The sequence below is a fragment of the Balaenoptera acutorostrata genome, chromosome 15, assembly GCF_949987535.1.
Source record: "Balaenoptera acutorostrata chromosome 15, mBalAcu1.1, whole genome shotgun sequence".
Taxonomy (NCBI): domain Eukaryota; kingdom Metazoa; phylum Chordata; class Mammalia; order Artiodactyla; family Balaenopteridae; genus Balaenoptera; species Balaenoptera acutorostrata.
In genome coordinates, this window is record NC_080078.1 from 1,750,866 (window position 1) to 1,809,103 (window position 58,238).

General features: G+C 64.1%; 2 protein-coding genes and 1 long non-coding RNA gene across 4 annotated transcripts; 2 read left to right on the top strand and 1 right to left on the bottom strand.

Annotated features, from left to right (window-relative positions):
• The first annotated feature begins 11,272 nt into the window (after positions 1-11,272).
• On the top strand, positions 11,273-19,924 carry LFNG (LFNG O-fucosylpeptide 3-beta-N-acetylglucosaminyltransferase). The gene is made up of 8 exons (XM_007174653.2): positions 11,273-11,800; positions 16,282-16,330; positions 16,856-16,955; positions 17,058-17,211; positions 17,321-17,406; positions 17,824-17,989; positions 18,529-18,614; positions 18,796-19,924. Exons 1-8 carry the CDS (start codon positions 11,372-11,374, stop codon positions 18,860-18,862), a joined length of 1,137 nt encoding a protein of 378 aa, XP_007174715.2. The 5' UTR covers positions 11,273-11,371; the 3' UTR covers positions 18,863-19,924.
• A 3-nt stretch (positions 19,925-19,927) lies between these two features.
• On the top strand, positions 19,928-25,459 carry LOC103002362 (uncharacterized). The gene is made up of 3 exons (XR_450363.2): positions 19,928-22,355; positions 23,202-23,381; positions 24,449-25,459. It is a non-coding gene; the product is annotated as an uncharacterized LOC103002362 (long non-coding RNA).
• Positions 25,460-25,486: 27 nt separating this feature from the next.
• Positions 25,487-52,665, bottom strand: TTYH3 (tweety family member 3). 2 transcript variants are annotated; one of them, XM_057528552.1, is made up of 14 exons: positions 52,303-52,664; positions 38,573-38,742; positions 38,258-38,369; positions 37,894-38,114; positions 37,501-37,596; positions 37,264-37,336; positions 36,916-36,991; positions 35,758-35,813; positions 34,920-35,012; positions 34,165-34,257; positions 33,653-33,789; positions 31,801-31,974; positions 31,089-31,164; positions 25,487-28,641 (listed from the first exon to the last, which is right to left on the bottom strand). In XM_057528552.1, the coding sequence occupies exons 1-14, from the start codon at positions 52,423-52,425 to the stop codon at positions 28,567-28,569; spliced, it is 1,575 nt and encodes a 524-aa protein (XP_057384535.1). In that variant the 5' UTR covers positions 52,426-52,664; the 3' UTR covers positions 25,487-28,566. The 2 variants fall into 2 exon arrangements, with proteins under 2 accessions (XP_057384535.1, XP_057384536.1); XM_057528553.1 differs by lacking the exon at positions 25,487-28,641 and adding an exon at positions 30,269-30,386 and having other exon boundaries at positions 52,303-52,665.
• Between the last annotated feature and the right edge of the window lie 5,573 nt (positions 52,666-58,238).

Sequence of the window (58,238 nt, forward strand, 5' to 3'; positions counted from 1 at the left end):
CTGGGAGACAATAAGTACTTGTTGTTTTAAGCCAAGTTCATGGTCATTTATTACAGCAGCCCTAGGACACTAATACAGGAGAAAGGGGGGTCTGAAAAGGCTTATCTCCCAGAACCTGGGTGGGTGCGGACAGTGGTAAGGGCCTGGGAGAAGGCCCGGCCGGGGGACCACTTGGGCAAGCCCTCCCTGACACCTTCCATGGACATGAAGGGCGGCTCCACAGACCCCTGAACCCTGGCTTGGGTTTTCAGCTCAGGTGAGCTGTAGGGTGATCTGGGGTCAGCCGTCCAGGTACAAGTGTGACTGCCACCGTCCCAAGTGTCCTGAACTGGGAGGTGGGCTCCCCAGGGTCCAGCTGCATCCTTCCCGAGCTGCTGTGTGCCCGTAAGCAAATTCTGCCCGTCTCGGGGTCCCCAACCACTCCTTAGGGCAATAAGAACTCGGGGAGTATGTCTCCTGGGGTCCCCGGGCCCTCAGGGAAGCAGCGGTTCAGCCCAGGAGGTGCTGGGGGGACGCCGAGAGGGCTGAGTGTCCGCCTGCCCCGAGGTACCGCACTCAGGCCCACAGGGCAGATGAAGTAGTCTCCCCACTCGCCCTGGGGATAAGGCAGCTGGGTGACAGCCTGGAGGAAGAAATGGTAGAGGATTAGCATGAACTCTGGGGGAAGCTGACTCAGCCTCCAGAAGCCCCACTTCTCCAGGCAGCGCCTTCCTGATGGGGGCCAACCTTCCGTCCAAAGCTGTCGCCACCGGCAGGATAGGAAGCACGTGGCAGGACACACCCCAGCCCCGGCCCCTGCCCGGCACTCTGGCCTGGCCTCGGCCTCCCACCTTGGCCTGGCCACCTCTCTGGGGAACACGGCTGAGGCCGGCCCAGCCCGTCTCCTCCTTCCCGAGTCTGCAGCTGCGCCGGAGGAAGGAGGCCACGCAGGCTGCCGGGGCCAGCTCTGGGCGTGTGTACACGCGGACACACGTGTCCCCCGTGCCCGGCCATACGCTGGCCAGCTGGCACGTGCAAACCTGGAGCCTCCACGGCCCCCACCCCCAGCCAGTGCACACAGGCCCACCCGCACGTGTGAAGGCACGCACACATTGGCACACGTGTGTCTGGGGCACTCAGAGGAGTACAGCTGGGCCTCTCTCTGCCAAACTGTGCACCGTGGCCCTGAAAAGCAGGTCCTCAGGACCACAGCTGGGGAAGGGTGATGGTGACGGAGATGGGGCGTGTTTGGGCCCGGCGGCTGAGGCATCCCACCCATTTCGGCCCTACTCATTCCCACACTTGATTCTTCAAGGAGGAAACACGAGACCTTGCAGTTAGGACCTGAAGTTGTCAGCCTGTGGTCCCCTGCTTCCTCCTCACCACCAGCAGGGAGTGACCTGTGACTGTGTCAGCCAAGGATGACCCTTGCAATCTGAGCAGGGGGCTGGGGGAGGACATCGGGTGAAAAGAGGCTGAAGAAAGCCTTGGGAGAGGTAGGGAGGGCCTGGGGACAGTGCCACGGCTGCTGTGCACATGTGTGCAGGTCGTGCACTGAGCAAGGATAAACGACTGAAATCCAGCTCATGCTCTGCTCACCAAGCTGCAAAGAAGAAGCACCTTTTCCCATGCAGTGGCCCTAAGGTTCTAAGGACCCAGTGTGTACACATCTCAGCCTGCATGGCCGGGTCCGTGTTTCCCCAAGACCCCGTGTTGACGCAGGGCTGTGTGTACCTGTGTTTATGTGCCGGCGTGTGCTCCTACCCTGGAGGATGCCCAATCAGCCCCCAGGCCAGGCTCCCGTGGGCAGGGCAGCACATCCCTGTCTGGCCCAGGATGCTGCAGTTCCCACGCTGTCACAATGGCCACACAACCGGGTCCCCCCCCCCCCCACCCGGGGGACGGAACCTAATCTCAGCCTATTGAAGACCTGAAAGCCGTGGCCCCTGCCCTGAGCCAGCGGACGGCCCCGCCCGGGACACCTGATCCACCTCTGCCCTCGCCTCAAAGGGGGACACTGTCCCCCGCCCCACCGGCATAGATGGGGAGAAAAACTGGGTCGCTGGGATAGAGTGACAGCAATGGCAGGCAGGGACAGGGCGGGGGTTGGGGGGGGTGGCCACCCCCCAGGCACAGCCAGTCCCTGAGGATGCTCCAGGCCTGAAGAAGATCTGCCCCAGGGCACCCAGCCCTGCCGGGGCAGGCGACTGGCCTCAGATCACCAAGGAGGGGTTCAAGTTTGGCAGCCAGCTGAGAAGAGAGAGAAGCCACCTGCCTAAGACCCCACATTGGGTTGGGGACAGAGCCAAGGCTGGGGACCCTCCCTTGTCCCACCTAGAGGGGTGCCCCTAGGCCATGCTGCAGGCTGGGGGTCTGGGGCCTGGGTCTGGGCATAGCTCAGGCCACCTGCCCCCGCACCTCCTGGGCCAGGCCAGCCAGCAGCGCGGGCCTGGGTATGTCCACCTCCTATTCGGTTTCCTGGCGGGACAGAACCACCCAGGGGCAGCCAGGGAGAGTCAGGCCTGGCCAGGAGCTCCTTCTGGGAGCAGCGTCCCAAACTGTCTCTGACCAAGGTCCGTGCACCACTGCCACCCTGTCTGTGCTCTGAGTACTGGGCCCTCCTGTAGACCCGTGCAGGGGAGGGGGCCCTGGAGCCTCAGCCCCACAGGACTGCAGGACTTCCTGGGGTGCAGGAGACACACAGGAAGTGAAGCCCCCAGATGCTCATTCTCAGGGGTGGCTGGAGATGCGAGCTGACTGTTCTGTGACTCTCAGGGCCTCCGTCTCCCCACCTGTGAAATGAGACTTGGCTCCTTCAGGCTCTTCTAGCTCTTGGTACACCCAGCAAACTCAGCTCTGTTGGCTTGCCATGGTCACGTACTCCCTGGGTGCCAGGATGTGCGCTGGGGCTGGAGGGGACCAAGGATCGACAAGAAGGGAGTAAACCTGGAAGACTTCCCCAAGGAGGGGGCAGCTGAGCATGGAGGCTGAGCTGGAGGTGGGGTGGGACACAGGCAAAGGTGCCGGCTGGGAAGGCGGGAGGAACGTTGGTTGGCGGAGCCCCGGGGTGTGTAGGGGGCAGGCAGAGATGCTGGGATGCGGGCAGGCCAGCCCGCCCGAGAGGGTGGTGAATTGGGAGCCAAGGAGGGTGTCGGACCAGAACACCATTTCTAGGATTCAGGGGCCATCCAAGACCACACGGCCGGCCCCTCACGCTGCTCCAGCTCCGGGAAAGGACTCAAGCATCTCAGGCTTGGAACTGGCCGGGGATTATGATCCACCTCCTCCCGCAGGTGGCCAGGGAAACCGTGGGCCAGAGAGGTGCGTGGGCTCTGCCACGTGGTCCACAGGGTGGGCTGGCTTCAGCCCTGCCCCCGAACCTTGGTCCAACCGAGTCAGGTGCTTGAGAAGAGAAAGGGGCCACGGGGCCTTTGCAGGGCTGACATCACTGTCAAGCTAAGTGGCCCTCCAGCAGACCCCAGAGGTTGCCCGTGGGCCACCTACGGGCTCGCTCCTTCCTGCAGCTTCCTCTGGCAGTGGGGAGATTCCTGACGTCCGCAGTGGTTGCTTGGCAAACATTCATGGTCACTGCAGCTGTGCCGAGCCGGGAGCCAGACCTCCTCTCCGGGTGCACCAGGGAGGGGGTGTTGGACAGGAGGGCGCTCCTTTCCTGCTTGTCAGATGGCGGTGGTACACAGCACCACACCCGAGTGTGTTCTGGAACGGAGGTGGGGGCCCCGGGGCAGACCACCGCACCCCACCACTGTGTGACGCAGGTCAGCTCACTTCCCTCTCTGAGCCTCAGCTTCCTCATTTGCAAAATGAGACCGGGAGACACGCCCTGCTAAGCCTGTGACCCTGCAGCCCCTCCACTTTCCTGCCTGCCCCCCTCCGCCGGCTCCCACCCTCCCTGCAGCTGGCAGAGTGGACCAAGGTGCCCTCTCCTCAAGGCCTGGTCGGCAGCAAGCGGCACAGCCGAGGGGCTGTGGGAGCGGGTGGGAGCACTTGGCATTTGAGGGCAGGGTCGGTGAGAAGCCCCCGGCGCCTGGGGGCAGGAGCCGGGGCCCCAGGAGCTTAACCTGGCAGACACATCGGCAGTTCCGCCTGCTGCTTCTGTCAATACGAGCCTTCCTGTTTTGGAGATTAAACCTCGGCTGAGCAAACAGCTTGCAAGGAGGCCCCTCCCGGCCACCTCCCCATCCCCGGCCTGTCCCAAGGCTGGAACCACCTGGAGGCTGTGAGGGGTGGCAAGGCCGGGAGGGAGCCCCCTTCCCCGCGCCAAGCCCTGCACCACACCCCAGGCCGCCCCCAGCCCCCGGCCCAGCCCCCACTGACCCCTGCCCAGGCCTCCGCCGGAAGCCCCCTGTGTAATCCTTCCGCCCGGGGCGGGCGCACTCTCCCAGCGCCCTCTGCCCTCGTATAACCTCCTACAGGCGAGGGGGAGCAAGCCGCTCCTTGAAGCCTCACTGCCAGGCACATGCCCACCTGGGAGCCACCCCGAGCGCCCCACGGAGGCCCGAGCCCAGAGAGAGACCTGTCATTTCACTGGTAATTGCTCCCCCTCCGCCTCTTGGCACTGTGGGCTGGAAAATTCTTTGTTTAGGGCCTGTCTGGCATGTAGTAGGACGTTTAGTATCATCCCTGGCTTCTACTGACGAGATCCACTAGTACCGCCTGACCCCAGAGGTGTGACAACCAAAAATGTCTCCAGGCATTGCCAACTACCCCCGGGGGCCAAAATCACCCCTAGTTGAGAACCCAGGGGCAAGCCCTGCAGACAGTGCACAGACAGCTACACTGGGGCTGCAGAGGGAGGGCAGAGCCTCAGAGGCCTGGGCCTCCCTCTCGTGCTGGCCTCAGCCCAATCTTTGTCCAGTCCCCCCAGCCTCCCGCCTCCCTTCCTACCAGGGTCCACCCACCTCCGAGCAACCTGGCCCTGCCCTCTTCCGAAAATCCTCCCCAGACTCAGATTTACTGTTGGCAAAGGCTCCCAAGGAAGGGAGGAGGGAGCACAAAGGCCGACGTTGCCCCCAGACCCCTCCCAGCTTCCTCCCTCTCTGGCCGCAAGGACACAAGGCCCAGAGGGACAGACAGATAGGGAGGCTCAGGGTTGACTCCTGGTGTCTGAGCTGAACCGCGGTTGCTTCTCCTCCTTTGATAAAGCAACCTGGACCACACCCCTCTTCCCCGGCGCCTCCCCAGTCCCTCCCCAGCCCGACCTCCTGAGCCTGGATCCTGAGGCTCCGGCTAACCTCTCCAGCCTCATCTCCCACTGCTCCTCTCCCCACACCCCCATCGAAGCACACAGCCTCTCCAGTCACCCCCGACTGCCTTCCCTCCCACCTCTGCCTGCCCAGACCTTCAAGCTGCAGCGTGACAGTCACCATCTTTTCCTGGAAGCCTCTCCTGAAGCCTTGTACCCCCAGCCCTGGCACAAGGTGGATTCTCCCTTGCCCAGGCCCCTGGCACACTTGGACTTGACCCATCTTCCAGCCCCTACCACCCTCTGCCTGTTTGGGGAACATCTGGGTGCTGGAAGAATCCTCCCCAGGAGACTGTGAGCCCCCTGGAACCAGGCGCTGTGTCTGAGTCACCTCCTACACTCCCCTGGAGCCAGAGCTGGGAATGGAGAGAGCGCCCAGGGATGCTAATGGATGGGTGCGTGAACGGACAGCTGGATGGACAGACAGACAGATGGGTGGATGGGTCCACGGTGGCAGCTTATCTCTCTGGGGCTGTGACTGCCGCTCCTGGGCATGTACCCCTCCCCCCGCCAGCTTCCAGGGCAGCCCAGAATATCAAGGGATGTCACGTCCAGCCCAGAATATCAGGGGATGCCACGTCCAGCCCAGAATATCAGGGGATGCCACGTCCAGCCCAGAATATCAAGGGATGCCACGTCCAGCCCAGAATATCAAGGGATGTCACGTCCAGCCCAGAATATCAAGGGATGCCACGTCCTCCCCCATGCCGGTGAGCAAGAGGGAGGACAACGCCATCCCGTGTTCCAGATGGAGGAGGGGCCTGAGGTCAAGGGAGAGAGAGGCAAGTTCAGGATCACGCAGGAAGCAGGGCTCCTTGGGAGCCAAGACTCTGAGCCCGGCTACCCCATCCGGCCCGGAGCCCCTCCTCCCACTGCTCCTGGGGTCTGGTCCCATCCACTTGGGCACAGGGTCATGACTGGGGCAGGGGATCATGCCTGGAGCCTGGCAGGCACCAGCACAGCCACGGCTCACCCCTGCCCAGCACAAGCTAGCCATTCTTGGGAAGACAAAGGCCAGCTGGGGCAGAGGGGCTCTGGTGTCTCCCTGGTGGGAATCTGGCCCCTGCAGGACGTCAGTAATGGGTTCTGGCGGTGGGGTTCTGCCACCGGGGGCTGCAAATCAGATTAGCTCTGTCCAGCCCCGCGGCCCAGATGGCCCCAGCATAGCCACCAGGAAGAAACACAGCTGCCAGCTCTAGGCCTGCCGCCCTCACTGTGTGCGCAAACCCTGGTCCCAGGGCTGAGACACCCTGACCTTCCCGTGGGGTCAAGGGCATCCTTCTTCCCCTCTCTGGACCACTGTGTCCCATCTGTAAGACCAATGGTTTGAGTGGGACCTTTTGAGGCCTTCCTGAGGCGGCACAGTGGGAAATGCCCATTTCCCAGTGCAGGGCAGACACATAGCATGTGGTCATTTTCATGGGGGTCAGCTCTGCCCTGAGGCCCCGTCCCCACTGCCAGCTCAGAGTTCAGTGGGCAGCCCTGCCAGGCCTCCTTTTACCCCGAGAGCCATGTTCCCCTGAGCGGGAGGGGGCTGTGGGGGAAGGAATGCTCTCTTGAGTCTCTGTATGTCCTCATCCATCCATCCATCCATCCATCCATCCATCCATCCATCCACGCTCCCCGAAGCCTTGTTCAGCCATCCAGGCCAAGTCGGCCTAGCTGCTCTGACCACACCAGGCCCCAAGGTTCAGGCCAAAGGGCCAGGCCACCAGTGTTCATTGGTGCTTTACATCTGCAGAGTACCAGCCCCTAGCCAGCCCAGGGTTGGCAGGGCGGGGCAGGTACCAGCTATATCCCTATTACAGAGTCAAGTAAAATCCGGAGACCTACAGAGAGAAGGGAACTGGCCCAAGACCACACAGAGCGTGGGCCGGGGGTGAGGGGCTCCAGGCAGAGCGAGCCGGCAGGCAGGCGGAACTGGGCCGGGGGCTCATGTGCAGCTGTAGGCTGTCTGTTCTCACGGGTGCACTGCCACCCAGACCATCAGTAATGCGGATCAGCTGCCGTCGCCTGCTGTGCCCCCTCCCTCCTGCACCGAGCTTCTAAGCCAACCCTTCTCCATTACCTCCCCTCCTGCCAGCACTGACTCTTCGTCCAGAAGCTTCTGGGCCACCGCGGGCATGCCACTCACTGCTCCTTAGGAAGCCCGTGGGCACCCTGGCATCTGGGGCTCCCACGCTGTCACTTTTCCTCGGACGCCCTGACGGCAGCCTTGAGGACAGGCCTCTCACGTCTGCGTCAGATGAGGCAGCGTGAGGCCTCTGCCCGGCTCCACCTGCCGGCCACCACCTCGTGGAGGTGGGGACCGTGCCCTCCTTCCCTCTCTGGGCTCTGCTGCTGGGCTGGGAAAGGCTGTTCCCAGGACTGCCTTGGATGACTCCCTTCGAGTTAATGGGTCACCCATTATGTCTCCTGGATCTTCCCGGGAAAGAGACACTCAGGGGAGGCCAGCCCCAAGTCTCCAGGAGCCGGTGGGGAAGGGGCTTCTAGAACCCGCTGGGACTGATTCCATTTGCAGGAGGCCCCAGGCTGAGCCCCAGCCCGGAAAGGGGGCCTGAGCTCGGACGGGCACACAGCACCTCCTCTGAGCTGACAGGGAGGCAAGGAGAGTCCCCTGGGGCCTCGCTGGTCATGTGGGCCCCCTGTCCTCGGCCACCTCTCCACCCAGCCTCGTTCGGCAGGTCTCAAGCCATTCTGCCACCCGGCTGCCCAGGAGCCCCACTCGGGGGCTGGTGGAGGGGCCGTGCCATGCCGAGCGGAGGTCAGCCGCCCAAGAGGCGCACACACCCATGTCCCTGGGCGAGAGGGCCAGTCCACCTGCTCGCCTGACTTATTGCCCGTCGGCCGGCACCTTATAAGATGAACAACAATGGCATCCTTGTGTTATGGGTGGCGAAACTGAGGCTCAGAGGAGGAATGTCCCGGGTCCAAGGTCATAAAGCTGAGAAGTGGCCCCTCTGGGATTGGAAAGCAAGTAGTCTGGCTCCAGAAGGCCCCAGCCCCGGGGCTGTGTCCCATACCTGCGGAGGACCCTGGCACAGCCTCTCCCCCATCCCCCTTCCCAAGGACCCTACGGCCCCAAGGGGTTTCCTGGCAACCTGGTCAGCCCTCCCCATCCCTTCCCTGGGTCCCCATTTCCTGTCCTGGGCCCAGCACCTCCTCCTCTCACCGCCCCCCACCTCAGAGCTGTTTGGCCCAGTGGGTCCCTGGAGGGAGCCTTTGGGTCTAGGGTGAGGGCAGGGGAGGGGAGTGCCTCAGGCTGGAGCTGAGCCTAGGGAAGGGGGCGGGGGTGGCTAGGCCGCCACCCCCCTACAGTTTTCAGACCTCAAGGAGTCACCACGAAATTCCATTCTCCTGACAGCAAAGAAATTGAATCACTCTTGCCAAAGCCCATGGTCCCCACAAGAATGCTGCAAAGCTTTGTCCTGCTGTTCCCAGACAGGAACTCACACCCAGGTCCCCCCACTCCCACCAAGCCTGGCTGCAGAGAGGTGCAGAAAACCCCCTGCTGGCCTCTACACCGTGCCCCTGCCAGGCTGGGCCACTGCCCCTCTCTACAGTTGCTCCTCCTCCTTGCTCCCCGAGTACAATGCAGCAGTGCTTCTTGAGCCTCAACTTGCTTTCTGTACAATGGGCACATCACGTCTGCTGTCTGGTGTGTCAAAGGCACAGCAGCCAGGACTCTGTAGCATGAACCGGGGAGCACGAGTCGGAGAAAGCAGGGATGCTCTGGGGTGCGGAGCAGGGGGTCCCGCCCCTTGGGTCGGGGCCATGGAGGGGTTGGCTCACAGGACCTCATCAGGTGGGAGTATGGGGTGGCATGGCTTCATGCTGCTGTCCCTCCTACCTCTTGCAGAATGCTCAGCACCTAGTGGGTACCACTTAATATGGGTGCCACTGACGGAATCCCAGGTACAGGGCACAGTTCATGCAAAGATTTGGGGGCTTGACGGTTTGGGGGCTGTTAGAGAATGGGGAGGCATTGCAGGGAGTAGCAAGAAATGGAGCTGGGACCCATTTGGGAGGTATGTGGACACCAGGCTAGGACTTGAACTCAGGGGCCATGGGAAACCATCAAAGATTTTGACCTGTGAGTGTGTGTGTGTGTCAGGGGCATGGGGGTCTGATTAAGCTGTGTGGTTTCTGAGCAGAGAATCAAAAGAGCAGGTAGACTGGGGGCAGGGAGACCAGGGTGGAGGCTGCTCAAGAGGTCCAGGGGAGAGAGGAAGGCCGTGAAGGAGGCACCCTCTCAAAACAGCCCAGGAATGGGATAGATAAGCATCAGTGGTGGGGCGAGGGACATGGGGCACAGAGACCCTTCAGACAGGAGGCTGGAGCTGTGCTGGGGCTCAGCTGACTGTTTGGGGGTGGCCCACCCTGCCATCGGGTCCATTTCCCCCCTGCCCACCCCCACCTCTCCAGCTGACTAGAGGCTCCAAGGCTGGGCTCTGGCTGATGGGGGAGGGGTTTATGGCAGGAGGTGACTCCATGGGAGTCCTGTCACTTGGGCACAGCTAGCACCATCTGCTCAGGCATCTGCCTGCCTGAGGTGGTGCCTGCTAATTACCTTGGGGGTGGGTACAGGAAGAGGCCTGGGAACTCCCATCCTCCACCGCACCCCATCCCAGAGGGGCAAGGGGTAGGGCCCCAGGGCCCTAAGAACAAATGGGCCAGGCGAGAGTCTGGAACCCGGGCCAGACATTTACACAATAAATCTTTATAGAGCACCTACTACGTTCCAGGCCCTGTTCTCCGCGGTTGACATTCCGGTGGAGGGAAAGGGACCATGAAGGGATGCCATCGAGCAGAGGTAAGCGCTATGAAGAAAACGGGCCCGCGGGCAGAGTGAGCGCTAAGGGGGGACCAGTTTAGCCGCGGTGGTCGCCTAGGGCCTTCTTAGGAGGGGATTCGGAGGAACTGAGGAGGGAGGGGAAGGAGGCAGCCAAGCGGAGAGCCGCCCCTAGCCGCGCTTCCGGAAGATGCTGCGGGCGGGCGACTCAGACTTTGATTTCGCCACGGGGAGCCCTTGGCCACTTCCTCGGCCCTGGTCCCTAACCCTCAACCCAGGCTGTCGGCGCACATTCCTGCCGCCCCTGCTCGTGCGGTGGGCTGGCCCAGCCCGTGGGAAGGGCCGGGGGGTGGGAGCCGCCGTGTGCCGGGGAGGCGGGGCGGGGGCACAGCTGGGCCACATCTGGCCCGAGAGCAGAGGGACCAAATGGGACAGAAGGCGGCCTTTCATCTCGCGCGGGGAGGGGCGATCTCGGTTACTTCTCGGGGCGCCACGGGGCGCCCGAGGATTTCGGGGAACCAATCCTCTGCCCTCTGACGTTGGGCAGAGACGAGGAAATTAGCTCGGGGGCTAGGAATGGAATTTCGTAAGGTGCTTTCTCGCTGGAACCTCGTGTCCCTACCTGTGGCTCAGGTGGCTAAGCACCTCCTCGATATTAATAAAGGGTACTCTGGACCGAGCGGTCAGGTCCACCCAGGCAGCAGCCCTGTTACAAGGCCTGCGCCGTCCCTAGGGCAGGAAGCCGGGCTCGGGAGGGGAAGTGTGGAGCGAGGAAGGAAGGACGTCCCCCGCGGGACGATTGAGCCCGAAGTCCCTGTCCCAGAATCCCCGTTACAGCGCCAAGGGCGCGCCCCTCCGCATGTCAGACGCCGGGTATAGCTCCGGCCGGCGCTGGCCAGCCTGGGTTTCCCCCTCAGGGCCACTGGGGCGGGGCGAGCCCACATCCCCACGCCGCCCCGCTGCCCGCGGGGGCGATCCGGGCGGGGCGGGGCGGGGCGTGCACGTGCGGACCGGGGGCGGGAGCCCACGACGCCCGCTCGGCAGTTCCCAGACCCCCGCCGCGGCCCCACGTGGGCTCTGCCGAGCATCTGGGGCAACCTGGAGAGGCCCCGCCCCAGGGCCCGGGAGCCAGTGAGCTCGTGCTGAAGGCGGGGCCTCACGGAGGGCCCCGCCCTCAGAGGGGCGGAGCCATGCTGGGGAGGTTTAAGAGCGCGGGGCGCGGGCGGTGCACTGCTGGACCTGCCGCGGGACCCGAGATCCTCGGCGCCGGAGTGAGGGGCAGGGCGCACCGGGCAGGGCGCGCGGGGCTTGGCGCACCGCGCGGCCGCCACCCCACCATGATCAAGCGCTGCGGCCGCCGCCTGCTGCTGGCGCTGGCGGGCGCGCTGCTCGCCTGCCTGCTGGTGCTCACCGCCGACCCGCCGCCGCCCCCGGTGCCCGCTGAGCGCGGTCGGCGCGCGCTGCGCAGCCTGGCGGGCCCCTCGGGGGCGGCCCCAGCTTCTGGGCTGGAGGCGGCGGCGGCAACCGGGGCGCTAGTCCGCGAGGTGCACAGTCTGTCCGAGTACTTCAGCCTGCTGACCCGCTCTCGTAGAGACGCGGGCCCACCGCCCGGCAGCGTCCCCCGCCCCGCAGACGGCCATCCGCGGCCCCCGGCCGAGCCACTCACGCCGCACGACGTCTTCATCGCGGTCAAGACCACCAAAAAGTTTCACCGCGCGCGCCTCGACTTGCTGCTGGAGACGTGGATCTCGCGCCACAAGGAGATGGTGAGCCCCCGCAGCCTGGGCAAGTGGGCAGGGGAGAAGGTGCCCTCTTGTCCAGCTGGTGGCAGCATCCGATGGGCGCCAGGCTGCATCTCTGTACAGCCACTGGGAGTATCGGGGGGTAGTGACGCCAGTCCAGCCCCTTCCAGCCCAGTTTTCCTGGTGGGGCCACTCTCCCCATACGGTTGTGGAAGTGCGTGCTGGGGACCCATCCTCAGCCAACTTCCAGGGCCCTGGGTGGCCTGCACTGACCCTCCACCAGCCACCAGCGCCTGGGGTTGGTGCCCTGTGATGCTTCTTGCCCCCCAACACTGGAACTCATGAACTGGGCATTATTGTCCCCAAACCTCCCCAAGGCAGTTTCTGCGTGGGGCATCACCCTGGGCTCATACCCCTCCCTGGGAAGAAAACTCTTTCCTTAGAGGTGAAGTGGGGGTTAGGACCCCCGGGCACAGGGCCAGTCCCATCCCCATCCCAGTCTTTGCAATGGGACAAGTCACTGTAGAAAATATTCTGAAGTTGGGGGTGGGCGTTAGTGGGCCCTGGGGAGTACATCTCAAAAGAAAGAGAGCACGGGGTTTCAGAGTCTGCGCGGCGGTCCTCTCTCCACAGTGCAGAAGTCTCTGGAGCCTGGCACCTTGTGCTCGGTACATCCTAGCCGAGCATCGACTTCCTCCACACACATAATAAAGACACACCCCACTTTGAAAATCTCCCTCCAGGCTGCAGCAGGACGGCTGGGTTGGGGCAGGACGAGGGCAGAACGTGAGCGCTGCGGGGGTGTGGGGTGGGGGGATATCCCTGAGCTGGGAAACTCAAGGGACAAACTGGGTATCTGGGATGAGGGTGAAGGACCCTTGACCAGGCTGGGGGCTCAGAGAAGAGCCCACACCACTTCCTCCCTGTTTCAGCCCTCGAGGTCTGGGAGGGGTGGCCTTCTGGCCTGGCTGAGCCCTGTTTTGGGGCAGGGCCCTGGTGGGGTCCTGATGGGACCTGGGGGGGCAGGGTCCTATCTGGTCCAAGCATGGGGAGGGGGCCCTGGGAACCCCATGGCAGCCTCCTGGGAACACAGCGTCCCTTTCCCAGGGGCTCAGCAGGCCAGCAGGAGGGGGCAGCGGGGGCTGCGGGTTTTGTTTGGCTGCTGGGCCGTTAGGATTCCCAGCGCCGGGCGGCTCTCACGCCGGCCGCTTGGGCAAGGTAACAAAGCCCCTTTCTCCAGTGGAGAAAGGCGTCCGGCCTCTTGTGTGCAGCTATGTGCTCCATGGGAACCGCCGCCGGCGTGCTGGCCACTCAGGTTGCCTGGCGATGAGGGCCTGTGGGGTCCCCCACATCCCTGAGTGACAGCCCTTGTGGGGCACCACCCCTGAGCCGGGCACCATCCCCCAGGACTCTGCCTCCCTGCTGTGTGACCTTTGGCAGTGTTCAGCCCCCTCTGGGCTGCCACCAGCTCTGAGCACCCCTCGTCTTGGACTTTGGGGGCTTTCTCCAGCAGAGGGAATATGGTCAGGGGGGTCTCAGGTACCAGTCCCAGCCAAGCTAGGTGACCTTGGGCAAGACCAAGGGCCTCTCTGACCCTCAGTCTCCTCATCTCTGAAACAGGGAAAGCATTGCCCTTCCAGTAGGGTGTCGTAAAAGAGGACTGGCAAAGCCTAGAGATGTAGGGAATGAGCCCAGGGAGTACTCAGAGTCGGGGTGGAGGCAGTCCCTCCCCTGGACCCTTTGCTCCCCGTTGAGGGGCCACTTGGGTTTCCTTCTCACCCCAGGGCCCCCACCCAGGAGAGGCCAAATCTGTCCCCAACAATCGGTTCATGTGTCACAGCAAGCAGGAACCCCTCTTACGGTGTCCTGTGGGGGAGGGGTCCTTGAAACTGTTTCAACAGAGAGACCTCCTTTCCCAGCCCTGTGAGGGGTGATTCAGACCCAGTCTGATGGGGGAAGACTCAAGGAAGTCAGGGCCGCAGCGGGGGAAACCCAGAGAGGCTGTGTGAGCTGCAAGTGGGCATCTGACCCGTGTTGGGGAGGGAGGGACTTCCTGGAGGAGGTACCATTTGAGCTAGACTGAGAGAAGAAAATGCCCTGAAAGGGCAACTGGGCATCTTGAGCACAAGCATGGGGGGTGTGCAAGAAACTTCCCGCAACTGGAGTGACTTGGGTGGGGGTGGTCAATAGAGACCACACTGTGACGGGCCTTCAAGTCCAGGATGAGGGGCTGGGCCTTTGGCCCACACTTTCCTCCCCCATCCCTCCCGGAGTGGGCCAGGCTGCAGCGGCTGCCACCGCGGCAGCCACAATTGTTGGGGGGAGAGCTTGGCATCCTGTGTTTCTTTGAATCGCAGCTCCAGGAACAATGCCGCTTCCTGTGGGTGTCCCCCCCCCCCACAGCCAGCCCTGCGGCCCTCGCTGCCCTGCTCTTCCTCCTCCAGCCCTGTCGTTTTCGGGGAAGTGGGGAGGGGTCTGGGCGGGGTAGGGGGGGTGTCTTGGTCCCTGGAAGGCATGGCTGGGGTGGACCAGCACCGCCTCTGCCCCGGGGTGTGACTGCAGACTGGGGGCTGCCCCTCTCTGGGCCTCAGTTTCCCCACTTGTACACTCGGGTCGTAGTGGTGCCCTCCTCCCAGGGCCGTTAGGGAGATGAAAGAAGAGAAGGCGTCGGGGCACTCTGCTCTGGGCACCCGTGAGCTCTGGTTCCGCCCATTGCACAGAGGGCGGAAACTGAGGCTCTGAGCAGTGGGTGAGGCCCGCGGCCGGGCAGCCCGTCCCCTCCCCTCCTGATTGCTCTGATGTGGGGAGACCGGAGGCCCGGCACCCGCACACCCCACACCCCACGCCTCCAAGCACTCCCCTCTGAACAAAGGTGACTTTAATCTCCGTAGCCTTGGGCTGGGTTTTTAGGGCACCACCAAGCGCGCGGGAGAACAGGCCTCCCTTGATCTCATTAAGAAAGCATTTTCCTTTTAATCCAGTGGCGGCAACGGCGTCTGCACGGGCCGGCCTCGTCCTCCCACGGCATTCCTGGGCTGAGATGCTGGGGGGGCTGGATGCGAGTCTGTGCGTGCGGGCCGCCCTGGGGTGTCTGCTCTGGAAGGAGGGGGTGCGTGCGTGGAGACGGTGTAGAAGGAGCGTGCCACCCCCCTTAGCTCTCTCTAGGCCCAGCCAGCTTGTGGCCTCACTGAGAGTGTGCCCAGGTCTGGGCTCAGGCTGGGCAAGGAGCTGGGGCTGCCAGTTGAGGGTGGGCACCGCAGGCGAGTCCCCCAGGTCGCTGGGTTCGTGCTGTATGCCAGGCCTGCACACGCCGGCCCCTCCCTTGCACCCGTTTGTACACAGAAGGAAACCGAGGCCTGGTGGGCACGGAGGTGGGGGGATCTCCGGCTGCCTGTGCTCCCGGCACCCTCCACCGGGCCTGCGCTCTGCACTCAGCCGCGCCTGGGTGTGCTGGGCGGCACGCGCTGGGCGGGCCGGGCAGAGGAAAAGGAACATTCCTCCCCGTGTGCCGACGGGCCCAGGCGGGCGCTGGCAGCTCCTGGCCCCTCCCCGTCGGCCCCCCCCTTCCGCGGAGCGATCCTGGCAGGGGTGGCCCTGTGCTGGCGCAGGTGGAGCCCTGATGCCGCCTTGAGCAAGGCGAGCAGCAGGCGGGGCTGCCCGGTTGCTGGGGGCGCTGGTCCCTGCGCTGGGGCACGTGAGGTTTCCCGCCTCGACCCCGCGGACCGTGTCCCCTTAGAACCCTGGAGGCTGCTTTGGCTCGGAGAAGGTGACCGGCTCCGCTGGCTGGTCGCGCAGCCAGGGGTGCGAGGGGGGCCCCGGTGTTGCGGGCCCAGCCCGGAGGACTGCTGGGCTGGGGCCACACCCCAGCCTGCCGGACCTTGTGCCCAGCCCGGCCCAGTTAACCAGGCCAGCTGTATGGTAATGGGCTGTGCGGCCACTCCCGCTTAACGCGGCCGAGTTCCCCTCACAGCGCGGCCCAGGACAAAGCTGGCGGACAATGCCTGGTGATTCACCCTCTCTCCGGGCCCTTTGTCCGCCTGTGCTTGGCGGCCGCCCAGCAGAGGCCTTTGTCCCCGACTGATTGAGACTTGGCTTCCCAAAGCCGACCTCCTCCGCCGGTCCCCCCCTCCGCCCCTCCCACAGGCTGGGCACTGTGTCAATAAGGGTGTGTGCCCTGCCAGGTGTGCAGGGCGGGCCGGGAGCCGGTTACCTGGCGGGTGGGCGGGGCACCGCACCTGGCTCGTGCCGGCGCAGCTGCCGGCTGACCTTGGGCCCAGCTGTCGAGGTAGGGGGTGGGGTGGGGTCTTCCTGGGCCCCCAGCCCACTTCCACTCAGGGTAGGCACTTGAGCCCCACTCTGCATGTGGGGAAATTGAGGCTCAAAGGTGGGGCATGGGCGTGACTGAAGGATCCCTGTGAAGCCGCAGGGTGCCCAGCCCTGGACCCCACGGTGGCCGGGGGCCGGGGCACAGGGCTGCCTGTTCAAGGCCGTATTTCTCCCTGCAGACGTACATTTTCACAGACGGGGAAGATGAAGCCCTGGCCAGGCGCACGGGTGAGCCCTGGACGTGGGGAGGCAAGGGGGGCTCCCGCCCAGAGGAAACCCTCCCCTCTGGAGAGGTCACCGAGGCCACGGGCCTGGGAGGGCAGTTTACTCAAGGGGTTTGCTCAAAGCTCCGCCCCACCACTCGCCCCCCCCCGCCCAATTCTCATGCAAATGAGGCCCTTTCAGCGCCCGGGGCCCTTTGAGCTGGTGTGGCGGCAACAGGTGGCTGGTGCTGGGAAAAAGCCGCCTGAATGGGCAGGGGCGGGGCAGGGGGCGGGGCGGGGGCGGGGCGGGGCGGGGCCCCCAGGAGGGGGTTGGGCTGGGGGGGGTGAGATCACTGGGCCTGGGTCCTGCTCGAGGGAGGGGTTGAGGGGGAGGCCACTGCAGCCACGGCTTGAACCCAGGGCGCCCCGAGACAGACTGCCGCCCACCCTCTCTTGCTCTGCTCTCACGGGGCCTGCTGTGTGACCCCGGGCCGGGCCGCCCTCGCTGAGCCACCCTGGACCCACTCACAGCCCCTCCCCTTGTCCGCAGGCAACGTGGTCAATACCAACTGCTCGGCTGCCCACAGCCGCCAGGCGCTGTCCTGCAAGATGGCCGTGGAGTATGACCGCTTCATCGAATCGGGGAGGAAGTGAGTGCTGGCCTTCGGCCGGGGCCCGGGAGCGCGCCCTCCTCGGGCTCCTGCCCTGGCAGTGCCCCCCGCGGGCCGCCCTGACGCCCTGCCTCGCCCCAGGTGGTTCTGCCACGTGGACGACGACAACTACGTGAACGTGCGGGCCTTGCTGCGGCTGCTGGCCAGCTACCCGCACACGCAGGACATCTACCTGGGCAAGCCCAGCCTGGACAGGCCCATCCAGGCCACGGAGAGGGTCAGCGAGAGCAAGGTGGTGAGTGTCGCGTCCACACAGGCCTGCGCTGAGCGGGGCGGAGGCGGGAGGTGTCCCTGCAGCCTGGGGGGGAGGGTCTGGGAGTCTCACCACGTGCCCCCTCCCGCAGCGCCCCGTCCACTTCTGGTTTGCCACCGGCGGGGCTGGCTTCTGCATCAGCCGAGGGCTGGCCCTGAAGATGAGCCCTTGGGCCAGGTGAGTGAGTGCCTTGGGGCACAGGCGAGGCTGCCCCAGATCCCAAGGTCCCCCCACTGGGGGCCTGGCTTGACTCCTCTTCCCAGCACCCGTGTCCCCAACCTCACGTGTACTGGCAGGGTGAGTCGCCCCTCCACTGCCCGCCAGCCACCAGGGTGGTCAGGACCCCTTCCCGCGTCCGGCAACCCCCAACTCCCAGAGAATCATCTGGCTGGTACGGAGGAGGGGGCTGTCCTGGGCTCAGGGAGCGGGGGGAGCTGCCAGCGGGAGAGCCCGTCAGGGGCACGGGCTGGGCTGCGCCCTGTCCCGCTGGGCATGTGCACCTCCTTCTTGGGCCTGGCCGGGGTGACGCTCTGCCTGGTGGGGTCCTGCCCAGCTCCCGCCCCGGCTCACTCCGGCCCTCCGGCCCTCCCACAGCGGAGGCCACTTCATGAGCACGGCCGAGCGGATCCGGCTGCCGGACGACTGCACCATCGGCTACATCGTGGAGGCTCTGCTGGGCGTGCCCCTCATCCGCAGCGGGCTCTTCCACTCCCACCTGGAGAACCTGCAGCAGGTCCCCACCTCCGAGCTCCACGAGCAGGTGCGCTGCCTAGCAGCCCGGGAAGGGATGGGGACAGAGGAGAGCGGCTGGGAGAGGAGGGGAGGGGCAGGTGGGAGGGAGGAACGAAGTGGGGTGGGGGAGGAGGGCCGGGGGGTGGGGGTGGGTCGCTGTGTTAAATAGGTCACGAAAGGCCCTGCTGTTGGTTGCCTCCCAGACACCCCCATCCCCCCACCGGCGCGGCCCCCACTTAAGTCCTGCTGTCCATCCTTCCCGCCTCTGTCTTCAGTGGGATGCCAACCCTGTGCCTTTCGGGTCTTCTCTGTGCCAGCAGATAGTCTCTGGACACGGCTGGCAGCACCACCAGCCCCAGCTGAAGCCCCCCTTGGACTTGGCTCCTGGGGGTGCAGAGCCGGTGGGGTGTGGTGCAATGTGGCTCACGGGCCTTCCTTCTCGGTCCAAGGGCGGGCAGGAGGCAAGGCTGCTCCCTCATGCCGAGCCACACGTGCCAGCCTCGGGCAGGGGCAGGGTGGGGTGGCATTGGCACCCCTCCCAGCGTCACTCTGTCCCTCCCCCTGCAGGTGACCTTGAGCTACGGCATGTTTGAAAACAAGCGCAATGCTGTCCACATTAAGGGGCCCTTCTCAGTGGAGGCCGACCCATCCAGGTGAGGAAACTGCGGCCCAGATGGGGGCGGGGCTCACCTAGGGTCCCTTGGGGTCTGCTGCAGCTAAGCAGCATGACGAAAGAGTACCCCCAGGAGCCTGCTTGGGTGGAAGAGGGCCCCCGGTGCTGTGAGCTCAGTACCCGCACCCCACACGGACCAGCCCCCCACTCTGTCCCCACAGGTTCCGCTCCATCCACTGCCACCTGTACCCGGACACACCCTGGTGTCCCCACACTGCCATCTTCTAGCAGCTACGGCTGAAACCCTGTCCCCGGGCACCCCTGGTATCCAAAGGGCCCGGGGACCCCTGTTGTGCCGCCCTGGCCTTGGCATTCGAGGCTCCCCCAGGGCTGTGCGTGTGTGTGTACTGTGTGCCCACCCGTGTGGCAGACTGCTGGGCAGCTCTGCTCTGCCGAGGAGCAGGCACGGCACCGCCCGTCTGTCTTTCCGTGCTCCACCCCAGAAGGATTTGTAAGTCAGAGGTCACTCTGAGGGCCGGTTTATTATTATTCTGGGGTCTTTGGGCAGCATGGGGGCCAGAGGCTGCTCTGCAGCGATGTGCAGGTGCCTTTCCCTTCCCGCTGAGCGCAGGCCCAGCGCTGCGGGCGCCTGCCCCCTGGGATCCTGGCTCCTCCTCAGAGCCCCCAGGACAACTCACCATGCTCAGTGCTGCGAGGAAGCTGGGTTTGGGGGGTGTGGCCCGAGTCCCCTCCTCCCACTGAGCTCTGGCCTGGGTACCTGGGTGCCGTGGCTCCAAGTAACAGCAGCCCCCGTGGCCTTGCCGCTGGGTGACGTGCAGCGCCGCCTCGGGCAGGGGTCTTCCCCGCTCTCTTGGCCATCTTCCCTTTGTGACGGGGAGTCAGCTGAGGCTCTTATCTCCTCTCCGAAGTAGAGAGAAAGTCGCCCATAGTGGGTGTGTCTGTAAATATTGTGACAGTATTTTTTACTGTGCTTGTTTTTCGAAAGGGGGTGGGTACAAAGTAGGGTGTTTTTGTCTGTGTTTTCGGGGGGTTGGGGAGGGTGCTATTTTATCTTTTCTGTGGATCAGAAAAAGCAGAAGCCAAACTTGGGATAATCTTTGTTGTTAAGGCTGATGGAAATGTCTAACACTCTGTGTATTTATATGTCGTGGTATCTGGCCTCTCCCTGCCCACCTCCTGCATAGAACCTGTCTCCTACCAGCCCAGCTTGGCGCACCTGACCAGTGAGGTGTGTTTTGTCTTCTGTTTTTCCTTCTGCAAAGACATAGCTAGGAAAGTGAATGATAAGGGAAAAGTTCTCAGGGAATTGAAGTGTGTTGCTATGGTGACGTCCTTTGCTGCGAATAAAGATGCTCTTTGGGGCAACCTGGGCATCCTGGTCTTGGCTGGAAGTTGGGCCTGAGCTGCAGTTTCATGGAAGCTGCACCAGGGGGGCTGGGGGCTTGTTTGCACTCGTGTCGGGGAGGTGTGTAGAGACCCCCAAGCCAACTATTGTGGGAAGGGAACTTGGGATCTAAATAGCAACTTCCAGGTACCTGAGAGGCATGACCAGCCCAGGGCACCCTCGGACATAGGGGGAGATCTCTGGATGTACAGGTCTCACTCCGACAAGCAGCTCTAAGACTCTGTAGCCCTGGTCTGTGCTGGCCTGTCCCTGGACAGCTGCCAGGGAGTCCAGCCCTCCCTTCAGGAGAACAGGGGCCGGCTGTGGCTTGACCTGGGATCTCCTTACCCAGCTTCATCTCTGTCACAAGCCCACAGAGGCCACATTCTTGCCCCATTTTGCAGATGGGGAGACTGAGGCTCAGAGCAGGTGATGTGATGCCCAAGGTCAGGCAGCTGGGCTGGTGAAGAGCTCAAACTCCGATATCAGGCTGACCTTGGATCCTGGCCTCACCGCCCCCCCACGCTGTTCACCCTGGACAGGTCCCTGCCCTGTTTTCTACAGAAGGCAGCTCCTCTGGCCCTTCCTCAAATCAAGGCTTTGTGATGGCAGGAGCGGGGAGGGACTGCTCTGGCCTCAGCTGGGGAATCCCCTCCTCCCACCCTCCCAGGCAGCCTGGGGCAGCCCTCAGTTCCTCTTCCTCAAACTGAGCCCGGACACACACACACCCCCTCCCCCCGCACCTCCCTCCCCCACGCACCTCCCCCTCCCCTCCCCTCCCCCCTCCCGGCCTCCAGCTGCCCCAGCCCCACCCCCCGTGGATACTTGCTAGGACCTGGGGCTCCTTGTTCCCTATGACCTTCTCGCTCCCCACTGCTCCACGCTTAGCCCTGTCAACACATCAGAAAGCAGACAGAGTGGTTTGAAGAGCGTCTCCCTTCCCACCCCTGAGCTGGGGGCAGAATGCCAGCCCCTCCCGGTCCAGTCACATACTCAGCGCCCCCAACAGGCTGAAGAGGGCCCCTTCCTCACAGCCCGTACTGGTGCCTGCCCTGTCCTGGGGAGCAACTGGCCAGGGCCTGACCCCAGCTGGGCCTTGCATGGCCGAGTCAGCAGCGCGGTTTCCAGAGCAGCTGCCCTGGGGGTGTGGCAGTGATTGGGACAGTGGGAGGGAGAGAGGGCCCCTCACCATCACACTGACCCCTGTCTGGGGGACACCCCCAGACTCCCCTCAGCACCCACTGTGTGCCAGGCTGGGTGGGGGCATGGCAGGGGAGAGGGGGTCACAGCAGCACTGCTGCCACCTGTGGGCAGAGGCCATGGGCCTCCTTCCTGCCAGCGTGAGTCACAGGAGCCTCTGCCCTGGCAGAGCGTGGAGCCCGGGCCCCAGCGCCCCTCCTCCAGCAGCTGGCATCGCCTCTGCACAGAGCTGGCGGGACCCCGGGGCACAGGTGTGGCCGGGGCAGGTGGAGTCTGCATCAGAGTTGGGGCCATCGGTAGGTCACAGCTGGTCCAAACTGTCCCTGCGTGGGTTGGGGGCACCGAGCAGGGGGACAGCAGAGCAGAGGAGCCCAGGGTTGGGGGGCAAGCCCCGCCCCTCCTGGAGCCTCGACCTCCACCTGAGAAAGGGGGATAAATGTAAGTGCCGCTGAGTCCCCGGTGCTCTGGGCCTGCAGGGGTCGCAGAGGGGCACAGACTAGCAGCACCTCGGCCCTTTCCTCTTACACAAGAAGCTGAGGGAGGAGGGAAGTTCTCTCTCCTCAGAAGGGGAAGCAGGTCCAGGAGGCCTTACAGGAACCGGGCAGCCTGATGTCTTCCATCCGCCGCCCTCAGGGGTGTGCGGGGGGGGGGGGCTCTCCCTCCCCCGAAGATGAGTCACAGAGCAGAAGAGGTGACCTCCCTTCTCCTGCAGGCACGACTGTGGGCGGCCATGCCCCACGCTCTGGTGGCATCAGCGCCCCTCAACCACACGCTGGGCTAGTGGCTGGTTGGGGAGGGTCCTGGCTGGCTCGAGGGGCTCCGTATCCCCCACTCTGGCCCTCCCAAACTGCCCACCACTTGCGGGCTTTCAAAAATAACAAGTAAAACCGCAACCACTGGGGCTGCTGGGCGCTCCCCCCGCCGCCCCCGAGCTTCGCTGCTGCCGGCGGGTGAGTGCCGGGGTAGCTGGCCAGAGCAGAGGCTGAGCTAGGTCTTGGAGGGGCTGAGAGGGGTGCCAGGATGGGGCCCCTCCCTGCTCACTTTAAACAGGCTTCCCTTCAGCTGGGCCATCACAGCCAACTTCCCCTGAAGAGGCACGTCTGAGCTGCAGTAGGAAGCAGAGTGGGGAGAGGAAGACGTTGCAGGTCTCGGCACAGCCTGGGCAAAGGTGCAGAGGTGGGACTTGGCAGGATGCCTGGGGGGCTGGGAGACAGGACGGCCTACAGACTTCGGTCTCCACGACCCTCCTCCACCTGTTCCAACCACCGTGGAGCTTTCCATAGGCTCCATCCGTGGTTCGAGAGGCCTGACCCTGCCGGAGGCTTCAGCCAGTCCTGCCCTCTCTGGATCTGGGGTCAGAGCGGAGGTGGGAGGGGGGGCGGTGGGAAACCAGTGCCAGCCCCATCTTTTTGTCTGCCCGACCAACTGGCCGGTCCTGCTGCCAACCCAGGCCCAACCTTGCCAAAGGTTCTTGGAGGTGACCCCTTCCCCAAGTCCTTTCTGAGGCTAGGGCTGGGCACACAGAAGGCACTTGGTCCATCGCTAGGAGGGGCCCAGGGCCCAGGGGGCTCCTCGTCTTGGCCCCTGGAGGTTGCTGAATCTGGGGGCTCAGAGCTGTGGCTGCTTCCCCCTGCATATGTCCCCTACTGCCCCTGCCCAGGCCTCTGGGGCCCACCCCCCCATGTATAACCCACCATAGTCCTTGGACGCCGCCTGGTGGCCAGAGCTGGTGGTTCCTCTCCCAACCCGAATCCACCTTTCCCGGGACCCCCAACGGTGCAGCCCCCGAGTGACAGGGAGGGGAGACCGTCTCTGCAGACCCTTGCCTGCTCTTAAAAGTTCACATCATGAATCTTTGGTTATTACCAATAGTTGGTATATTACCAATATTTGGAATCTATTGGTTATTACCAATATTTTGTTGGTGCGGTATGTGTGATGTCAAGAGGCAAGCTTGAGCCGGCTGCTGCAGGCCACCCCAGGCCACCCATGTCACTGTCCTGTCCCCTGGCTCTGATGCAGGGCTGGTCGCATCTCCTCATGGCTCATCCCAGTGAAATCCCCAGATCCTTGCCGAGTGATCGCTCACTTCCTGTTTGAACGTGGTAGTCACAGCTGAGCCCTAGATCAGCAGCCGGTGGTCACTGGGAACTTGCTGGGAATGCAGATTCCTGGGCCGCCCCAGCCCATCTAGGACTCCAGGTGGGTCTTCCAACAGGGTCCGTCCGGCCCTGCCCTTAGTTTCTCGTCCTCCGAGGACTCAGCGCCCCCTGCCGGGCATCTGCAGTCCTCGCACCTCACTCCTGGAGATGCTCCTGCGGCCACTTGCAGACCCTTCTCCCCGGCCCCTTGCCCCCTCCCCCAACAGGATCACAACATCTGCTGCCCCTTCCCCCATGTGGGTATCCACAGGCCCCCTCGTCCTGGGGGCCACTCTCTCCCACACTGCTCCTGGTGTCTTGGTATCAGTGACCCTTCCCACACCCTTGGCATCCCCTCCCCCAACAACCTGCCCCGCCCCCGCCTTGGTCGCCACTCCACAGTCACTCCTCCCACTTTGCCTACCCCGTGGCATTCCACTCTGCCTCCACCTCCTGTCTGTCCAGCTCACTCCCTCCGATTTCCTGACCCCCACTGGACCCCAGATCCCTCACCCCTCAAGGGCTTGTCCTCCCCTGGCTGAAATCCCAGTGTCCAATCATGCCCTTGAAGTCGCCTTCACCTCCCTCGGCCTCTCTCGCTTCCACATCTTCTCTTGGCCAAGCCTGTAGTCTCTGACCTGCTGCATCCGGCCCTCTGCCTGCTCACTACCCACACCTGGGTGGCTGGAGGGACCGCCTTCCCGCCTGGTGAGTCTCACCTGAGTTCCAGACCAAGCGCCTCAGGGGCCCTTGGGGAGGCCCACGGCCCCTGCCCCTGGCTCTCCCACGGCACCCCACTTCCTCTCCAGCCTCCTCTCTACTTCATAAGACCTTCTGCCACACGAGCCCCAAGCTGCCCATATGCTCTCATCCCCGGGCCAGCAGGAGGGACCGCAGTCCTGTTTGTGGCCAGCCCCTCCACTGTGACCTAGGTCCCAGCCCCTCCTGGTGACTCGGGAACATCACTCCCCCAACGAACTCTTCGTCTTCCCTGCTGCAGCCATTTCCTCTGCCTACGGGACCATTACCATCAGCCTTCACACACACACACACACACACACACACACACACACACACTTCTCTGGGCCACGCCCCCTCCAGCTATAGCACGATTTTTCTGCTTGGCAGCTAAACCTAAGAGGAGACACAGTGCTTGCTGTCCCCACACGGCACCGCAGAAGCACGGAGCCCCAGATGCCCCGACTCCTGGGTGCTTATCCCCCCATCAGAGCTCATGCATCCTGGGCCCCCTTCCCCAGAAGCCAGTCAGAACGGAAACCACTGGACCAGGCTGCTGGTGTGCGCTGGAGGCAGAAGCTCCGCCCTGTGCCCCCGTCAGCCCAGGCACTCATGGTGCCGAGAGCCAGGAACCTCGGCGCCAGCAATGCCACGGGAGCCTGGTGTCTTCCACGGGGCCTCGCAGTTCCCTCGCCCACCTGCGCACCTGGCATGCGAGACAAACACTCTCCTGGGCAAACGTGCCTCCCCCAGTTCCACGGGTCCTAAGGGTCTCCCTGTGAGGTGGGCGGTATGTCGCCTGCCACCCAGGGTGATGTGCTGGGTTATGTGGCCTCGGACGACACGGCGCCTTCCCCAGCCCGATTCTCAAATGAGAACAAGAGTGATCCTGCCTCGGCGGGCGGGGGTTGGGTTGCTGCTCAGACCACTGGTAAGGACTCCGGCGAGGCCAGTGGGCGGCGAGGCGCCCGGGGAAGCACCGGGAACCCCGCCTCGGGTTACAGTGGGGACGCAGGAGATGTTCTTCCTGGAGACACACCATCCTCCCATTTGGCCTCCCTGCCCCGCTCCAACAGCCCTGCCCGGGGCCAGGTCTGTCACCTCTCCTGCTGGCCGGAGAAGGGCCCTCCTCACAGCAATCCGCGTCTCCTCAGGCCCCTCCAGCGCAAGCCCAGACTGCAAATGAGGCTTTCACGCCGTCGAGACCACCGCTCCCAGCGCCAGCCGCTCTGCACACCTGACGCCCCGCCCCGCCCACCAGGCCCCGCCCCGTCAGGCCCCCTCTCCCGCGAGACTCCGCCCACCCGGGTCGCCCAGGCCCTAGCGGCTCCCGGCACGTGGCCGCCCTGCCCACAGACTTGGGCGGGAGCCAAAACAACTCAGGAAAAGAGGCCTGTTTTTTAAAATTTGTTTATTTTAAAACATGAAACCCAAGCTGAATAGAAACCACAGAAATTACATTGACGAGATTTTTAGTATTTGCCAAGAAAAATAAAGCCCCCAGAGAAATAAAAATCAACCCCCAAACCCAGTTAAAAAAACAAAAACAAACAGAAAAACCCAGAAACACAGCGACAGCACATACAGCCATGGCCCTACGGAAGTTGGAGAATGCCAAGCGGTTCAGGCCTCAGTTCCCCGCTCAGGACGCTAAATCACCTTGTGGGTGGGATGCAAGGGCCAGGAGAGAAACCTGGGAGCGGGAGTCTTAACAAAATTACTTTGAGAGATATATTATATGTAACAAATATAAAGTGGTGCGGCACACAACCATTATGGTTAAAAAAAAAAAAAAAAAAAAAGCCCGCACAAGAGGCCCTGGTCCCCGCTCGTCCCCCATTTGGGGCTGCCACCCACGCACCCCTCCCGGGCTGGGCGGGGGTCCTGGGGTAGGGAGGGAATGGAGCTTGGACTGGGATTGCATAGTGAGATGGGGTGGGTGTGGAGGGGCATATAGGATCAGGGCTTCCCATCAGGCCCTACCGCACCAGGCCAGGGGAGCTGGGGGGAGCGTGCATCTGCACAAGGAGCCCCATCGGCGAGAGACCGGACTGAAACCCCTCCTGCCCGCCTAGCTCGTCAGGGGCCTCAGGGCCTCTCCCTCCCATCCACGTGGTAGAGGACCACCGCCCAAGATGCTGCAGGGCCTGCGAGGGGCAAGAACCACAGGTGCAGGGGTGGGAGCAGATGCGGGTAAGTCACCGGGACGGGACTGGTTAGGAAACGGCCTGAAAACTTAAAGAGCAAAAAGAAAACCAAGGGCGGGATGTGCTCCCCCTCCAGGACCGAGGCTTGGTCTTGCACCCCTTTTAACCTCCTCCGTTTTCCTTTCTTCCGCCTCAGTGAGTAGAAGGAACTGGGCGGAGTCACAGATGGGCGGGCAGACACGCACACGACGCACGCACGGAGGGGCCCCGAGCGGCGCAGGTGCGCGGCGCCCGGCTCTCACACTATGTACATTCACATTTCGGCGGCCCCGCGGGCCGGGCGGCCTTTTGTGCTTCCGAGCGCGCCCTAGGCAGCACAGCCGGCGCCTCCCCTCTGATCCGAGGCCGAGCAGGAATGCTCCGCCCAGGCGGTGGAGCCCAGAGAAAAACTGGTCGGTTGGGCTGTGGCACGTGCGTGTGTGTGTGCGTGCGTGCGTGTCCAGAACAGCGGGGGGCCTGGAGCACAAGGTGCCTTTCAGTGAGGTTTGGCCGTGTGCAAGGGCTCAGATGCGAGGCTGCGGGCCCTTAGGCCCACCTGGGGCACCCCCGTGTTTCCCCACTCACTCCCCCAACCCCATCCAGGGCAGGAGCAAGGGAGACGTGACCTAGTCCCAGGCCCACCCACGCTTTTGGTCCCAGATACCAGCACAAAGAAGGGATCACAGAGGAAGGTGGTCTCTTCCAGGCCACCCTAGGGAAGGGGTGCCCTGCCGCTCTGGGAGAAAGAGCCCCCCATGTCTGTAAACTGCCGGGCCGGCTGCTGTCTGCCCCGGCCTGGGCCCTCGTGTGGCTGCCAAGTGGCCCTCTGCTGCCCCTGGACTGACACAGGGCAGAGCCTGCACCTGGCCTCTCTTGCTTCAGGCTGGCTGGGCAGGGCTGGGACTGGCAGGGGACTTCCCAACTTGATTTGGGGGTAGCACCCCCATCTGCGGCAGGAAACACAGCAAACATTGTACACTAAGCCAAAAGCACCTTAGGGAAGCCTTGTTCCCACTTCACAGGTAGAGAGACTGAGGCCGCAGGGACCTCAGTCCTACAGCCCAAGGGACATTCATTCCTGAGGACACGGTCCCCTGGCGCAGCGCCTGCCCAGGGAGGGGTCTCCAGGCCCTTGGGCTGCCTCTGTCTTCGACACCCCCCAGCAGCGCCACGAGAAGAAACACCTTCTCCAGCCCGACTCCCAGCCGGCTATCCTGGGACTCAACTCCGGCCTGGACTCGGCGTCACACTTGCGGGCTTTGGGTTGGCCAGGGGTGCTCTCTCTCGGAGGCTGGAGTGAGGTCAGTGGTTAGTCCCAAGAGGGGCAGCAGGGGCCGAGGGCACATTCACAGCCAGCTCGGGTCCAGCCCCCCAGCCGGCTCTGGGACACTGTGCCTGTCCTGGATGGAAAGGGAACCGCAAAGGGGGTGCCACTCGGCCCGCCACCCCGCCTGCCCTAGAGATGACAAATGTGGTTAGTGCAAAAAATGACCCGGATGAAGCTGTCAAGTCTCTGGGGTGGGGGAGGGGGTCTTGGCACCAAGAGGGCGGCCAGCACTCGATGAGCAGCCTGGGCTCCGCATGGCACCTGCTGTCTCCTGCCGCCAGGGAGGGCGGGGTGCCACAGGCTGGGTGGGTGCTGAGGGAGAGAGCGCTGCTGGGAGGGAAGCAGAGACAGTGGGGACCCGACGTAGAGAGCCTGGGGTGGGGTGGGGGGCGAGGGAAGGAAGGCGTTATAGATGCTGCAGAGGCACGTGAAGGCGCCACAAGGGGGTCTCCACACGTGGGAGACAAGCAGGCGGGTGGGTCCGCACGGCCGTCCCTCCAGATGCCCAGCACACAGGGGAGCGGCGTGCTGCCTATGAACCAAGAGGTGAGGCACAGAAGCGTCAGGGCTGGGGGAGGGGGGGCGGGGCGGCTGCCAGCCGAGGAGACTGCAGGCGTCCGCAGGGGCAGCACCAGCACGACGCATCTGGCCCAGCGCAGGGCTCTGCAAATCCCCGAATCCTCGGAGGCAGAGGGGCGTGGGGCTGGGGGCCAGGAGGGCCCGGGTGTCGCTAGCAGCACCCTCAGGTGTCCAGGCGTGTGACCCGAGGAGAGGGTGCGGGCCCAGAGCCCCTGCGTCGCCACCAGCAGGAGCCTGCCAGGCATCTCCGTGCCCCTGCAGGAAGGGGAGGAGAGGGGCGAGTGGCCACAGAGGCGCCGGCAGCAGGCCCGGGGTAGGTGCGGAGGGTGCGGCAGGCAGCCGCGGGTGTAAGCAGCAAGGCTGGCACGGGGAGGAGCGGGGCGATTGGCACGTGGGGCGGGTGGCTGTCGGGCGGTCTAGTGCCCGCTGCTGCTGGAGTTGGGGCGAGGCTGGCTCGTGGCGAGGTACTTGGCTCTCATGCTGGAAGTGTACTGCAGGGAGACAAGGGGAGGGGGCAGGTGGTCAGCGGGCACTGGCACAGCGGGGCAGGGGCCTCCATGGGGTGAGCCGGAGCACCCCGGGGTGGGATGGGGCAGACCACACAGTGGCACAGCTGACAGAGCCCTGGGAGAAGGGGCTCTGGGAGGGGCCAGCTGGTCCAGGGCCTGGACTCCTGAGCCCTGGCCGGGGCTGGGGGCAGTGACAACCCCAGGGGGGCAGAGGTCTGGCCGCCCACTCCCCAGGCTCAGGACGGGGACCAGCGTCCTCTCCCAGTGAGATGAGCACAGCAGCGCCTGCTCCCGACTTGGGCATGTGGCATTAGGCCAGGCAGCACTGTGCCCGCAGCAAGAACCAGAGCTTGGAGGCTCCCCACTGCACCCGACATGCCTCCTCCCCCCACTGCGGGATCCCGGCTGCGCGGCCAGAAGGAGTGTGTGGGCTCGGGCTGTGTCCAAGGCACAGACAGTCCCCAAGGGCCCAGAGCAGCAGGCACCACAGGTCACAGGAGTGAGGAAACTCCACAGCTGCTCTGCCCCGTCACCCCAGGGACCCCGAAGCCACAAAGGCCCCTCAGGCTGGGGTGACGCTGCCACCCACTCAGATGGGAACCAAACTGGGGGTTCCTTGTGGGTCACGGACGCAGGGACAAAGGCAGCTGGGGACGGGGACAGCCAGCACATCTCGGCCACTCTTGTCCAACCTGAAGCATGAAGGCCTCACTTGATACACATGCATGTGCACGTGTGCTCACAATGAACACACGTGGAAGAGACGTGTGCTAAAACCAAGCAATGTGCAAGGGGCCACACGCCCATCCGGGAGACAAAAGCCAAGGCACGTGCCAAGGGTTGCCAGTGGGAAGGAGCCTGGCAGGCTGACCCCGCAGCCACAAGCCCCCAGCAATCCCTGGGGGCTCCGAACCCGAGGCCACCCACCACAGTGTGCAGATCAGGACAGACGATCTCCCCTGGGCCCCGAGAGCCCCCCCCCCAGGCCTCCTGAAAGGGAGAAGGCTGCGAGCGCCCGTCAGCGGCCACAAAGGCGACCTGGGAGAAGGACGAGCGGGCACTGGGAGCCATGTCACTCCAGGGACATGCAGCACGGGGCGGGGGACGGTGGGCAGCAGCCCAGACCCCTGGCAAGCCCGAGGAGGCGTGCGGCGCGGAGTGAGGGAGGGCCGCAGCGGCTTGCGTGCCCCTCTGCACACACCTGTGTGCACTTCCAGACACGTGGGGCGGCCCTTCGAGGGCCGGGCCTGCTGGCGCACCCCAGGGCGCCAGGCACAGGCTGCACGCGCACACGGGTTTGGGTGGCAGACTCGCTGGGAGGTGACAGATGGGCAGTGGCCAGCTGCAGCTGGGCCAGGGGTGAAGAGGGGGCTCTGTGCAGGGGCTCACTGCCCCTGATGTGAGGGTGACAGCCCAGGGCCAGGGTCTCTGTGGCTGGGCTAGGGGCCGCAAAGCCCACCCACCTGCACTGCCCCAAGCTGGCCCCGTGAGCGCTGAGCCGAGACAGCGCCGGGACCTGTCCGACGAGCCAGCACTGGCGATGGGCTAGCAGTGAGCAAAGGGTGTGAGGCACGGAGGTGTGGGTGCGCAGGCGGTGCAGGGCAGGGGACCCAGGTGGGTCAGTACCTGTCACTCTGAGGACACAGCCACCACAGCGTTCAGGCACTGTTCATGGGCTTAAACTGCCAGCCCGTGTGGCCGCCAGAGTCCAGGGCAGCCAGATAGTGCTAAGAGGGCCCGGGGTGGGAGGAGTGCAGGAAAAAGAGAGAGAGAGTGTGGCCTCAACGCCAGGGTGAGGGCCGGCCCACAGCAGGCCTTGGGTGCAGACCAGAGTGCCGACAGGAGGGTGGCCCGAGCATGACACGGCCTGAGAACTCGCACAGCCTGGGCCAGGGCCAGGTTCGAGGCCAGGGAACCCCAGGCCGGCTCTGTGCTGCAGGGCACGATGGGGCCGCCCCACATGCGGGCGGGTATTTCTGAAGCAAGGTGACCCTCAGCCTCTCTAGCCCTGTTCCTTGAGGCCCACCACCTCCAGGAAGCCCTCCAGGGGCCCCAGCCTCTCTACAAGCTCCTTTCCCACCCTGTCTCCTTTTCTGTGTCTCATTCCCAGGACCAGAGGGGACACCAGGCACAGATGGAAGAGCCAGGAGACGAGACCTGGGTTGAGTCCAGGAAGTTGAGGGAGGAAAAGAAGAGGAAGCAGGGCTGGGGTGGGAAGAGATGCAAGGGCCCTCGCAGGGGCTTGTGAGCTCACCCAGCCCCATCTACACAGGCCAGATGCCTGCCTGAGAGCCCTGGCTGGGATCCACCCTCAGCCCTGGCACTGAAGGCTCGGGGCCGCCTGCAGGGCCTGCACTGCCTGTGAAGGCCACAGCAGACACGAGGCGGCGGGGCGGGGCCCCTACCCACCCTCCGGCCCCAAGACTTACTGAAGGCGGCGGGGACTCGCGCCCAATGAGAGGGGTGTTCTCACAGCGGGGATTCTGGAAATTGGCATTCTGGCTCCTGAGGTGAGAGGAAGAGGGGGCTGTGAGTGACCACTGGCCATGGCAGTCCCAGCCCTGGGCCAACAGGGCCCATTCTGGAGCTAGGAGGACCCCATGCATCTTCCCCAGCACTCTGCATACTGCCCGCCAGCACGGGCCTGGGCTCCCGGGAACCCGGCACACAGTGAAGGGCTCCGAGCCGGCCCATGCTGGCCACCTGCCAGCCTCAGCCCGGCCCCGCTGGCTGCCTGCCCACCACGTGGCCAGGCCCAGGGCCCTTGGCAACGTCATTCCCCGCACGAAACACAGACCCTCCATCTGACAGAGTGGCCTCCCTGTGGCCTCGACCCAGGCATGTGGGAGCAGCAAGCCAAGCCCACCCAGAGCCCGGACAGCCCCCGGGGAGGCCCCTCCGCCATCCAAGGCCCCACCCCCTCCGCCATCCAAGGCCCCACCCCCTCCGCCATCCAAGGCCCCATCCCCTCCCCTCTGCAGCAGCTCAAGTCCCTGCTCCCTGCAGTGGGGCTGCACCCCCACTCCAAGCCACGGCAGCCGTGCCTGCCGGCCACACTGAGTCCCAGGCAGCCTATCCCAGGGCTCGGGTCTGCCGTCCCAACCTGGGCTGCCCCGCCCGCTCCCAGCACGACTCACTCACATGTACTCGGTGACCGGGGCGTTGCTGACAGTGTGTGCCGCGGCCGGGATGCTGGTCTCGCTGCCATAGCTGCTGCCGCAGCTGTACAAGCTGGGCATGTGGACGCGGTAGAGGCTGTCGTGTGCCTGCCTCGGCCCTGGGGCGGCCTCCTCCTCCCCATCCTCATCCGGGCCCCTGCAGGGACGGACCCAGCACAGGTTCAGGCCCTGACGTGAGGCAGCCAGCCACGAGACCCAACAGGGGGTCGGCTCTTGTGCAGACACAGCTGGTTCCAATCCTGGTTCTGTCACCTACCCACCACAGGACGGTGGGTAAGTCACCCGGGGACACCAGGGAACCTGCACCTCAGCCTGCACACACGGACACCGACTGTCTACCAAAAAGAAGGGACAGGGCCCCTCCTGGGGGAGCACAGAGGGCCAGGTGCCTGGAAAGCAGGGTGCTCTTGGGCTCTGCCGTCCCAGCCCGCCCCTGGGGGGCCTGAGCCCGGTCCCCCGGACTCTGCTGCCCTCTGGCTCCCTGCCCTCCATGCCACCCCGGCTGCTGCAGGGCGAGGCCAGGCCTCTGGTGCTCTGGTGTGTGGTGCCTCACACGCTGCCTGGTCTGGATGGGACTTGGGACTGGCTGCCTGGTGGTGAGGGTACAGGCCAGCCAGGCCTGGGCTCACGTCCCACCTCCCCACCACCGGCTGGGTGGCCTGGAGCAGAGGGTCCCTTCGCCGTGCTCCTCGCAGTGAGACAGGTGGGGCTGCAGCAGCAACTGGCCAAGTGCCAATTCCCAGCCAAGCCCAGGGCCGAGCGCTTGCATGCAGTGGTTCATCTAGTGTTCACGTCACGCCAAGAGGATGTACTCTTCTAACCCCCATCCTACAGGCAGGGAGACTGAGGCCCAGAGTGGTTAAGTGACTTGCCTATGGTCACCCAATAAGCAAGGGTACAGCTGGGATCTGAATCCAGGCCATGAGGTTCCAGGGATGTGCTCTTAGCGACTCCCCTACAGCTGCCATCTTTACTACCGCCCCCATCACCACTCCCATGAGTACCACTGTCATGACCATTCTCACCATCTCCAGCATCACAATCACCGTATCACCTCCACCACCTCCACCACCACCGTGACTAGCATCATCGTCGCCATTACTGCCACCGCTAGCAGCAACACATCCCAACAGAAAATAACAGAGTAGAAGTCCAGACAAAAGGAAGAGATCTGAGCCGGGCTACTTGCCAAACAAGCTGGGCCACCAAGAAACAGCCACAGTCCAAATGGGAGGGGAAGTGGTGGGTGTGGGAGACACACCACAGGGGCTCAAGGAAGGCGGGCCTGGCATACCCATGTACCATTCAATCCAGTACTGACTGGGGAGACTGAGGCAGGGGCCACCAGGACCACCATTTCAAATATAGACACAGTGGCCCATGGGAGGTAGCTGCCATCCTGGTCACCCAGCTGAGGGGGCCATGGAGGCCAGGGCCATGTGGGGCACTCCCTGCGGAAGCTCTGAGTCCCCCAGTCAGCTGGTCTCCCCCCTCAACAGCACTGCACACCTGCACCCAGGGGTGGGGGGACGGATGAGACATCCTGAGCCCAGCCAGTCAGAAGTGGGGAGGGCTGTGGGCACAGAGTCAGCACCAGCAGGCAGGGGACCCGGTTCTCCCTGCCTGCTCCGGACTCGAGAGTGTCGCCTGGACCGGGAGCGCCTCTGGGCTGTTGCTACAGAGGCCCCGGGAGTGTCAAGAGGTGAGGAGGCCTTCGTCCCTGTCTCTTGGCTACGACATGGGGTGTCCAGAAGGCACAGCCCCCGGTGCTGTGTGGCCTGGGGCAGGTTCCAGGACCTCCCTGAGCCCCTCACCTCTTCTGCTGCCAGGTGTGTGGGACACTGCAGACGATGGAGCTGAACATGAGGGCTGTGACAAAGGAGAAGAGAGCCAGGTAGATGAGGCCCTCGACACCATCATAGCAGAAGCCTGTGAGGGCCTGCATGTAGTCCTGAGGGCAGGCGGGGATGGGGACGGGGACACAGACACCGAGAGAGAGACGGGGAAGCACAAGGTGAGATGGAGTGCGCACAGGGAGCCCCCAGCAGCCTGCACCGCCCCCGACTGGAGGCTGGGCAGAGGCCCTGCGACTGCTCCCCCTCCCCCTCCCCCGCCCCTCCCCAGCTGCTCCCCTCCCCCACCTAGCTGCTCCCCTCCCCCTCCTAGCTGTTCCCCCTCCCCCTGCCCTCCCCCAGCTGCTCCCCTCCCCCTCTTAGCTGCTCCCCTCCCCCACCCCTCCCCTAGCTGCTGCCCCTCCCCCCACTCTGCTCCTAGCTGCTCCCCGCGCCTGCCCAGCCACGGGCCGGCTCTAGGAGATGGCTCTCACCAGGTGCAGGCTGCGGCAGTCCACCAAGGCGGTGAGGTGCTGCAGGTTCACCTCCGTGCCATTCAGCACCTCCTGGACACGGAGCAGGGGGTCCTGGAGGGCGTGGACCACGCAAGGTCAGCACAACGTTCCGGAAAGGGTCCTGAACCAGCCACAGGCTTCCCTCCACCCCACACCCTGCCGCCGAGACCTTGACCCCCACAGTCCCAGCACAGGCCCTGGCTTTGAGAAAGGGGGACCCCCACGTCTGTGCCGTGGTCTCAGGGGGCTGCTGAGGACGTGAGGAGGACGGCGAGGAGAACGGGACGCACAGCGCCTGCCCAACGCGGCCGCCGGGGCGGGGCCTTCACTGCAACGGGGGAGACAGCAAACGCCCACGTGTCCCCTGACAACGGGCCTGGTTCTTTTAAAAGTCACGTTTTAAGGAACAGTTTAAGACAATGGAAATTTTCAGAATATCTTAAGGGACAAAACATTGTCCAAGATACTATGTGCAGAGTGAGACTGGTCCTATAGTGTGTGTGTGTGTGTGTGTGCATGTGTGTGTGCGCGCGCGTGTGTGTGTGTGTCTGCATTATAAAACCTACCCAAAATCCTCGGGGACGTGAAGGGAAGGATGGCAGGTGGGAGAGAGGGCCAGACCCCCCAGCAGGGTCCCCCGGGAGGCAGCCTGAGCAGCGTCTGCACCCCACCTCCCTTTCGTGATGAGAAGAGGAATCCCGCTGGCTCCACAGGCCACACCCACAACGCCTCACCTTGGCGGCCGGCTGCTCCCGCGGGACGCTCTTCAGGAGCTCCGCCACCACGTCCTGCATCTCCACCAGAGCCTTGTGGCTGCCCGACAGCTTCTGCTCACAGAGAGGCCGGCTGATCCCAGCGGGGGCGGGGCAGCCGTCTCCCCCTCCCCGAGGTCCCCGCCCACACACGCGCACGCCAGCTCCAGTGCCTTCGGCCTCTGCCGGCCCAAGGGGCGTCCAGCCGGTGAGGCCACGAGCTCGTGGGGTGGGGTGGGATGGCTGTGCCTGGCAGTCTGCTCTGCGGGCCTGGGGGACACCTTTCCCTGGCCCCCCGGATGACCACACACCCCAGAGGCAACACAGTGAAAATACAGCGTCTTTAGAGCAGATAAACAGTCCTGAGGACCCCGGAGGGCCACACAGTTACGTGGAATGACAGGCAGTGCGCTACACGGCTTCCCTTCAAATTGCATCGTGACAACATCCAGCCACTTACTCCACGGAGCAGGCACGGGACCCCTGCTTCCACAGCGCATCCCTGGGCCCCTCCCACACCCGCCACACAATCGGCTTTGCCCGACAGGGGTGGCTGGGGCAGCCTGAGAAATGAAAGGAGTCCAGGGGTTCGGGGGCATTAAGCAGGCCACCCCAAGAGGCTTGTGCTGAGGCTCTCAGGGTGGTAACCCCGGGGGCAGTTAGTAATGCCAACGTGGCGTTCGCCCAACTGCCTCCCGACAGCTCCTGGGGCCCCAGGGGCCTGACGAGGTGTGAGAGTGGGCCTCGTAGTCTGTGGGCACCTGGGGGCAGGGGCCAGGGGACCAGACGCTCTGCGGGGCCGGAGCAGCTGAGCTCTCACCTGCTGGAAGGGGTTGGCGGCGCGGGGCGAGCAGGCCAGGTAGTACTGAAGGATGTCTGTGGAGAGAGGTCAGGGCGGCTGAGCCACTCCAGCCGTCCGCGTGTGCATGTGTGCGTCTGCATGTGACGTGTATCTACACGTGCGTGTCTGTGTATATGTGTGTATGGGTGTCTCCACACCTGCGTGTATGCTGAACATACGTGTGCTTGCTTGTATATATTTTTTATGTGTATGCACGTATCTGCACGTGTGCACGTGTACGTGTGCGCGCACCTATCTGCATATGTACGGCTGTGTCTGCATGTCGTGTGTGTAGGTATATCTGTGAACACGTGTATGTCTGCACACATGGGTGTCTATGTGCACATGTCTGCATATGTGTGTGTGCATTCACACGTGTGCACCTGTCTGTATCTGTGAGCGTGCAGGTGTGAGGGGGGACATGGTCTCCAGGGAGCCTGGGGGCAGGGCCCAGGCCCTTCTGCTCTGAGCCATGTCCCTGAAAGGTGCACAATTCTCTCTTGGGGGGCAGCCTCATATCTCCCCTCCCTGGGGAGCAGCAGACAGGGCACTGGGGGTGGGCAAGGAGTCAGAGGTCACCTGGGCGGGCATCTGCTCCCAGGCCAGTTTGGGCAGAACAGTTCTTAGGCCAGAACGTCACCCCAAAGAGGGGGCACGAAGCCGGGGCGTGCAGGTGGCCTGCACATTCCCATTAAAACAGGTGTTGATTCAGCGTCCAACGTTCAGAGATGGGGATTCACTTATAATTCTGATTTTGAAAACCTAAGAGATTCAAGCCCAGCCAGAGCTGGGGAAGAAGACTTGGACCCCAACTGCCTAACACCCGCCCCCCCCACCACCCTGCCCTGTGCTCTCGGGTCCCTTCTTGGCGGCTCTCTGGGATCCAGCGCACGATGGGGGCCAGGAGTAAGGTCCATCACGGCCCAGGGCAGCCTCTCCGCGCCGCACCCATACTTGGCCGCCAAGATCTGGGTTCCTACGGAACTTATGTCGGAAACTTAAGAACGCCCCACACTTGGCTTTCGCCCCCTGTCAACAGAGCCAGCACAAGGCCTGACCCAGATGGCCTGTGGCCCCGCAGGCAGGAGCTGGCGCTCACGTGTGGCTGGGACTGCTGGGACACAACTGCAGACTCACCCCCGCTCAGCACTGAGCGCTCCTCCACCATCCTGGTCACGTAGGTGTCGGGGTCCACGCAGAAGTCGCTGGAGCCCTGGGGTGGGTGCCGGCAAGGAGGATGGGATGACTGAGCTGGGCGCCCCCCCGCCCCGGACCCCTCAGCTCTCAGGGGCGGAGCCTGGCCCCCCAGGGTCTGCGTTTGGCTCAGGAAGGTGGCGTGAGTCTGCGGGCGGCGGGGACTGACGTGCTGTGTGCCCGTGACAGGTCCCCAGGGGAAGAGGGGAGGGGCGATGAGTGCGGCATCCCCCACCCCTCCCCCCGTGCTTGGCCAGCAGACGGGGATCACCTGTCCTCTCCATCACCTACCACAGACACGGCCAGCTCCAAGCCCAGTGCGCCCCAGCTGATGATCAGGGCCAGGACCCCCAGCAGGCAGACCCTTGGGGCAAAGAGAGTCAGTCAGCACCCTCCAGGCCGGGGTGAGGGCTGCACCCCACGCCAGGCTGGACCCGCAGACAGGAGAGTGGGACAGGGCTGACTCAGGGGACATGGCGCTGCAGGTGCCCCACCCCCTCCCCCTGCCCCGAGGGCCCACAGACTCACCCGACCAGGATCCCCTTGGAGCTGCGGATGAGGCCGACCAGTACCAGGAGGCAGATGGCCACGTCGAGCAGCAGCAGGCCCAAGTAGCCAAGCCACCTGGGGGCACAGCGTACACATGGGCCGGGCATAGGGGGCCCAATCCCAGGGCAGGAGAAAGGGGGTGCTGGGGCAGAGCCAGGCAAGCAGCCCAGAGGAGCACCCACAGGCAGTCCTGGGATATGGAGACTGCCCTCATTCTTGTAACGTACGTCCCCATGGGGGACTCCTGCCACAGTGACCACCAGTGGCCCCAGCCCCTCGCCCCAAAAGACCTCAGGCACTGGGAGCTGGGCGCCGACTGGCCCATAGAGACTAGTGGGAACCGAGCGGGGCAGGCAGGAAAGAGGGCCGCACCTGTACCAGTCATAGAGGTCCACTTGCTCGGCCAGCGCCTCCAGAGACACGGCTGGGTTCCTCCAAAATGGGATGGCAGCCGTGTAGCCCAGCAGCGTTTCGAGCAGGCCCTGCAGCCGCTGGACCGCCCGCAGGGGCTCTGGCCGGGCGGCCAGCTGCCGTTCCAGGCTCTGCAAGCTGGGCTCCGCCGAGCGGTTCAGGGCAGCTGCGGTGTCCCACACCTGCGCCAGGTTCGGGGTGGCGTGAGCCGGGGCACGGGCCGGCTCCCACACACGCCCATGCCTCGCTCCCACACACTGGGGCACACGCGCACACACGCGGTTTAGGGGCAGGAAGGGAGGCCCCCTCCCATGCGGCCACTCACGCGGTCCTGGACCCCCGCCACCGTGCGGTTGGCGTGGCGGAGCGAGTAGGTGGCCCGATGGATGCCGTCACTGGTCTCCCCGTTGCCGTAGAACCCCACGGCGATACCGGCGCTGGGACAGGGCGGGGCCGCCTGAGGGCACAGGCCTGGGAGCCCCGGCCCGCTCCGCCCCCAGTTGCCCCGCCCCCGCCCCCGGCCGGTCCACCCGGCCCCTCTCCCTCTCGGCCCAGTCACCCCTCCATCCTGCCCGCCCCTCCCAGTCTGGCCCCGCCTCTCGCTGGCCACGCCCCCACCCGGCCCGCCCCGCGCGCTCACCTGCAGACCAGAGTGGCGATGATGACGCACCAGGCGGTGCAGCAGCAGTCGGCGTCCAGGTGCTCCTCGCTCTTGCGCCGCCGGCAGCACAGCCAGAAGGAGTAGACGAGCAGGAAGAGGAGGTCCAGGGCGAGGCAGGCCAGCGCGGCCGCCCCCAGCAGCAGCAGCGCCTAAGGGAGGTTGGGAAGTGGTGCTGGAGGTGTGGACCCCCGCCCTGGCTCTGCACAGGCAGGAGGGTCTGACAGGACCTGGCCTCCCTGGCCCACCAGCTGGGTGGGGGAAGGGAGCGGGCCCAGGGTGCTGGCTCCAGAGCACACCTCGTCAGGGTCCCAGGGTGCTCGCATCACAGAGGGGACTCCGAGGCCAGTGGCGGGGCGGGGTGGGGGAGAGAGGGAGGTTGTCCAAGGTCACACAGGGACACCAGCCAGGCCACAGCAGGGGGTCTCCGGTGGAAATCAAGGGACGTCAGAGGGACAGGCGCCAGTCGTGGGGGAGGGGACTCACCTTAAGGGGCCTAGTGTCGGCCACAAGCCCCGCCCCCCCACAGCAAACACCAGGGTGCGAGGAACAGCACCGCCTCGTGGGCTCTGCCCTCACACGCACGAGCCGGAGACCAAGCACAGCGGCCGCAGGCCCTGCCGCTCCCTTCCGCGCGGGTCAGCGGCAAAGGGTGGATGGACCCCTGCCGCCCCCGCCTGCAGGCTGCGCCCCTAAATCCTCAGTCAGACCACGCCACACGCCTGCCTGAACATCTCCACCAGCAACGAGCCCCGATTCATCAGCCTGGCCCCCAGGCTCTGCGAGCCTGTCCGTCAGCCCCAGCTCGGCCGTGCGCTGGCAGCAACCGCTGCCCCTCCCCCCCCAGCCGGAGCCCGCCTACCACGGTCCTCAGGCCGGCAGGCCCACCCCACCCACCTCGCGCCACCTCCTCTCCTGCCTGATCCCCCCCCCACCCGCCCCCACGTGCGGAACACAGCTTGCTTGGAGCTGATGCTGAAATCAGTGCGTCTACACGCACCCCCTCAAGGAAACCCCTCTTGGGGTGAGGGAGCCAGGGAATCGGGCCCAGGGCAGGCGGCACCCACGCTGGGGCCCTGAGTCCACCCAGCCTGGCGGCGCACGAGGCCAGGGCTCACACGGTCATCGGGGCTCGTCAAAGAGCTCGCGGGCCTAGACCACCGCCCGGGTGGCGCCAGGACGACCCAGTCCCGTGCACCAGATGAGAGGACGAAGGTAAGATAAGCGTCACTGGCCAAGCAGGATCCTAGCACCTGGGGCAAGGCCGGGGTGGGGCACAGCTGGGCTCACCGCTCGTCTGGGAAACGCGTCAGGTGCCAGGGCCTGGCAGGCACCCAACAGGCACAGCCCCCGTCCTCGGGGCTGCCAGGCTGGTGCAGGAGGCAGGGGCTGGGGCCTGCCGGACGTGAGCCGGGCCATGAAGAACAGAAAAAGCAGAACAGGCAGGAGTAGCAGGGCAAGTCTGCAAGGGTACATCCTCACCCAGCAGGTCAGGGGAGAGCGCGCTGGGCAGAGGCCACCGCAGCTGCCAGTGCCCAGAAGGCGCTGTGCCAGGCCTGGGCACCCGGCAGGCGCACTTGGATCTCCTACAGCTTTGATTTGGTTTGTTTTTTGCTGTTGGGTTCTTTTTTTTTCTTTTTTCCTTTTATGGTTATCTTTTTTTTCTAAACCACGAACCGTACTACCTTTATAATTAAAACACGAACCCAGAAACCTGTCAGTAGCTCTTTTCAGCCAGCCGTGGGAGGCCCCTGGCCTGCTCCCAGCTCTGCCACGTGAGAGCCGGTGCATCTCCCGCAGGCCCTGCTTCCTCTTCTGGGAATGTGACATTTCCCAGTCCCTCCCAGCTGTCACGTGGGAAAAGGGCCGGCTTATGGCGATGCTGCAGTCCCTGCTGGTGCCCAGTCCCCCAGGAGCAGAGGTCGAGGGGAGGGACACCCCGGGTGTCGCCACCAGGAGGCCGAGAACCGCCTGCTGCCGGACAGGTGTGTGGGGGAGTGGCTCCTGCCCAGCCGAGGGGCGGCTGGTCTCGAGGGGAACCAGAGGGCTGGGGTTCGAACGCGGCTTTGCCTGGTTCTAGGATGTGACCGTGAGTCAGTGGCCCTGTGCCTCAGTTTCCCCGCGTATAGAACAGGGCCAGTGGCGTCACTCCCTTACCTAGCAGGGCTGCTGTGAGATGAAATGAGCTAATACCCGTGAAGACTTAGAACAGTGCCTCCGTGGGGAGCCCTCGGGGTGCCTCTCCCAGGCCAGCTCTACCCACGCAGCCGGGTGGGCTGGAGACAGGGAGCCGGTGTCCCAGCTGCTGCAGGGGAGTCCAGATTGCTCACGGACAAAGTGAGCGTGTGCACGTTCACGCCCACACACGCGTATTCATGCCCATACGTGTTCACATGCTCACTCACACCCACACACGTACACTCACACACACATCCTGACGCTCACGCACATGCACGTGAAGCTGCCGCCGCTGAGCTCCCAGCAGCAGCGCCAACAGCAGCCTGTGGCTGGAAGCTCTGCGGTCTCGGCGGGGGGGGGGGGGGGGGCAGGCGGGGAGGGGTTCCCAAGCACCTGGGCATCGGACCCCTGCCAGCAACGGGGAGCGGAGAGAGGCGTCAGCAAGCTGAGGGCAGCCTCACGCACAGGCACGGCCACCTGCCTGGGGGCCCTGAAAGTCACAGCCCTGGGGGAGGAGCCTCCCGTCCCACCCCTGCCTCACGGGCTGAACAAGTGACGGGCAGGGGCAAGGCAGGCCCAGCGCCGGGGAGCCCCAGGTCCAGGGCCTTGAGGGTGAGAGTGTGTCCCGGGGCTCCTCCGGGAGGGGTACCTGAGGGCAGGAGAGTGACTTCCAGAGGCTTCCCTGAAGGCAAGGACAGGCAGAGATCCATGTGCTATATGTCACCCCTTTAGCCCAACACACAGGAAGCCAGGCGTCCAGGCAGCTGGGGTTCCGCCCCCTCCCCTCCTGTTCTGTCTGCCCAGCTCCAGAACGCCCTTCCTGACTGTGAGGACAGGGCCCTGTTTCCACCATTTAAGCGCTGGGTCTGTCTGCCCACACCTCCCCTAGGGGGCGCTGGAAAGGCCTCGCTGAGCTCATCAATGTAGCTGGGGCGGTGCCCCCTCTGGCCCTGAGGCCTGGCCCACAGTGGACACTCAGAAACACGGGGCCCCTGCCCCCCACCCCAAGCTCTGACAGGCTGGGGCAGCTTGCCCTCTGGCAGGACGGCTTCCTCCTGGACGGGGCCAGCCTTAAACCTGGACCCCACTGGGCTGCTCGTGGCCCCTGGCACAGCCCCAGAAGGCAGGCTGCGGGGCCTACACCAGGACAGCCTCACTCAGCCCCCTGGAGAGGTGACAGCACCCTCCTCCTGGATGACACAGGGTCCCAGCCCACTGCTGCAGACCAGCAGAGCCCACGTGGGGGCAGGAGCCAGGCCGGGGGCGCACGGCAGCGGGCAGCTGCTTCCTCCCGCCCAGGGGCCCGGGGGGCCTGGCCTGACCTCTGCCCTGGTCCAGAGAACAGCCTTCCCCTGGCATTCCCGTGGCGGCCCCGCCTTCCCTTTCAACAGCCTGGCGTCCCTTCTGAATGGGAAATGTTTGATCAGCATCTGGGCTCTGACCAAATGGAATTTTCCGTCTGTGATGGAAGTGACGTCAGCACTCAGTCAGGCGAGACAAGGCGCTGGGGCCCGTATCCCGACCGCGGGCCACAGCGCTGGCCGCCTGCCCCCTGAGCGCGCCTCAAGCGCTGCGCCGTGAGGACTCAGCGTGGACACACGTGCGCTGGGCTGGGGGGCCCTGTCCACCCCCCCCCCCGGCCCCACGGCCGCTGTTTCTCAGCCCTAGACCACCCCACCCTTCCCAAGGCCCTGCAGCCCCTGCCGTGGAATGTACCACTGAGGAGGCCCCGGCCCGGCCCTGTGTCCACGCGCTCCCCCCAGGCCCTAAGGCCCCCAAAGTCCCCACCGGCTCTGGAAACACCTGATGAGCCAGAGCTCAGGGTCTGAAGCCTCACTCCGTCCAGTTCAGGCCCAGGCCCACATCGGAGGCCTAGCAGGGGACCCAACAAGTCCCTGGCCTCCAGCAGGTCCTGCCAGCCCCAGCGAGGGGACGAGGGACAGGGGCCCGAGGGCAGAGGTGGTCTCTGTGTGAGCCTCAGCGGGCTCCCTGTGCAGGTGGGTGGTCCCAACAGGGTGGGCGGTACCCAGCTCAGCCTCAGACTTGCCGGCAGTCCGGCTACAAGGGGGTTATCCAGCCGGCCCTGTAAGGGGAGGGCCATGGTGTGTCACCACATCTTACTGATGAAAGCCCGAGCAGCAGAGGCTCAGCCCCATCGCAGCGGGGACGCCACAGCGTGAGACGGCACGAGGCTGCAGGCCCGTCCCCTCCACGACCTGCTGCTGGCCCGCTCCGCCCGCTCCGCTCCTTCGGCCCAGCCCAGATGTGGGCTGTCAACGCACGGGTACGCGCACCACACAGCGCCGGCTCGGGCTGCACCAGGAGGCCCCAGGCCACCAGGCCGGCAGGGCCACGCATGACCCTGGGGCAGCACCTCCACGTGTCACCTGCACAGGCAGCTCCAGCTAGGCGTCCTGGCAGCACGTGGCATGGAAGCCTGCGAGGGAGCACGCCACACGCGGGGAGCACATCAGAACCACGGACACACTGCCTGCTGAACACGCACCCCTCCCGGCAGAGCCGCTGCCGTGCCATTAGCAAGTGACCCCGAGAGCTGGCCTGTCCACTCAGCCCCTCTGCGGGCCACCACAAGCCCACGGCCAGGCTGGGGAGACACCGCCCCACCGGGACACCCTCACGGAGGTTCTGATGGGAAGTCTGGGCCTATGGCTGCCCCAAGCACAGCGCCAGAGGCCGCTTCCCGCCACCCGGCCGTCCCAGTGGCGGGCCTCCTTGTGGGAAATCACGTGCACCCAGGCGCCGGCGCTGGCAGGGGGACTTGGGACCAGCAGTCCAGGGGTGACTTGGGTAGGCTCCGGGAGATCGGGCCCTTCCTCCAGGTCACGTGCTAGTGGGGTGGGGCCGGGATCCCAGCCCGGGGGCGTGACCGCAGCCTGAGGTCCCACCGCTGCCGGGCGGATGAGAGGGACTCGGGAGGGCTGTGTGTCTGCCAGAGCGGGAGCCCCCGGAGAAGGGCTGCCCCCCGCCACTCGGGCCCTGCCCCCCTCCCCCCGTACCAACTCTCCGGGGGTGGTGGCCTGGCCAGCTGGTAAAGAGCAAGGCTCCAAAGAGGCGGCAAGTCCAAATTCCACCAGGGACCTGGGACCTCACCAGCTTGCACTCCTGTGTCCTCATGTTGGTCACACCGGCCTCTCTGGAGTAGCAGGCCGGATTCACCACGCACAGGGCCTCCGGCCCGGAGCTGGCCCCAGACCGAGGGCCATTAGCACACACGGTGTCCATACTCAGTGCCAGGCCTGGCCCTGGGCACGGGAGGGCATGGGACCCGCAGACACAGCTCCTGGTGGGCTGGCATCTCCCAAGACCCCAGCAGTGCAGGCCTGGAAGCACAGACTGTGGGAACCAGGGAGATCGGGGGAGGGGTGCAGAAGCTTCAGGGGGTGCCCTAAACTGCCATCGCAGGGTCGGTGGGTGCCAGCAGGGCATGGAGAGGTGTGGGGAGAGCGCTCCCAGAGAGGGACAGTGTGAGTGAGGGCCCAGCTCCAGGTCCAGGCTGCAGACCTGCGTCCTGGGGGGCCCCGGCAGCTGTGACCAAGGCAGGGGTCAGGCCTGAGTCTGCAGTCCCTGACAGCGGAGCGGGGGCTCCAGTAGACAGGGGTGGAGTGGGAAGGGGGGAGCCATGGACCCCTCCAGTGCCTCTGGGGCTTGCCCACCCCAGCCCTGGGGCTGCCAAAGGCCCTTCTCCAGAGGAAGAGACCAGGTCGGGGCGTCCAGGAGGCTGGCAGGGTCCCACACCCCAAGGCACCCTCTAGGAACCCAGAGATGTCCTGGCTGGAGCCCTGGGCCTGGGAGAGGAAAGGGGAGGGGCACCAGGCTGAGCTGCTGCCACAGCTCCTACGTCTGGGGTCTCCCGCTGGGAAGGACGCACCCCACGTGGCACTGCCCCCTCCCCTAGCGCCGGCCCTCTGCCTCAGCGCCCACTGTAGCCAAGTTACACACACGGCCTTGTTGGTCCCCAGACCACCCAGGGCAGGGGTGGCACCCATCCTCCAGGGCAGGGGCCTGGGGCCAGAAGGGACACCCAGGGCCCCCACACTTGAGTAATGGAGACAGGGTGTGAGCCAGCACAGGCCTCCTGAGGAAAGTTCCAGAAGAGGCCCCTCACCTCCTGGGCCAGGCTGGCTGGGCGCTGAGGGCCGCGGAGCTGAGCCGGTTGTGCAGCCGCTGCTCCCCACCCGAGCGTACTTGGCTGTGGTTCCCAGATGCTGGCCAGAAATTAAGAACAGATTTTCCACCGAGCCAGGCTTGGGTTTCACGAATTCCATGATGGTGAGCTCGTGGCCATGCCTGGAGAAAGCACAGCCAGCAGCCAGCATGCAGGAGCCCGGGAGGGGCCCAGCTGTCTGTCCAAGTCCCCTCGCCCTGAGGTCCTAGGTCCAGGCCACCAGGCTGCACACGGACACGCTCCAGCTGCGCCTCACATCCTCACGGGCACACCCCGCCCTGCCCCGCCAGGAATCACCGGGACACAGGCCCAGCGAGGCGGGACTTGGGTGAAGCCCCAGAGAGAAGCTCTGGTGGGTCACCCCCCAGGCCCAGCACTCCCTGCTGCCCTCCAGGCTTGTGGGCCACGTGGAAGGACACCGAGGCCCCGCTCTCCCGCCGCCCGCGCCCCGCCTGCTGGCGGAGGGAGCAGACACCAGAGAACGAGACGCCGGCGCGGCCCTCGAAGCCGCGAGCGTGTCTATTTCGGTCCCGGTGCCCTAACACGTCTCCCAGCATGACACCCAGAAAACTCTGCTCTTCACCAGCCTGTCTGCAAGCGCCTCTCCCCCCGCCGCCCCCACGGGCGCACGCGACAGACCTCAGATGTAGCCAGGAGCTACCAGACGGGCGGTCACGTCATCATCCAGACCAGAGCCCAGCCCGGGGCTCGTCTCCACCCGGGGGCACAGCCCAACCCGACTCGGGGGTCAGCAGTCTGGAGGGCCCCTCGCCACGGTCAGGAACCCAGCCCAGGGCGCACGGGGCCGGAGCCGGGGAGCCGGGGAGCCGGGCAGAGTGGCACCGCGCCTGGCGCTCTTCTCAGGGGCAGAAGCAAGGGGCCACTCAGGCTTTGGGCAGCCCGGCCTCACCCCGTGCCCTCGGCCAACACAGGACACGCCTGGCCCTAGAGCGTGCTGCGGACAAAACCAAGCGCCCTTGGCACACCTACCGTTCAGATAGCCCACCTGCCCCTCTGAGGGGACCCAGCCTCAGTTGCCGCCTCCCAGGAGGGGGAGGGGCGCGCCAAGCGGGGGCTGCAGCCTGCGTGTGTGCAGGAGCCCAGCGGCACATGAAGAGCCCAGGCCCTGAGTGGGGGGCAGTGCCCCCCCGGCAGCCCGCCCAGCCCACGTGCACACCCCGGCACCCCTCAGCTCCGCCAGGCCCAGCCCAGGAAGTCGCTCAACCCTCCCCTGGCCCTGCTCCCTGAGGGCACACCGGGCGCCTGCCCCGACTCTGGACAAGAAGCAGAGCAGCCTCAGGGCCAGCTGGCACCGGGCGCGGGCCCTGTCCTGCCCCTGACGCTGGGCTGGAGGCCTGGAGGCCCGTTGCAGCCTCCAACAGCCCCGTCCGTGGCACGAAGGGCACCCGCTGCCTCAGCAGGTGTCCACGGTGCATGGGCCCCTCAGGAGTCCAGCAGGGCAGACGGCAGACCCAGTTCTGGGGCATCTGCATCCCCTCTGCAGCAGGGACCCCCGGGCAGGCCTGGGACCTTAGCCACGGGGGTCCTCTGCAGAGTACCCCCCACCTCTGGCAGCGGGCGGCTCCCCACTCTGGGCGACAGTGCCCGCCCGGTGTGTGCCACGAGAGCCTCGCCACGCTGAGCTGCAGCAACCCGACCGGGGGCCTGGTCCTCACCCCCCGCAAGATCCTGCGAAGCCCCTGAGGGCCGCCTGGGGGCCGTGTGTGTCCCGGCCCGGCCCAGGGCTTAGGGTGGGCTCCCTGCAGATCCCAGGAGGCAGCAATGGGCACAGCCAAGCGCTCCTGGGGCCTGCTGCACCCGCCCTCTGTCACGTGCCCCAGTTCTTCGGGGGCCACGTGGGGCACTTTCTCTCTCTGTGATCCAGGCCCTGGGCTGCAGATTCGGTTCTTCCTCGCCAGCCAAGGACTCAGCAGAGCCGCCTTGGCCAGTGGGGGTCTGGTCCCAACACCCTCTGAGCCTTCCTGCACTAGCACCTGCTGGGGGGACCAGACTCGGAAAGCGCACAGGGGCTGTGGCCGCAGGCAGGGCAGCGCTGGGCTGGAGCTGGAGCCTGTCCGTGCCTCCCAGCCCACTGACGCTGGCTGGCCAGGGGCCTCAGTTTCACTTCTGTAGTGTTGCTGTTTGGCTTCCCAGAAACAAACAGCTTACAAAACAAACGCCATGAGCCTCTTCGCTAGAGCAGCTGCAGCTTGGGGGTCAGAGCCACAGAGCACCCAGCCCAGAGCCTGACCAAGAGCCCCTGGTCAGAGCCAAAACAGGAGCCCTCCCAGCTGTTTTGTCCCCCAGGCAGGGCAGTACCGTGCTGGGGACAGAGCTGGTCACCGCATCTTCAGACCCGAGAAAACCAGGAGCCCCAGAAAGGCCCAAAGATGGCGCCTGGCGGCGCAGAGCCCGCACCAGCGCCAGGCGAGAGTTTGGCCCCAACACCTGCCCCTCAGCGGGTGCAGACCTGGTGGCAGAGGCGGCCAGCAGCCTCACCTCCCAGCCGAAGGGCCACGTGACAGTCGGTTCTCCCCAGCGCCCGGACGCTGGCTAAGAGCGAAACTGACAAAGTTGATTTCGCCCAGCGGGGGCTTCCCTGCCCCCGCTGCACCCTCACAGCTGCTGTCCATGCAGGGCGTGCTCTAGAAGCTTCCACGCAGCCCCTCGGTGTGCTCCGTTACGTTTGGCACGTTTCTGTCACTTGGAGCCCTAGAATCCTGACTGGTGTCGTGGGATGCTGGGCAAGCACCAAGAACCATGGACCAAGGACATGGTCCAAAAGACATGATGTTGAAAAGCAGGTGACAAATTCTAGTCTTAGGTGGCACCCCTCCCCGGGTATAAGCACATGGACAGACTCCAGCAAGAGGGACTTTTTTTTCCTGTCCCCACACTCTTTCCTATTTTCCAAGTGTTCCATGAATGTTTCTTACTTTCATAAACCAGAAGAGAGGCGATAAATGCTGTTTTTAACCAGAGTGAATTTCCTCCTGATTGTGGAGATGGTGCCAACGGAGCCAGCCTCACTCACAGGCACACGCTGACCCTGCTTGAGTCACAGCGTTAAACCCGGGCGCTGTGGTCTCTGCTAGGAGACTACTGGCTCCTGTGGGTCCTGCCTAAGTGGCCTTCCAGGCTGGCCTCACACAACCCCGGGCACAGAGCACTCCCCAGCTCTGAGGCATCGTGTTCAGACCAGAGGGACTCCCTTATTTTGGGCTGAGGCCCAGGCTTCTCTCTGCCTCAGGGCCTTTGCATGGGCAGTTCCCACTGCCTAGAACCCTCTTCCACAAGGTCTCTGCACAGCCACCTCGGTCTTATCTTTAGGGTCTCGATGGGAACATCCGAGCACTCAGGGCTTTAATGGGAAACGGGCCCCACACACTGGGCTGACGTGGAAGGTGAGCTGGTGTGTCCACTGCACGCCAAGCTCCAGGCAGGTCCTCACCTTCCGGTCGTTCACAGCCTGGCTCGCCGCCTCCACGGCAGGCAAGGTAGCGCCTCCTACAAGAAGCCGTCCCTGACTGTTGGACTTCCGCAGGCCTAGTCCTGACCTGATCACAGCACCACCATACCAGGCTGTACTGTTCTCCAGCTCACAGCTTCCAGTCTCCCCTTAACTGGTGGAGACAGTGAGCAACAACGAGAGAGACTGAGGGCAGAGAGTGAGTGTGACCTCTGCCTCAGGACACCAGGGGTGTGGGAGGCTTGGGAGGGGGGAGTCGGGAAGGGCTGGTAGGAGTTAAGGGGGCAGATCCCCCCCCAGGTGAAGCCCAGAGAGGTGGATGGACCCACCCAAGGTCACACAAGTGGGAAGCTACAGAACTCGAGCCCAGGCTGGGCACCCCACGCCAGGCACCCGCACTCCGGTCTGCGGAGAGGGCTCTGAGACTCTCCCCCACCCCCCGCCTGCAGCCATGACAGCCCTGACCTTCACCATGGAGGACAGATTGGCCTCAAGCCACATCAGGTCACAGGCTCTGCCACCACCAGGGAGTCTCCTCCCTCCTCTGGGCCTGCGCCCCCTCCCCTGTAAAGCGAGCATCCCGCCGTCAGCTGCCCCAGGTTTGGGGAGCTCCTGGCACGCTGGCAATAGCCCAGTCCCGGGGGAGCCAGGCTGGCAGCCAGGCAGGCAGGTGCGGGGGTGGGGCGGCACAGAGCAGACCCCAGAAGCCTTCTGCCCCTTCCAGCACCTGCCAGCCCGCAGATCCCATCAGGCCCCACAGAACCTGCAGCAGCACCCTCCTGCAGTCTGTCGATTCAGCAAACAGCATGATCCCCCAGGAGACAGAAGTCACGGCCAGGGAGCCCCTCCTCTCCAGGGTGGAGGCCTCAGGAATACGGAGCCAAGAGAAATCACAAGCCTTTAGGATGCAAAACCCGATCCTTGGTCTTGCAGAGGCTCCAAGTCCCTAGCATAGGGCCGGCCAGGGCTCTGAGGGCCCACAGAACAGCCTCCAACAGCACCTAATCCCTCAGTCACATCCCCTGCAGGGGGCCAGCCGTCGGGGACTCAGGAAGCCCCTGTCCCCCAAGGCTGACTCTGGCTCCTGGGGGGCAGAGGCAAGGGGCCTGAAGCAGGATTCCGGCCCTACCACCCACTCGCTATGTGATTCTCAGCCAATCTCCTCTTTAAGCCTCAGTTTGCTAATCTGTACAATGGAGACGACTGTCCTCATCTTCCAGATTTGTGTGAGAAAAGGCTAGTGATAGCCCCAAACAGCACCCCCAAACAGGGTCTGGCCCATGGGGTTTCCAGTGGGTTTCACCGGGGTCCCAGCAGTGGGTGGTGGGGGCAGGAAACAGCGAAGGTCAACAGCTGGTCTCCCCGGCCATACCACCCCTCTACTCCTGCATCAGGCCTCGCCTTTCCCCTGGGCGGCCTGGGAAGCAGAAGCCCCTCCCCAGCTGGGCCCAGCCCACACTGGGGGAGAAGACTGCTAGGCCCCTGCAGCCCAGGTGGGTGCCAGACACAGACAGGCTCCCAGGCCAAGAGGGGTGCCCCAAATCGGGAGGATACGGGGTCCACCACCCACCAGCGGGGTGAGGGCGGCCATCCCCCCACAGCTAGGAATGCTCCCCCAGGGGAGGCAGGAAGAGGCCCTAGGCCAGGGCCCACGCCAAACCATCGCCCACCCACCCAGAAAGGGAGCTCTTTGGGCTGCACACCCAACACAGAGCAGGAGCACGGGGCCCTCACCTCCCTACCAGCCCTGCAAAGAAGGCGCACCAGCCCAGATTCAGGAATGAGGCAGTGAAGGCTCAGAGAGGTCAAGTGCTTGCCCCAAAGCACCAGCACAGGAGGGCAGGGGCAGGACGGCTCCCAGGTCCGGCTAGCTCCACAGCCCTGGGCCAGCAGCGAGGTGGCGGGGGACAGAGCCAGGCTGCTTTCCACACCGTGAATTATTCAGCGGCTAATTCTGCTCCGCGGGGAGAGGAGGAGAGAGGGTGAGTCAGAACCTCCCCCGCGGCAGAAACCAGGGCCCTCTCAGGAGCAAAGGGCCCTGCGGGAGGCCGGGCTCAGCGGAGAGGGGCCTGGCCACCACTCCTGACGCCTCCACGGGTCGCAGGGGCCGCAGGCATTGGCCCCTCGCTCACTTCCCACCGCATGTCCGGGCGCCTCGGAGGGCAGGAGGGATGGCAGCCAGTTCAACCATGGTGGGCAGCATGGGCAGGTGGCAGCCCACGGGCCAGCAGGAAAGCTCCACGTGGGTCACAGACACCCCGGGTACCCCTGGGGCTTCAGAACTGACAAGTGGCAGAGAACTTGCTAAAGTAAGGTACATTGTCCTGTTCTGTGGAAGCAGGGCCCCAGGGACAGGTGTGGCAGAGCCACCCCGGGTGAAGTTCCTGGGGTGCACGGAGGAGTGGTGTTGCCCTCACACTGGTCAGCCCCCCAGGGCTGGGCTTCTAGAACACGGGCATCCGGTTTTATAAGAATCCTGCTGTCCCTGGGTGTGCATGGGCCAATCCCTAGGCCCCTCTCTAGTCTGCTTAGAGACAGATCAGCAGGGCTGGGGGACCGGGCACCACGTGAACACTGAGGCTGGGGCGGCAGGCTGCCCTGCAGAGCTGGGGTGCTTCCGGTTCTCCACCTCTGGACAAGGGAGACCAAAGAGGAAAGAGCTCTGAACTGGAGAGGGGTGACACGGTCCACGGATACCGGACTCCCAGGCCATCTTACGAGCAAAGTCGTTCCCACCCCACCCTGGAGCTCTGTATTCATCACCAAAGAGGAACTCAGAGGTGTTCTGGGTGACCAGGCGCCCCAGTCACTGGGTGTGTGGAATCCGGATCCCCAGGCAGGAAGGAAATGTCCACAGCCGGGTCCCCTGCCCTGCACTCAAACAGCAGTGGCTCAGTGGCAGGGGTGGCGCTTGGGCTTGGCATGACCCCAGACCTAGGGCTCCACTGGTACAGTCTGGTTACTCGGGGAGAGGGCTGCGAAGGGTCCGTGCCACCCCCCAGCTCTGCCCAGGCGCAGCCCCTTTCCAGCCTTCCAGACTGAGGCCAATCTGGCGTCCCTGGGGCCAGGCCTCCCTCCCTCCCTCAGGACTACAGGCAGCCGGGTCTCTGGGCAGGCACTGTGTGTACATCCCACAGCTTGGCCGCCCAGCACGGGGTCATTGCCAGCCAGGGAGGGCTGGCATCTACCCAGACCACTCACCCACCAAAAGCTTGGCAGTGAGTGGGATTCCCCGGCTGGGGGTGAGGGGTAAGGAATCCCCACCTGGCTTCACCCAATGTTCTCAGGCATCGGCTGTAGTCTCAGGGCCTTGGGTCCTCTGGGTAGGGAGCTCTGCCTGGCAACACCCCCAGGCCGCCCCTGGTCAGGGGCCTTAGCAGGCACTGACAGCTGGCAGAGGGGTCTCCATGGAGGGCAAGGAGGTGGCTCCTCCTAACCCCAGAAGGGAGGCTCTTAGTGGCTCCGGAAGAGAAGGCTAGAATCTGAAGGGCTGTGGACCCTCCATGGGGGATTGGGGGGGCGGGGGGATCCTTAGACTCTCAAGCAGGTGAGACCTGTGACCCAGCAGGAGGCTCTCCAGAAGAACGGGTGCTGTGACCCACGAGGAGGAGTGGGCCATAATCCTCCATGGAGGGTGGGGAGCCTTTAGGCCCTCAAGAAGGAGGGGACCATGACCCTCAGGGAGGGGGGCTCAGGACCCACGGCGGAGGAGGGGGCCGTGACCGTCGGCGGGGGATAGGGAGTCTTTAGACCTTGAAGAAAGAGGGGGCCGTGACCCTGGGAAGGGGGATCGTGACCCGCAGGGAGGGGGGCCGTGACCCTCGGAATGGAGGGGCCGTGACCCGAGATCTGACCCCCGACCCAGGGGGCCCGCGTCACCTGCTGGTAGTCGGTGTCCTCGGGCCGGAACTGGCTGCTGGTGGTCTCCCAGTGCAGGTCGAAGTGGGGCAGCCGGTGCAGGAGGCTCACCCACCAGGGCGCCGCGTAGCTGACCCCGGCCATGGCGGGCCGGCGGCTGGAGCGCGCGGCCGCCGCGGGGCTCCCTGGCTGGCCTGGGGCGCAGGGATCAGGGGCCCGCCGACCCCGGCCTGGCCTCCCGCATCGCCCGCGCGCTCCTGGGTCCGGCCCGGCCCGGCTCGGCCCGGCTCGGCCCGGCTCGGCCCGGCTCGGCTGCGCTCGGCTCCGGTCGGCCGCCCGCGCCCGCCGCCTCTTTGTTCGCCGCCGCTGCCGCCGCCGCCGCCGCCGCCTCCGCGCGCCCCCGCCCACCGCCCGCCGCCCGGCCCCCGCGCCGCCATTGGCCGGTCGCCCGCCGGCCCCGCCTCCCGCACCCCCCGCCCGCGCGCCCCGCCCCGCCCTGCTCCCGCCCCGCCATTGGCACGCTGGACGAGGCTCCGCCCACTAGGGCCCCTTCCCCAGGGCGAGGGGCGCCTGGCGGGGAAGGCGCTGAGGACCCGCAATCCCGGCAGCGGGCTCTTCGTCCGCTGCACGTGGAGCTGCGCTTCACCCGGGCGCTCGCTCGTTGGTTGGACCATTGCACGTTCACTGAGCTTCTGCAGGGACTGCCTGGAGGGGCCGGGCTGGCTCCTCAGCAAGCAGCCGCGGCTCACACGCAGACTGCGGCGCCGGGCAAGGGACCCAGTGGCCTGTCTGTAAAATACGGATGATTTGGAGGCAAAGCCTGGCTTGGTGACCTAGAGCTGTGTGATCTTGGGCAAGTCACTTAACCTCTCTGTGCATCAATGTCCTCGTCTGTAAATAGGGAATACAATGACTGTAAATGCTCAGAGCATCAGAGTGTGACCCAGTCCCAGTAAGTCGCCAGGGTGAGGGGTGGGCGTAAACTCAGTTCCTAACGGACCTTCCCTTTGGGGAAGGTTGGGTCTTTTATCAAGACCTAGAAGAAAGACAGTGTCCTATCCTGGCATCCTTGGGCCTGGAAATCCAGGCAGCTGCCAGGGAGGGCTCAGTATGGACCTGGAAGCCACACATCCACGCTTCCTAATGGGGCGTCTCCATGCGTGTTACTGAGATGGGGATCCCATGAACAGACAGAGGAGGCTGGAAACGCTCTAGGTGCTTGGCCCAGCACACCCCTCTCTGTGTACCCCAGGGGCAATGGGTGCGTCCTGTTGGCTCTGGCTCGTCACCACCTGGGGGCATTATTTCTGGACCTCCTGCGTTCTGAGAAACAGGTCTCCACACCCGGGGCTCTGCCGTCTGCCACGCTTGGGCTCGGCCAGCTCTGTGGCTGGGCTGGGTTCTTGCAGGCAAGGACAGCTCTGGGCAGTGGCTTCCCAAGAGGCCCGTCTGTTTGCTCACCTGACGGCCCTGACTTGCCCGTTTTCCTGTGATAAGTCTGGGAAGCCCCAATGGGCCTCCTGCAGACAGGCAAGCATGGGACAGGTGGGAAAAGAGGCCTTTGCAATGCTATGGTTTCCACTCTCTGGTGAGTCACAGACACCACCCGGCTGGGGACTAACAGCCCTGAGCTCCTTTCCACGTTCCAAGAAGCTTCACAAAATTGTGCGTTTTCCTCTGGTAGGGCCAGAAAACCAGACCCAAACATTATATGAAATGGTAACTTGGGTGTGCGGGGTTGCATTCTGTCCCCACAGAAAATATGTACAAGTCCCAACTCTTGGTTCCTGTGACTGCGATCTTATTTAGAAATAGGGTCATCGCAGATGCGATCAAGGTACGATGAGGCCATAGGAGATTATGGAGGGCCCTAATCCAATGACGGCGTCCTTATAAGAGAGAAATTTGAACACGCGTTGCAGAGATACAGAGACACGAAGAGAACACCATATGAAGGCAGAGGCAGAGATGGGAGTGATGTGTCAAGAAGCCAAGGAACCCCAGGGATTGCCACCAGGAGCTGGGAAAGAGGCCTGGAGCAGATCCTCCCTCACAGCCTCAGAAGGAACCAACGCTGCTGACACCTTGATCTCAGACTTCAGCCTCCAGAATTGAGAGACAAGACACGTCTGTTGATTAAGCTGCCCAGTGTGTGGTCCTGTTATAGCAGCCACAGGAAACTCATACGTCAGGCTGCTCAGAGCTTCCGGTTGGCAGGCATTCTGTGTCTCTGATTGCACAAAATGGCAAAGGAGCTTGTCACTGATAAATATTTGCAACGTGTTTGGTGGGTGAGACAGTTTCCCACAGGGATCCATGGAGAAAGAATGATAAAGGAGGTCCAGGGTGGAGAAAAGGAGGGACCCACAACATGCAGTTCTGGTAAAGCACCGCCAAAGCCTCTACTGGTGGAGCCTGAGCCTGAAACCTACTGCTGCTTGAGGTCCAGTGTTGGTGAGAAAATCCCTGTGGAACTGAAAAGCCCCTGGAGAATTGTGCTTTCCTGTGGGTAAACAGGCTCCAGGGGCCCTGGGGTCTGATGCTTGTAGTGGTGCGATCTCTGCATCTTTACTCCTGTCCTTGATCTGCAAAACGAGGTTCCTGCGGCCAGGCACCCAGGAGGTCGAGGGTTAGAGAATGCCAGGTGGCAGGGGTAGGGCACAAGGAAGGCCTGCCGCCACCCCACGCCACCCTTCTTTTGCTTGGCACTCCCTGGCAGGAGCTGCAGTGGTTCTTCCCGCCTGTCCTGGGTCCCCTGCAGCTGGAAACTGACTTTAGCCCCACTCTACAGATGGGGCAGCTGAAACTGGGTCCCACTGTTGCTCAGTGGGTACAAGAATCACCACCCGGTCAGGGAACCAGGATTCAGCCTCATGCTGTTGCCCGCAGACTACGTGACCTGAAGTAGGGCTCCAGTGGCCGGAGAAGTCGGAGAGGACTTGGTCTGCAGTGCTGGCCACTGAGCAGGACGCCAAGGGACATGCCTTCAATGACCTTGCAGTGTGACTCGGGGAGGCGGCCGACGGAGAAACGGCTAATCTTCCCCCAGCTAAGGAAGCAGCCCAGGCAGCGATAAGGGGCCACAGCCTCCCATCGCCTCCACCATGGGGACCCGGAGCCGGGGAGCCCAGAAGACCCAGCAGGGCCAGGCCTGCGCGGGCAGGAAGGCCCAGCTGAGCCACCCTCAGTGCCCACACCCACGATCTCCTCCGGCCTCAGCCAGGTTCCCACATCACAGAGCGGGTGGTGAGGGGGCTTTCAAGGCTCAGAAGTGAAGAAACTTGCCCCCAATGGACACATTCAAGTGGCAGGCAGATGGGCCTTGATTTCCTTTATTTGAAATGGGACTAAAAATAGTCCCACCTCCTGGGGAGGTCATGCGGTCCAGGCTGTGTGTGGAAAGCCAGGCCGTATGCCCAGCTCGCGGGATGCCCCATCTTTGGACACTGTTCTTTTCTTGCTCTCACCCAGGTCTTCTCGGCTCCAAAGCCCAGGTCTTTTCCTTTCTTTTCTTTTTAAGTTAACTATCTCCTACTGCAAGTCACAGGGCCTCTGAGCCCCAGCCTTTTCATGGCTAAAATGGGTAGAGTCCTGCTTAGCTCATAGCAACGTGAGCGTATGTAAAGTGACATGACACCGCAGCACTATGCACAACAGCCAAAAGGTGAGAACAACCCAAATGTCCATCAGCTGGTGAACGGATCAACAGAATGCAGCACCGTCACTCGGTGGGATATTATTCAGCCATAGAAAGCAATGAAGCACTGACACATGGTACAACATGGATGAACCGTGAAAACGCAATGCTCAGTGAAAGAAGCCAGACACGAAACCCCACAAACTGTATGATTCCATGGACATATCCAGGATAGGCAGATCCATAGAGACAGAAAATGGATTAGTTGTTGCCAGGGGCTGGGAGAGGGGAATGGGGAGGGACTGCTTAATGGGTGAGGGGTTTCTTTTCGGGGGGATGAAAAGTTTTGGAAATACATAGTGAAGGTTGCACAAGATTGTGAACAAAGTTAATGCCACCGAATTGTACACGTTGAAATGGTTATGCACATTTTGTCACAGGTACAAATGATTACATGTGCAAGGGCCTCACTCAGTATCTGCCTGACCACCTTCCTTCTTCTTTCCTCCCTCCCTCCCTCCCTCCCTTCCCTCCCTCCCTCCCCTCCCCTCCCCTCCCCTCTCCTCCCTCCCTGTCTCCCCTCCTCTCCCTCCCTGTGAAGTAGAGTCTGTGAGTGAAGGACAGGGATGAGAAAGTCTGCAAGGAGAGAGCACTGAGGACTGAGCTGCTTGGAAGCATCTGGTAGAAGCATCTGGAACAAAGGAGGAGGCAAGCCAGGCCAGGACCTCCCCAGGGTCTGTTCTCCAGGCCAGGAAGGTGGCTGGGTTGAGGCTCTGGAATGGTTTGTCCCAAGACCTGTAGGCGCTGGGAGAAAGGCCAGGCAGGGGATGGGTGCCAGACCCTGGGGCGGAAGCCAGAACAATGGAATCCCCTGCATTTGGACCCTGTCCAGCGAGATTCACATTTTCCATGGAGATAGAGCTCGTGAGAACCGGCAGGGAAAAGGGAGAGCCGGATGCCGGGTTTCCCCAGCTCCCGCTGAGATGCACAGCCAGCCCAGCGCCCGGTCCCCACAGACACCTGGCCACAGAAAAGCCACAGGAGCGCTGCTTTCAAGCTGGCCGTGGTGGAATTGCCCCGTGGCTCTGGAGGCTGGGAGAGATGCCAGCCAGTGTGGTCCCTGAGCAGGCCACAGGAGCCAGCCTACCAGACCCAGCCAGGATGATGTGCACACCTCTGGCTTGCCTAGCATCACCTATCCAGCCGCCTCGCTTATCCAGAGAGCGCCCCCGCCCCCACCACCGGGAACCAGGAAATCAGTAGGGATGGCCTCCGAGCTGCCAAGGATGCTGGGCCGAGTCCCAGCACGCACCCGTGGTCTCTCTCAGAGCCCCTCACTCTTACTTCACACGCAGTACTGACGAGGCTGGTCTCTGTGTCCCAAGCCCAAGGCAGATCCAAAGCAGCGCCCCAGAGGAGGTGGCCCCAAAGTTACATGAAGGGAGACTGGCACCGGATGAAAAGGAGTCGCAGAGACGCCCTCCCCGGGTGGGTCCCTCATCCCTGCCCACCGCCCCGCCCAACCTGGCATCTGTGGTGAGCATTGTGCCAAGCTGTGGGACCTGGGCTCATCTCAGGCTTTGCCACCAACCACCAGCCCTGTGGGGACCTATGTCGCCCTCAGGGGCCTCAGTGCTCACCAAGCCCGGCTTCCCCATCTTGCAGCAGGGGAAGTTCAGGCTCCAAACCACAGCCTTGACTTGTGAAGAGAGCAGGAGCTGTGCTCGGGAGGCCGTCTCACTCGAGGGCAGAGGGTGACTGTGCGTGCACACCGACATTTGCACAAACACCTTTCGTGCCCAGAGTCTCACTTATTTCCTGCGCGAGGCGGACAACCACAGTCCCTGTTTTAAGAGAAGGAAACAGAGGCTCAGAGAATTGGGTGCAGAGACAAGATGGAAACCCCTGTCTTTTCTTATTTCTGGTTTAACTCTCTCCCCAGTGCAACCCGCTGAGTGATGTATTTTTTTTTTAACTTTATTTTTTATTTTCTACTTTATTTATTTTTTTAGGTTGTGCCGGGTCTTAGCTGTGGCACGCAAGCTTTTAGTTGCGGCATGCATGTGGGATCTAGTTCCCTGACCAGGGATCGAACCCGCGGCCTCTGCATTGGAAGAGTGGAATCTTAACCACTGCGCCACCAGGAAAGTCCCTGAGTGATGTATTTTTAAAAGGCTGATGTGTTGGTTATCTACTGCTGCATAATGAACCGCCTCAAACCTTGGTGGTTTCAAGCAACCACCACAGTGTTTGTTGGCAACTCCGGGGGTCAGCAGCTTGGGCCCAGCTGGGTGGTTCTTATTCTGTCACCCAGAGTCAC

Coding starts and splice junctions, on each gene's coding strand:
- LFNG (XM_007174653.2), top strand. CDS start 11,372: ATGATCAAGCGCTGCGGCCGCCGCCTGCTGCTGGCGCTGGCGGGCGCG. Junction 16,956..17,057: donor TTCATCGAATCGGGGAGGAA/GTGAGTGCTGGC, acceptor GCCTCGCCCCAG/GTGGTTCTGCCACGTGGACG. Junction 18,615..18,795: donor GTGGAGGCCGACCCATCCAG/GTGAGGAAACTG, acceptor CTGTCCCCACAG/GTTCCGCTCCATCCACTGCC.
- TTYH3 (XM_057528552.1), bottom strand. CDS start 52,425: ATGGCCGGGGTCAGCTACGCGGCGCCCTGGTGGGTGAGCCTCCTGCAC. Junction 37,337..37,500: donor TCCAAGGGGATCCTGGTCGG/GTGAGTCTGTGG, acceptor CTTTGCCCCAAG/GGTCTGCCTGCTGGGGGTCC. Junction 35,013..35,757: donor CCGCCAACCCCTTCCAGCAG/GTGAGAGCTCAG, acceptor CTCTGTGAGCAG/AAGCTGTCGGGCAGCCACAA.